Genomic DNA, 70715 nt, shown 5'->3' with positions numbered 1-70715 from the left:
CGATGAACGCGACCTTCCTGAACCACAGCGGCTTGGAGGAGGTGGACGGCGTGGGCGGCGGCGCCGGGGCCGCCCTGGGAAACCGCACCCACGGGCTGGGCACGTGGCTGGGCTGCTGTCCCGGGGGCGCACCGCTGGCCTCCAGCGACGGAGTCCCCGCGGGGCTGGCGCCCGACGAGCGCAGCCTGTGGGTGTCGCGGGTGGCGCAGATCGCCGTGCTCTGCGTGCTGTCGCTTACCGTGGTCTTCGGCGTCTTCTTCCTGGGCTGCAACCTGCTCATCAAGTCCGAGAGCATGATCAACTTTTTGGTGCAGGAGCGCCGGCCCTCCAAGGACGTGGGCGCCGCCATCCTGGGGCTGTACTGAGCGCCATCCGGGTCCGCCCTCGCCAGCGCTGCTGCAAGAAGGACCGCGGAGACCCGGACCCTCGCCCCGCTCTCTGCGCTCTGCCGCCGCCTCCGGGCGGGCAGCTACGTGCCTGGGGCGCCCGGGCGGGGACGCGGCGAGACTCTCGGCGGGGGCGCGGGAAGGGACTTGGACGCCCGGCTCTGTCCTGTGTGCGCCGCAGCGTTACGGGGTGGGAGAACGTGGGGTGAGGGTTCTTACCAGTTTTTTGTTTGTTTGTTTTTTAAGACGTTCGGGGCAGGGTGGGAGTGGGTATGGAGATGCAATTTGGGACTGCGGTCGCCCGCGTGGGAGTTTTGTGTGTACGTTGGTGCGGGGGGGTTCGGAGCAGGGTGGGAGTGGGTATGGAGATGCAATTTGGGACTGCGGTCGCCCGCGTGGGAGTTTTGTGTGTACGTTGGTGCGGGGGGGTTCGGAGCAGGGTGTGAGTGGGTGAAGATGTGAAGCGTCAGAGTCGCTGAGCTTGTTGGCCTGATTTTGCGTTTGGAAATAAATCTTGTAATAAAACTGCAGCCGTAGGGCTTCGGGCAGCTTCCCACCCGCGCCTGTTGGGGGTGTGTGTGTGTTGCGGGGCGGAGGGCATGTACCCTCCTGGCGGACACTTTGAGCCCCTTGGGAGACATCTAGCCCCTGCGTGGACGCCTGGCTGGGGAGCCCACAGGGCAGGTCAGGGATCCTGGGGCTCCACGCCGAGGCCAGAGCGAGGAAAGGCAAAGGGAATCGTTTTCTAACGCCAACAGCGGAGAAGGCAGGTCCTGTGGGACAGCCAGACAGCTGGTGAGATTGATTAAATCACCGGATATATGAGTCTAATATGAGATGAAACAAAATCAGTCAGCTGAGTCCGAAACGAAGAAAACGAGAACAAGGAAAATTCAATTTGGTAGAGGGGGAAAACTAGATCTAGTTAAAAGTTTAATTATAAGGCCAAAAGCCCCTTCTAAGGGCTTGCTTTGTCCCTACCCTTATAGCGGACAGGTGAGTAGACGGAAGAAACCCCCTTGTTGCATCCCGTAGGGATGGGGGTTGGCGGCTTTGTGGTGAGGAAGTCCCAGGATGTTTATTATACAATGGAGAAAATGGCCTCCAAACGCAGTTGCCTGCAGGGGACTTGGAGCCTCCCATTGCAGGATGCCCCAGCTGCCCAGAAACCCACGCCTCCTGCAGGTGCTAACTTCCCTTGCAGCAGTGTGGAGCAGCAAGAACTGGCTACTCCCTAGCGGACAGCGAGAGGACAGCTCTGCTCTCTGGAAGTGGGGGACAGGGGGACCTGGGGACACTGGAGGAGAGAAGGCTGGGCTTTCTGGCCTATGTATCCCCCACTACACTTAGTCCTAGTGCCAACCCCACTCAAGCGGTTCTTGGAAGACTTGGTCGGGGAGAGACTCTGGATTTCTCCCTTTCTTCTCTCTTTTGCTGTGGGTGGGAGTGAAGAATAACCAGGAAGGTGACTGAAGTCTTAGCTGGTTTTAGCTAAGAGAAGCGAAGGGAATGCGATCTGGTGTCTTTGGCACTAGTTTCATTAGGGAGAGGCTTGGCACAGGTGGGGTGGGGGAGTTTCTCGAAGGCACAGATGGTCCCTGGCTATGAAGGATTCAGAGTCGTCCTGGCTCCCAAGTGCTCCTGTGCGGTCATAATTATCGTGATCAGGATGTGCCCCGTCCCCCCACCCTGGTCGTCCCAATCTCAGACCTGGGAGAACTCAGGCCAGGCCAGTGAGGGTAGGAACTGACACTCCTTGTAAAGTGTCTCTGGGGGCAAAACCCCGAATGTGGAGAATGTTCTGTTGATGGTTTGGTGTGACTTGCAGGAAGTCCAGCCTGATCTGGGGACAGCAGTCTTCAGTGACTCAGGCAACCTGGATAAGTGGCTTCGTCATGTAGGTGGTGCAGTTATCTGGAGTCTGGGCTGCCCCCAGTGGCTTGGGGAATGCAGTTCAGACAGCTACAGGCATTTGAGTAAAATCCCGAATGACCAGAAAATGGTTTCAGAAAGAACACAGGGTTACACACTTTTCCACCGGGCCAAGTTAGAGCGAACACTAGGAGAACTCTCCTCTAATAAAATGGGTCTGCTACTAAATGTGACTGGGGCGAGAAGAGAATGAGTCAAGAGTTAAATTTGTTTTTTTGGTTTTTTGTTCGTTTGTTTGTTTGAGATGGAATTTCACTCTGTCGCCCAGGCTGGAGTGCAGTGGCACAATCTCGGCTCACTGAAACCCCTGCCTCCCAGGTTAAAGCGATTCTCCTGTCTCAGCCTCCCAAATAGCTGGGATTACGGGCGCGTGCCACCATGCCTGGCTATTTATTTATTTATTTATTTATTTATTTATTTATTTTTTAGTAGAGACTGGGTTTCGCCATGTTGGCCAGGCTGGTGTCGAACTCCTGACCTCAGGTGATCCACCTGCCTCGGCCTCCCAAAGTGCTGAGATTACAGGTGTCAGCCACTGTGCCCAGCCAAATTTCTTTTTTAAAAACTTTTATCGCCGGACGCGGTGGCTCACGCCTGTAATCCCAGCACTTTGGGAGGCTGAGGCGGGCAGATCAGGAGATCAGGAGATCGAGACCATCCTGGCTAACACGGTGAAACCCAGTCTCTACTAAAAATACAAAAAATTAGCCTGGCGTGGTGATGAGCACCTGTAGTCCCAGCTACTCGGGAGGCTGAGGCAGGAGAATGGTATGAACCCGGGAGGCGGAGCTTGCAGTGAGCTGAGATCGCGCTACTGTACTCCAGCCTGGGCGACAGTGCTAGACTCCTTCTCCAAAACAACAACAACAACAACAACAACTTTTATCATTTTCCTTCCTTCCTTTCTTTATCTTTCTTCTTTCTTTCTTTCATAGCTCCTTGTCAAAGCAAAGTTAACTGTTCTGAATTTGCTGAAAAGGAAAGCCTTAGTGGGGACACTTAGCAGGATTCTCCCACTGTTTAAAAAAAATAGTGAAGACGCGTGTGTACTAACGTGTGTTTGGGTCCCCTGTGGTGTACAAGTCTGCATACGTGGGCACATGGCGTGAGTGTGTGTTCACACATGCAGGCACACGCACAGGCACAGGCAGGCTGGTGCCTCAGGAGGAAAACAGCCAGCAAGAGTGGGGTCCTGAGAAGGGGTGAGGGCGAGAGGTCACATTTGTAGACCATCTTATCTCCCCAGGAGTCCTGAGGCCTGCAGGGTGTTTACTGGGCTGCCTTATATAATCCTTGGGGCAGGGGGCGGGAACACTGAGTTACATAAGGTAAGAGTGAATGAGGAACAGTGCTCCTGGGCAGAGCCAGACAGAGCAGAATCCTGAGCCATCCGAGTGGAGGATGGTTCTAGAAAGCCCCACTCACCCACAACTGCTGTCCATTGAGAGCTCTTCCCAGGATGCACCGGTAAATCTCAGAGGGCCTTGAGTTCACAAGAGAGAAGGCCTGGGATCCTGGTCTTCAAAATCCTGGCTGCCCTGCTTCCTAGCTCTGTAACTTTGGAGAATTAGCTCAACCTCTCTGTGCCTCAGTTTCCTCACCTACAAAATAGGAGCGATAGGGGACCCATAGCTTTCACGACGTGATGTGTTTAAAGAAGCCGGCACAATGCCTGGCATTTAATAGACGCTCAATAAGGACAATGAGGATTATTGTTAGTTTTGTTTATCGTATGAACTCTTTCCCTAAAGTACATTTGGTTCTCTGAAATGGATTCCCTGGACAAAAAAAAAAAAAAAAAAAGAGAGAAAATAGTAATTCATATTTGAAAAGCATTTGCAGTTTTCAAAGTACTTTCATAAGCATGACGAAAATAGTAGCGATGCCTAATATGCCAAACACTGAGCTTCCACCCCCATGAAGAAGGTTTTGTAGCTGCTCCCATTGTACAAATGAGGAAACTGAGGCTCCAAGAGGTTGCTGAGGTAGCGCAGCTAAAAAGGGGCAGAGCTGGGATTCAAATCAGTTTCACTTGAGATGACCTCCTTTTTTTTTTTTTTTTTTTTTTTTTTTTTGAGACAGAGTCTTGCTCTGTCCCCCAGGCTGGAGTGCAGTGGCGTGATCTGGGCTCACTGCAAGCTCTGCCTCCTGGGTTCATGCCATCCTCCTGCCTCAGCCTCCCGAGTAGCTGGGACTACAGGCACCCGCCACCACGCCCGGCTAATTTTTTGTATTTTTAGTAGAGACGGGGTTTCACCGTGTTAGCCAGGATGCTCTCGATCTCCTGACCTTGTGATCCACCCGCCTCAGCCTCCCAAAGTGCTGGGATTACAGGCGTGAGCCACCGCGCCTGGCTGAGATGACCTCCTTTGCTCCCCACGACACATTGGTAAGAGGAGCAGATGCTCCTCTAATTTCCTGTTTATAGGAGAGGAAATTAAGGTTCTGTTTACTGATCTTGTCCAAGCTCATTCATTCCACCGGTGTCTACTGTAAATCTCCTGTGGACTAGGCACTGTGCCAGGCACTGGGGGAGCAAGGGATGGCAGACCTAGCGTCTGGCCCTGGCCTGCGCCCCAGAAACCCTGGCACTTGCTTTGCTCCCCAGGTAGCTGGTTCCATGCATCTCAGGGCCTAGGTCAAATCCCCCACATCCTGTCCTCTGAGTCGGGGATAGTACTTCTGGGGTCAGCTGTGCCTTCATTAGCAAGATGTCCCCTAGAATGGGGGAAGTAGGGAGGGCCTACATCACCACATCCACTTACCTTCCTACTTGCTTGTCTAAGCTAAGTTCACACAGAGGGGTGCACGGCTGTGGCTGCTGGGGGTCACCCTCCCCAGACCCCAACTCAGTAGTAGATGGAAAGAAGACTTGAGCATTGGGGGTGGCTTCAGAGGCAAAGAATGGAGCATGCGAGGTGGCGGGTACAGCAGAAATGGCCCCCATCCAGCATTCCAGTTTGGGGGAAAGGTATACATGTACACATGTGTTGCACACATGCACACACATTTAATAAAAAGGACTTAAGTGGGATTTCCGAGTAGCATCTCTTGAGTGCAGATTCTTGTCAAGAAAGCAAGATTCTTTCTTGTCAATAAAGATCACAGCAGATACATGGGGTGTCCAGGACAGCAAACCCCAGCTCGGCAGACGGGGCAGGTGTCCCAGCCTCTGAGATGGCAGCATTGCGGGGTGTTCTGAGGCAGCGCCTGCTCACCCTTGCAGTCATAGCTCTATTACTTAGACTTGAGGTCCCATGATAGGTGCACTACAGTCCATGGAGTTTAACCCACGGGGAACGCTAGATCTCAACAATTTTCAACAACGAAGCAACAGAGGCTGGGTGTGGTGGCTCATCCCTGTAATCCCAGTAATTTGGGAGGCTAAGGTGGGCGAATCACTTGAGCCCAGGAGTTCGAGACCAGCCTGGGCAACACAGTGGGACCCCCATCTATATGGCAAAAAAAAAAAAAAAAGAAAAAAGAAAAGAAAAGAAAAAGAAAAAAGCAGCAGCAGAGTGAGAGTGAGCCAGCCAGCTATCATATAAGATTGTCATCTGATTGTGTGGTTAGATAATGGGCTCAAGGTCACACTCAGCTAATGAGTGGCAGAGGCAGTGGGTACAGCAGAAATGGCCCTCATCCGGCGTTCCAGTTTTGGGGGCAAGGTATATGTGTACACATGTGGGTTGCACACATGCACACACATTTAATAAAAAGGACTTCAGTGGGATTTCCGAGTAGCATCCCTTGAGTGCAGATTCCAAGGATGCTACTCAGAAATTCCACTGAAGTCCTTTTGATTTGACACTTTCCCACCTGGCTAAGTTAGAGGGAGCACTACAAGAAGTTTTACACTCCTAATAAACTTGACGTACAAGACCTAGGTTTGCATGTCAGTGCCAGTATTTTTTAGGTGCGTCTTATGTCGCTCTCCTAGTGCTGGGTGCTAAGGAAGTTGCAGAGGTGAAGGCAACTCAGGCTCTGCCCTCGAGATGCTAATAATATGACTGCAGAGACGTTCGTCCACACGGGAGATTGAGTGCTGCCATCCTCTGTGCCTCAATAATTTCTTTTTGGGTAGCCAGCGTCAGCCAGTGGGGTACAGGGTTTGGGGCTACAGACCAGCTGTAAACCCGGGTTTCTCCTGGGGCTCACTTTGCAGGGGAGTGCCTGGGCAGAAAGCCCAGGACATGGAACCTGCATGTTGACAGCAAAGCAGCCAGATGGGCAGAAGCCAACATCCGTCACCAACGGTCACATTGTGCAGACTTCTGGCTCCCTGCTGAGCTGGGCCAGGCTGTGGGAGGCTGACAGACCTGGATTCCACCTTGTGCTCCAAAGCTGAGGTTCAGCAAGGGCTTGGGGCGCCCAGTGTGCAACCCTTTGCTGGGATCCTTTCCTGTCCCAGGTTCTCCTTCCCTCTTGGCCAAGAGCCAGAGCTCCTTGCAGGGACTTCTTCCCACTATAGCTGGACTGGAAAGGAAGGAAGAAGGGAGAGGAGGAGGAGGAGAAGGAAGGGGGAAGAGGAAGCATATGAAAGGAGAACAGGGAGAAGATGGGATGGAGGGAGAAAGGAAGAGAGGAGGAAGAAGCGGGTGGCAGGAGAAGCAAAGCAGGAAGCCAGGGTCTCGCCTCCTGCCCCAGCCCAGCCCCAGGGTTCTATCAGCACACAGCCTGGGCCCAACACAGTGCCCACCACAGCAGGCTGTCACATCCAGGTGTCTCTATAGGAACATAAAGCGGGGAAGCAGCAACACTGAGGGTGATTATGGTTGAGACAGTTCCCTGTCTTGGGAAGGTCCCCCCCTCTCCCCCACATGCCCTGTGCCCTCTGCCTACCCCACCAGCCCCAGGCCTGGCTGTGTGACCCTTCCTCAGAGCCAGGCCCTGTGCCCTGCCTTTCTCTCTACTTCCTAAAGCTTCATCCTCGCCAGGGAGGGAGAGATGCCCAACAGGTGTGGCCCAGCACACAGAAGAAAAACATGCACACAGAACAAAAACATGTTAGATGGGTGAGTGGGGGCCTGGTGAGGTGTGCACAGAGCCGCAGAGCTTGGGGCGTGAGAGACAAGTCTTTGATACAGGCAGGTCCGGGTGCAGGACTTCCCTCCACACTTTCCAGCCATCAGAGAGTCGCTTCACCTCCCAAGGCCTGTTTCTTCATCTGTAAAGTGAGGTACTCTAGCTGAGCTCTCTAGGTGGTTGAAAAGTTTAAGTGAGAAAGTGCATGAAAAGCTCCTACATGTACATACATGTATTCATGGAGCCATGCAGCTTTGCCAGGATCTGTGTGGGGTTCAAGTCAGCAAAGGATATAGTTAGGCCAGGCCAGGGTGGGGCGCTGAGTCACAGAGCCCCTAACCCAGCACTGGAGGAGAGCCAAGCCATGCCAGGACCTTGACTGTCAGCTCAGAAGAGACTGCAGAAGCCATGGAGTGTGTCCTTATTATACTTTTCCTTTTTAATTAATTAATTTTGAGAAGGAGTCTCGCTCTGTTGCCTAGGCTGGAGTGCAGTAGTGCGATCTCAGCTCACTGCAACCTCTGCCTCCCAAGTTCAAGTGATTGTTCTCCCTCAGCCTCCCGAGTAGCTGAGATTACAGGCACCCACCACCATGCCTGGCTAATTTTTATATGTTAGTAGAGATGGGTTTTCATCATGTTGGCCAGGCTGGTCTCAAACTCCTGACCTCAAATGATCCACTGTAAGTGCTGGGATTACAGGCATGAGCCACCGCACCAGCCTGTTTTTTAAAGCGATGATACAAGTAATTAACATTTATAGCAACAAAAAAAAAGAAAAATGTTGGCAAAAAGCAGCCACATTCCTGCAACCTAGAAGAAATCACTATTAATCCTTTGGCATGTAGCCTTTCATATTTTGGGGGATCGATAGAATTAGGTTTGAGATTTTCTCCAGAAAATGTTATTCTAGCATATGCACCATTTTGAACGTATACCGTGATACTGTTTTTCACTTATCAGTGTATGATGACAAAGGTTCATGTCAGTAACTAATATCCACATGAGCCATCCTTCTCAGGCTTGTACCCAGTTCTCTTTTATGCAAACATCACACTTTATTTCACTGATCCCCTATTACGGGGCATAATGCTGTTTCCAGGTCTCTGAGCCCCTGTCCAGGTGAGTGGAGCGGCTCCAGTGCATACCCCTGCCTCGCAGACAGGCTTTGATGCAAAAGCTCAGCTGGTGACTGATTGTGGCTGGAGTCCTCATGTCGCAGCGTCTCTCCTCTGCTGTCTTGAGATTTTTTTTCTTTTTTAAGACGGAGTCTGTGTCCCCTGGGCTGGAGTGCAGTGGCATGATCTCGGCTTGCTGCAACCTGTGCCTCCCAGGTTCAAGCAATTCTCCTACTTCAGCCTCACAAGTAGCTGGGATAACAGGTGTCCACGACCACTCCCAGCTAATTTTTGCATTTTTAGTAGAGACAGGGTTTCACCATTGTGGCCAGGCTGGTCTTGAATTCTTGACCTCAGGTGATCCGCCCACCTCAGCCTCCCAAAGTGCTGGGATTACAGGCGTGAGTCACCGCGCCCAGCCTTTCCTGAGATCTTTTTGCAGGAAGCATCTTAACGCTTTAGGATGGAAGCTGTACCTGTTCTGAGGTGATGGGGGAGATGAGGCAGGACAGCTGTGGGATGGAACCACATTTACTGACCTCCATCACTAAGCACAGTGCTTTACAGATATTATCTCATTACTTAATCCTCCAGCACCGCTCTATGCTGGGGATGATCGTCATTTTACAGATGAGAAACTGGAAGCTCAGAGAGGTTAGCTGTAGCCAGCTAGAGCCAGGAGATTTGAGCCCCGGTGTCTGCCTGCACAGCCTGTGTTTTTTGTTCCCCCACCCCACACATCACCAGGGTGGCTGGGGCAGAGGTGGGGGTTGAAGGATGCAGAGAAAGTAGGCACCAGAGAGGGAGCAAGGGGATCGCGAAAGGTAACAAGCACCTCTCTTGCAATGGGAGAGTCGGGGGACCTCATGCCTTCCTATACACTCAAATCTTCAGGCCAGGCCTGGGAGTCCCCACAGAGGGGGACCCATCTCACTGGTTTGAAGTTATTTGCCAAGCCTCCTTCATTGTTTTTTTTTCCCGTGAACTCTTCCGTGTTTAAGGCATTTATCCACCAAGCACACTGTCCTTATTGCTGAATACGGAAATTGTCTGCTGTCTACACCTGCTCATCAGAGCTTCTGGCCATCAGGACAGAGGCTGGTCCCAGCCCAGAGCAGGGAAGCCTGATTGTTCCACAGTTGTTGAGGGTCTCCGGGCATAAGAAAGCAAGTCTGGCCCCTCTGCAGGGTGGGGCTGGGGTCCTGTGCAGCTCTCTCACTGTGACATAGGGGAAACAGCCCCGTGGGAGGAGGTGGCGGAACAAGCATTTGAAGGCTGCCTCCTTTCTGGCCACTCTGCCACCTGGCCCACCACCCTCCCTTCTGCTGACACCAGCCAGCCTCCCTGCCCGGCTCTCAGTGGCCCCCCAGGGGGCACAAGGACAAGGGAGTCAACTTGGGGTCTTCAGTCCTCTCCAGAAGGGCAGCTAGAGTGTCCCCTTGTGGAGAGGGGGAGCTTTGGACCATAAGAAGGCTCTGGAAACCTGGGAAGGTGGATGGAGAGAAGTATCTGGAGTTGGAAAAGGGAACCAGAGAGGGGGAGAGCCAGAGCGAGATCGGCTTCCGCTTCTCCTGGGAGGCCGGTGGCTGTGAGGACCTGTGCCATAGCCCGGCTGCATCCAGCATGAGAAGCTCAGTACTGAGGCAGCAGAGCAGGTCCACGGTGACTGTGGTGGGGGGCAGGTGTCGGCAGGGATGCTTTCAGGGCAGGACCCATTAGAACAATCATTTTTCAACCTCATGAGAATTACCTGGAGGAGCTTTTAAAAGTCCTGCTTTTGGGGTTGCACCCCAGACCAATTACATCAGAATCCTTGGGGGTCTGGACAGGTCCTGGGATTAGAAGGCCCTTCTGCATTCAATGACTGCAGGTGGTGCTCATCCCAAGAGATGCCCCGATGTTCCAGTCTCAGGTAGCCCCTGCTTTCTGCTTGTGTCCTGAAGATCTGCATGGCCATTGTGGAGGTGCTGGTGGGGGAGGCAAGCAGAGGGCACGGGACCTGTTCAAGCTGTATGATTACACAGAACCAGCTGTGTGCGCAAGAGCAAGCCGACTAAGTTCTCTGAGTCACACTCTTCCCATCTGTAAAATGGGAATCAGAAAGCCCATCCTCTGTGTTTGTCGAGAGGATCTGATGGTGATTGATGAGCTTGGGCTGGGTGGCTGGTGGACGGTGTTATGATGCGGATGGTCTCTGCTCCAGCGGTCCCCGCATGGAGGGACACCCCAGGCAGGGCTTTAGGATGCAAGCGTGGGAATGAGTCACACATTCCGTGGGTTGGGGCAGAGAAAGGAGGCAGTGCTGAGAGACAGAGTTGGGGACATTTTTTCCCTAAAGATTCAGAAACAGGAGGAGATGTTCAGGGGTGTCCACAGTGGGGAGGGAAAGGAAGAGGCTGGGTCTGGAATCGAGGAAGTTGGAGCGGGGAGGTCTCTGGATGCCTCCTTCCCTGTGGTTCCTTACTCAGAGGTATTCACTGAGCGCCTGACTGGTGCAGGGTGCCCTATGGGGCTTATTGGAGCTGAAGAGAAGGAACAGCAGTGAGGGACATACAAGGGTCTGCACTGGGCCATGCCGTATGCCCCAAGCTGAAGAAGGCTCCCATTCCAGGCTGGTCCTCTTCCCAGGGCCCTGATTCTGTAAGAGCATCACCACTGTCATCTTCCCAGCCACCTAGCAGGAAACCCTGTCTGACTCTGCCCACTCCTTCGCCGAGCCTGTCGATCCTGTGTTCACAGCGACTCTCCCTCTTGGCCACCTCCCTGCTTAAGCTCTTGACGTTTTTGCCTGGGCTGTGCTATAGCCCCCAAACAGTCTCCGGGCCCCCTACCCCCCTCTTTCTTTATTCTTCCTTCACTGCCACCAAGGTGATTTGCCCAGAACACAGGTGGCACCATGTTGCTTCTCTCCAGTAGCCTGTAGTGGGTCTCTGTTGTCTACAGAACTGTCTGAATGCTTGAGCCAGTTTTCAAGACCTCCTAGGGGCTGTCCTAAACCCTCTGCACTGGCCCATTTCCCAGTATTTCTCTCCATGCACCTGTGATCCAGCCCCCATGCTGTACCCAGAGAACGCTGCAGAGTTCACACTCCATGCCTCTGTTCCTGCTGCTCTGCTTCCCCCAAAATGCCTCTCTTCTTCTCTTCTGCCCTTTGAGAACTACTTATACTCCAAGACCAAGCTCAAGTACAACCTCACCCATGAAACAGAATTAGAATCACTTCTCACATACTCCCTCCACACTATCTTTGTATATCTTGGTAATGACAGCTAATGTTGATTGAGCCCTTCTATGTGTTAGACTCTGTTCATGTATTAACTCTCCTGTTACCATTTTTACTTTACGTTTGAGGAAACTGAAGCCCAGCAAGGTCAAGAGACTTGTTTGAGGTTGTGCAGCCAATAAGTGGCAGAGCTGGGATCCAAACCCAGGCAGACTGGTGTCTGAGCTCACACTCCAAACCAGGAGGTAACACGGCCGCAGTGCATGGCATGTGCCTTGCTCTGCATCCTGTTACGGTTAGGTTCTCATGTCCGTCTTCCCCTCTACACTTCCCCTGAGGATCAGAACTGTCTTCCCTGTATTTGTATTTCCCACAGCACCCAGCACAATTCATTGCGGGAAAGCCACAAACCTTTGTTGAACACCCAGCCCTGCTTTCAAGGGACTTCACACATCACAGAAATCAAAGACATTTAATCAAATAAGCAAAACACAAGGAGGAAGGTGAGCACTTTCTCTAGCCAGATTCAATAAAATTTCATGAAAACGATTTCCCTTTAAGGCGCTAATTAGCATAACGGCCATTTAGAGAGGGCTCGTCACATGCCAGGAATGGTGTGAAGCACTTTTCATAATTCTGATTTTTCTCATCGGCCACATCAAATAATTCCTGCAAGGCTATTGTCATCTCCACTTAATGAAACAAGGCACAAATTGCTCAGGTCACTGATCTGAAATCACAGCTAATAGTTGATAGAACCAGAGTTCAAATCCAAGCCTGAGTTCAAAAGGTATTTGGAAGTCAGGGTGGTGGCTCATACCTATAATCCCAGCACTTCAGAAGGCTGATGCAAGAGGATATCTTGAGCTCAGGAGTTCAGGTCCATTCCAGGCAACATGGTGAGACCTTGTCTCTATAAAAAATACAAAAAATTAGTCGGGTGTGGTGGGGTGCACCTGTAGTTCCAACTACCCTGGAGGCTGAGATGGGAGGATTGCTTAAGCCCAGCAGGTCAAGGCTGTGCCACTAAAGAAGTCATAAGGATCAGGTATCTGAGGGCCTTGAAAAGTTGTGAAGAGGTCACCCAATGGGCCATGATCGTGCCACTGCACTGCAGCCTGGGCAACACAGCAAGACCCTGTCTCAAAAAAAGTGGTTTGAGAAGGTACATAGCTGGTATATTTCATACTTTCAAATACATTTTTTAAATGAAGCCATGCCTTGATTTTTCTGTCTCATTATTTGAGATGCTGATGGAACATTTTTGTGAGCACTTCTTACTCTGTGGTGATCCCTCAATCACGAAGTAGTACTACTGCTACTGGTGACGATGATGAAGAAGATGAGGAGGAGAGAAATGATCCATCATTAGACATATTATAAGCAGATTAGTAGATGGTTATTTATAGACATTAAAAGTGGAGAAAGAAAGAGAGGGTTAGGTCAAGATGGTGGGCTAAATACTCCAGCCTTGCATCATTATAAACAGCAGGACATATTAAAGAAAAGTCATAGCAGCCAGGCACAGTGGCTCACGTCTGTAATCCCAGCACTTGGGGAGGCCAAGGCAAGAGGATCACTTGAGCCCGGGAGTTCAAGACCAACCTGGGCAACATAATGAGACCCCCCCCTCTACAAAAAAAATACAAAAATTAGCTGGGCATGGTGCTGTGTGCCGGTAGTCCCAGCTACTCAGGAGACTAAGGTGGGAGGATCAATTGAGCCCAGGAGGTCGAGGCTGCAGCGCGCCGTGATCACACCACTGCACTCCAGCCTAGGTGACAAAGTGAGACTCTGTCTCAGAAAAAAAAGAACAAAGAACAAAGAGAAGGCATAGCATTGCTGGAAAACAGAAGGGGTGCCCTGGGTGGGCCACAAACCATGAGGATTTCCTGGAAATTGGATGGCAGATTGGGTCACGTTGAGGGGGAAGCCCACAGTCCACAGATCAGACAAGCAAGGTCCAACACAAAAGCTGGGAACTGCTCCAGGGTGCCCCAATCTGGGGCACAGTGGACAGGGAAGCAGGAGCCCTGGGGTGCCACAGAAGTCATAGTCAGAAGGACCAGCTTTCTCTCTCCTTGTCCCAGCACTTCTTGTCAGCACAGGCAACACTCAGGCTTTGTCATGAGCAGGGCACCAGGGAGGACGCAGAAAAGGAGAAATCATTTGTACCCATGGGAGGTTGAGATGCACTAGCTGTAAAGACTGGGACAGGTTTGCAATTGCAGTGAGAAGGCAGAGCTGCCCCCAGAGACATCCTTCCACTATGCCCGGGGCCCTGCCCACCCTAGAACATGCCTTGTTATTCCCCTGGCTGCAGACTTGGATAATGAGATACTCCACTTCTAAAAATGTGATTTTATATTAATGTTTCTGGGATACATGTATGGGCCATCACACATGTACTTACCGGAGGGTGAAAAACTCCAGTGAATTGCCATGGAGATGAAACCTGGAATGAGGTTGCCATGGTAACTAAATTGTTTCTGAAAGGCCACATCACCTTGGAAAGTAGGAAGCTCCTGTCAAAGCCTTGCAGTTAGAGGCCAAATCACAGACCTTCCCATCAGGGCCAGGTGCTCTTTCCATTTCTTTGATTTCTCCTTTTTTCTTTTCTTTTCTTGTCATTTCCAAGGACAGGTGATTTTAATTTTGGAGCCCTTAATCAAGGTCTGGCTGTGCCACTGATAAGTCATGGACACCAGGTATCTGAGGGTCTTGAAGAGGTGTGAGGAAGTAGGCTGTCAGCTCCCATCTCTGGCTCTCTACTGACTTGTTGTGTGACCTTGGACAAGTCACTTCTCTCTTGTCCTGGGTCTCCTCCCATGCAAATCGAGGAGGCTGGACTAGATGGTCTCTGAGATCTTTCCCGTGTTTTTTTCTCTCTCCCATGACACACTGTCTTGCTGGACAACCAGCCTCCCCACCTCTGGCCTCCCCAGCAATAGGCCAGCGAAGCTGTCCGTGGTGCTGAACACTTGGCTGTTGTGCTCCTAGGCCATGTTCTGTTCTCCACAGGTCCTGGCTGCTCTTAGAGGCTCGCAGAGGCTGCTCTTAGAGGCTGCTCATCTCAGATCACCTCCATCAGAAGTCTAGAAATCTGTTTGCAGCTGGAGAGAGATTTCAAAGGGCCTTGGAGGTCAGAGAGCCCTGGAGGAGGAGTCCAATGTGTCCCAGCCTGATTCTGACACTCGTTCTCAGTGGGTTTTTGATGAAGCCACACCTCCTCTGTGGACTTCAATTTTCTCATGTGTGAAACTGAGGTAGGGACTAAGATGGTCCCTAACACCTGATGGTCCCAGAAGAGTCCTGGAAGCTTGCCTTGGATATGGGGAAAGGAGAGTCCATACCAACTCAGCCACACTTGTCATCCCAGCAATCTGGGAGGCTGAGGTGGGAGAATCACTTGAGGTCAGGAGTTTGAGATCAGCCTGGGCAACAAAGTGAGACCCTCTACAAAAAATAAGTCAATTAGACAGGTGTGATGGCACGCACCTGTAGTCTCAGCTACTCGGGAGGCTGAGGCAGGAGGATCACTTGAGAACAGGAGTTCGAAGCTGCAGTGAGCTGTTATTGTGCCATTGCACTCCAGCCTGGGCAACAGAGCAAGATGCTATTCTCTTTAAAAAAAAAAAAAAAAAGGAGAAAAAGAGAAAAAAGAGATTCAGCCAGTCCCCACATCTCCAAAACTCAAGCTTCTCCAGTGGTGACTGTGGGTGGGGAACAAGGCACACTCCCTTGTCAAGAACACGTTCTTTGTCTGGAAGAAAAGACAGGCAGTGAGCAGAAAGCATTTACATTTTCTCAAGTGACAACTGAACACTGAGGATGATTAGTGCTTGTTATGAAGTGTGCCCAAACTATAATAAAATCTCCAACTATATCATCTGCCTATTTTTTTTTTGAGACCGAGTCTCACTCTGTCACCCAGGCTGGAGTGCGTGGTGTGATCTCGGCTCACTGCAACCTCCACCTCCCAGGTTCAAGCAATTATTGTGCCTCAGCCTCCCAAGTAGCTGGGATTACAGACACCCGCCACCACACCCAGCTAATTTTTGTATTTTTAGTAGAGACGGGATTTTACCATGTTGTTCAGGCTAGTCTCAAACTCTTGACCTCAAGTGATCCACCACCTCAGCCTCCCAAAGTGCTGGGATTATAGGCGTGAGCCACTGCACCTGGCCGTCATCTGCCTGCTTAACTGATCATCTTTATAGAATCCACTTTCCTGCTCAGTAGCACAGGATGAAGAAAGACAAGGAAGAGAAAGCTTAAAGGGTGCTCATATAGACATCATGATTTATTGTGAAATGTCTTGTGTTTTTCATCCCTCAGCTCTCTCACTTGGCCACATAATGCAATGGTTGAGAGTGTGAAGTCCCTTATCAAGAAGTCCTTGATTCAAGCCCTGCTTCTATTTTTTATTAGCCATGTGGCATTTTTTCCAAGCCTCAGTTTCTTCATTTATAAAATGGGAGTTAGTTATACATACCTCTAAGTATGTTTGAAAGGATTAAATCACATCATTGATGAAAATGATGAGTAAGCAGAGGGTCTAGCACACATTGAAAGAGACTCTTTTGGTTATCTATAACTGCATAACTACTCCCAGAAATTTCTGGTTTTATGGTAGCCACTTCATTATCTCTCATGATCCTGCAGGTTGACTGGGCTCAACTGCTCAGTCCTGCTGCATGTGATACTGACAGGAACTGCAGCCTTCAAGGACTTGGCTGGCTAGAGTGTCTGGCACCTTGGCAGGGACAGCTGGAAGGCTGGGCTCTGCTGAGATGGCTGGACCTCTTTCCTCTCCTTAACAACTCACAGCATTTCCTCCATGTGGCTTCTCCACACAGTCCAGACAGCAGCATAGCTATACTTGATGTATGGCAGCTTTCTTCCCAAAAGTGCAAACTGCAGTTTCCAGACCTCAATAATTGGCCCAGAATCAACATACTTTCTCTTCTGCCACATCCTGTTTATTAAAATGAGTCGCAGGGCCAGTCCAGATTTGATGTGTGAGGAGACTACACAAGGGCATGAATACTGGGAGGCATGGTTCATTGGGGGTATCTTTGAAAACCAACTACTACACTGATCAATACTTTTTTTTTTTTGAGATGGAGTCTCACTCTATTGCCCAGGTTGGAGTGCAGTGGCGCGATCTCGGCTCACTGAAACCTCTACCTCCCGGGTTCAAATTATTCTCCTGCCTCAGCCTCCTGATTAGCTAGGATTATAGGCGCATGCCATCATGCCCGGCTAATTTTTTGTGTATTTTTAGTAGAGACGGGGTTTCACCATGTTGGCCAGGCTGGTCTCGAACTCTTGACCTCATGATCTGCCCGCCTCGGCCTCCCAAAATGCTGAGATTACAGGCGTGAGCCACTATGCCTGGCCCGTATTTTTATTTTTGGAATTCCAACTATGCCCCGCTCCCTTATTCCCATTTTAGAAATATCATGTTTTTGGATTTGCACAGTTTTTGAACAAGTATTTGTTGATTAAATAAAATGATTTGGAATCATTGGTCACCACCCTAACTATAATCCCCTAGGGTAGCAGTCATGTTTCGCTTTCTCCTGTGTCATCTCACAGGCTTCAGATGGCTCTGCATACAGTAGGCATTAGATAAAGGGTGTACATTTTGTTGGATATTAATATTTCTACACTAGCTTTATTTTTGGTTAGTTTCTTTGTGTATCTCTTCTTCAACTCATTGCTTGCCAATTTTCTATGTCATTATATTTTAGGTACACATCATACAGCTGGATCTTTTTTTAAAAAATATAATCTTTTTACGGATGTATTTCATCTTTTCATTTATTGTGATCACTAATATATTTGGATTATTTCTATCATCTTACATACTGATTTGTTGTTACTACTGTTTTCATTTGCTTCTTTTTTTAACAGAGGCACAGTCTTAATCTGTTACCCAGGCTGGAGTGCAATGGCATGATCATGGCTCACGGCAGCCTCAAACTCCTGAGCTTAAGCAATCCTCTGACCTCAGCCTTCCAAGTAGCTGGGACGATAGATGCACACCACCATGTTCCAGTTATTTTATTTTTTGTAGAGATGGGGTCTCGCTATGTTGCCAAGGCTAGTCCCAAACTCTAGGCCTCAAGAGATCCTCCTGCCTCAGCCTCCCAAAGTGCTAAAATTACAGATATTTGTTTCTTCTCTTACTTCTTTCATAGTCTCTACTAGTTTGAAAATTATACATATTATTTCTGTTTTTTTAGTGGTTACCCTTCCATTTTTAAAAGCATCCTTGTCCCAAAAGTCTGAAATTAATCAATATCTTTACCTTTATCCTTGACAAAACCAGGACTTTAAATGTTTACATTCTAATTATCTCTCTCATCTACCGAGTTATTTCTGTCTAGTATTTTCTTCCCACCTTGTTTTTTTTAAACTCTCCCCAAAGTAGTCATTATAAATGTCTTTTATTTTTATTTCAAATTTAGGGTAAAATTTACTTTTTTTATGTACAGCACTATACATTTTGACAAATACTTAGAGTTGTGTAATCATGAACACAATCAAGATACTCCTTCATGCTGCCACTTTGTAGCCAAATCCACAAACTCTTCTTCCCTTAATGCAGACAACTACTGATCTGTTCTTTGTCCCTGTGGTTTTTCTTTTCCTCAATTTCAAATAAATGGAATCACCCAATAAGCTGCCTTTTCCGTCTGGCTTCTCACACTTAATGCATCCATGTCGTTTCATGCTTCAGTAGTTCGTTCCTTTTTCTTGCTGAGTACTAATATTCCATTGGATGGATGTATCACAGGTTTTTAAATTTAAAATTTTATCTGTCTTCAGTTGAAGGATATTTGGGTTGTATCCTGTTTTGGTGACTGCAAATAAATCTTCATGTAGTTTTTTTTTCTGTATGTGTGAACAAACGTTTTCATTTCACTTGGGTAAATACCTAGAAATGAGATTGCTGGGTCATATAGAAAGCACATGCTTAGCTCTGTAAGACATTGCCAAACTGTTTTTCATAGTGGCTGTTCCACTTTGCATTTCCACTAGCAATGTGTGAGCATTCTAGGTGCTCTATGTCCTCATCAGCACTTGATATTGTCAGATTTTGTGTTTTGTTTGTATGTGTGCCAAGTGTGTAGTGGCACCTCATTGTGGGTCTAATTTGTCTTTTCCTATTGAATGATGATGTTGAGCATCTTTTCATGTTCTTAAGTGCCATCTGTATGTCTTCTTTAGTAAAGTGTCTTTTGCTTTTTTAAAGTTGGGTTGCTTGTTTTCTTATTGTTGAGTTTTGAGACCTCTTTATATATTTTGGATACCAGTCTTTTGGTAGATATATTATTCAGGAAATGGCATTCTGGTTGCCCATCAATGAATTTGGTTAGCCTGAATCAGTCCTGAGAGGCTGACAACTTTTGGATGTCCTGGCCCAACCAAGTTTCTGGACTCTACTGCTGAGGACCAGATCTGGACTATTGTGGCCACTCCAAAGTCCACCCCATGATGTCCTGTCTCAGGGCCCAGCCTGAATTCCTTTAGATGGGCTCTCTCACGAATTGGTCTTCCTGCTCAGTCCAGAAGGAGAGGGAAGAAAGTCAGCTCCAGTGGTGGGAAGAATGGCTTCTGAGGACCTCCAAGGATTGGAGGACTTTCCATGGTTAGTGAGACAAAAGAAAAGGGAAAAGTTTTGTAGTGGAGAGTGGGATGGCAAAGGAGAGAGCCCAGAATGGGAAAAAAATGCTCAAGAAATGTCCTACCTTAACCCTTTCCCACCATAATTCAGTGTAAGGGGACTGCTATCCATGGGAGTTGGTATGAAAAGTTTTGGGTGCCCTCTTGAGGAAAAATCACATGGCTAAACATTTATAATAGTAATAAGCTCTTGAGAGTGGTTTTTTCCCAAAAACCTGGGCTTCCAAATGCAAATGAAACCCAGAAGAACCTTTTTCTTTGCTCTAGAGATAAAGTCTTAGTTCCAAAAAAAAGATGAAAAAACTCTCCTTTCTCAAGCGATTTAAGGCAATCTGAGCTCTCGGATCTGAAAAATAGCCAATGGCTTTTGAGGACTACCAGACAAAAAGAAATACACTTAAAAGGATGTGGGTGGGGAACGGGGTTGGATTTATGTTACTCCAAAAAGAAAGCAGAATGCTTTTCCTTTTTGGTGTGTGATTAAAAATGTTTGTAAATTGGAGGTTACACACTCTACTGCCTGCTCAGAGCTCACAGTCAGTCTGTCCATCTGTCTGGTGGTAGGACACAGGTGACACTTCTGCCACTAAGCCCAACCTCCCACCTTCCCACCATCTCATCAGTATCGCTGCCTAGCCACACCCTAGGTTCCCACCACAGTCTTTGTACTGACTTTCACCTGACCTACGAGACTCCTCTGCCTGTTAAGGACAGCCTTGCATGCAGCTATCTTTCTCAGGCCACTCTTCATGGCTGCACAGAAACCTCTTATTTCTGCATTGGCAGTGACTTTGGTAAAAGCATTTCCCATCTCATGCTATTCACTCAGCCTTGTAATAGTTCTTGGAGGTAGGTTGTACATTTCACTGTAGAGGAAACTGAGGGGCCACACAGCAAGTCTGGGAGGGGAGCAGAGTAGCCTAGAGCTCCGTTCTCCTAACCTATGTCATGTGTCAGCTTTTTAAGAACTGGACTCAGTTTTCAGGCAGACTTAAATGTCCCAGAGCCTTTGACTTCGCCGGAAGTTGGCTGCATCTCTCACTGTGCCCCTGTGAGGACCTCTGGAGGCTGGGGAGAACTCTTGTCCATCAGAGGGAGTGGTGGGAGGGCGATGCCCTGATGGCCCCCTCCCCTGAGCTGGCACATCCCACTGGCACATCTCACTGTGGTATCCCACACCCAGGCCTCTAAGCAGCTCAAAAGGAGCTCACACAGACATCCCTAAGGCTTCTTCCAGATCCTGCTTCCAATGGCTCTTGGCTTAGTCAGGCTGTGAGACACCTTGCTTCCTGCCGTCAGCACTTCCTTCAGTTCGAGAATAAAAGGAAGCCATTCTCTGAGCCCCCACACACGTTTCCCACCCCCAGTCTTCTTTGCTAGCTCCCGCTGTTGCAACTGTCAGGAGTGGATTTTTGGGTAATTGTTGCCATGGAGATCCTGTCTTGAATTATTGTGCAAATGTGTCCCATATTTCTCCTTATTTGGTGCGTGATTTGTATGCCTGTAAAATGTGAAGGTTGATGGCTCCACTTCTTTCCCCTGCCCTCCAAGTTGGTTCGCCTGACCAAACCTTCTTGGCAGCCTGCTCCCCATTCCCAGCTCCTCTGAGGCCCCCTGGCCAGTTGCTGCCAATGGAAAGAAAGTCCTGCACAAATGGGGAGAGGAGACCCACTCTCCATGGGTTATGGGTGAGGTGACCCCAGGCCAGTGACATTTGGCAGCAAAGACTCCCAAAGCAGCAGCCATAAGCCCCTTGGTGGGAATGAGCCACCAACTCTCAACCAAGTTAGGAGTCGCTCAGTCAGATCTCCGACTCCCTCCCACTTCCATCGCCATGCTAGGCACACTGATCCTTGCCGCAGCGTCCTGGGTGAGCGCCTTGCCTCCGTTTCCCCTGAGTGCTCATCCTCCTCCATGGAGATGTCTGGATCATTAGCACTGATTGTATCACATCTCTCTCCTGTCCGACATCTGGCCCATTTCCCCATCGCTTCTTCTACCCAATACAGGTTCAAACTGCATCCAAGGGCTTCCATCAATTCCCTTCTCTCTACCAAACAAATCTTCCTTCATGTCCTCTCTGCCTCTCCCCTTCTCCTCACCTGGGCTTCCTGCTGTCTGGGTTTTGTTTGTTCGTTTGTTTGTTTCGAGACCAAGTCTCACTCTGTTGCCTAGGCTGGAGTGCAGTGGCACGATCTCAGCTCACTGCAACCTCTGCCTCCCAGGTTCAAGCAATTCTCCTGCCTCAGCCTCCTGTGTAGCTGGAACTACAGGCACCCACCACCACACCTGGCTAATTTTTGTATTTTTAGTAGAGACGGGGTTTCACCATGTTGGCCAGGGTGGTCTCAGACTCCTGACCTCAAGTGATCCACCTGCCTCAGCCTCCCAAATTGCTGGGAATACAGGCATGAGCCACCGCACCCAGCCTGGGTTTCTTTTTTTGTCTTCTTTTTGAGGCAGGGTCTCACTCTGTTGCCCAGGCTGGTGTACAGTGATGTAAACTCAGCTCACTACAACCTCCACCTCCTGGGCTCAAGCAGTCCTCCCACCTCAGCCTCCAAAGTAGCTGAGACTGCAGGCACATGCCACTGTGCCTAATTTTTGTATTTTTTGTAGAGACTGGGTTTCACCATGTCACCCAGGATGGTTTTGAACTCCTGGCTTCACACGATCCACCCGCCTGGGCCTCCCAAAGTGCTGGGACTACAAGTGTGAGCCACCGTACCCAGCTCTCTGGAGTTTTGATTCAGCTGTCAGCGGGCAGCCTCGCCCAGCTCGCCCCCACAACCTTTATGCAGCTATTTTTCCTTCCTGCGTGGCTTTCCCAGACTCTTTTGGGGATTCATCACTTTCTTCCCTCCATTAGCATCCTTCCTTGCCACATGCTCACTGTGGAGCTGCTCTTTCAAGGATTTAGTCTTGGGGCGGGAGTGAGGGGACTCAAAGGCAGGGCAGCATGCTGATGAAAGCAGATGGTGGTATCCTCTCCAGCCAGCACTGGCAGCCACGCAGGCCACTCCCATCCAACAGGAGCCAGAGACAGTAGACACATGGCCACCCCCTCAGCGTCTACTTGCATTTGACAAGCTTCCCAACAAAGGGATTCACCATTACACAATCATCAAGGGACAAGAGAAATAAGAAACACTGGCAAGGGCTGGGCGCGGTGGCTCACACCTGTAATCCCAGCACTTTGGGAGGCCGAGGTGGGTGGATCACCTGAGGTCAGGAGTTTGAGACTAGCCTGGCCAACCAGTAGAGACAGAAACCCTGTCTCTACTAAAAAAATACAAAAACTTTAGCCAGGCATGGTGGTGCATGCCTGTAATCCCAGCTACTCAGGAGGCTGAGGCAGGAGAATCGCTTAAACCCTGGAGGCGGAGGTTGCAGTGAGCTAAGACGGCAGCATTGCACTCCAGCCTGGGCAACAAGAGCGAAACTCTGTCTCAAAAAAAAAAAAAAAAAAAAAAGGACTGGCAAGGCAGAATCCTGGCCTTCGGTGGGTTGAGATTTCTACACCAGAGGGGACAGGATCTGAGTTAAACCCTTGCAAGTGTTGTTGAATAACAGATTCTGATCCAGAACTAGCCTTCTGTGCTGTGAATCAGTTTTTCCCTGAAGGTTAAGATGGACCCTCCTGCTAACTGCTCCTGGCTACCTTCTTCCTCCCACTCTCCATCTCTGTGGGGTTCAGACTCCGTATCTTCCTGTCTTGCCAAGGAGGCTCCATGGGGCATGGAAAGATTTTCCATTCCCAGTCTGATGTGAGGAGAGACAGCATCCGGATCCCAGTGGGATAAGGAATTAGAGTCCTCGCCCTCAGGAAGTTGCTAGTCTGATGGAGACACAGTTCTTGCTCTGGAGAGTCAGTTGGTAGGGTGGGGTGGAGTGGGTTTAGGGTGAGAGAGATGAGACACACACACAACTATGCTCAAATACTCATGGAACCCAAGTACTGCTGAATCAAAGTGTTAACAAAAGTGAGTGTTGACAAGGTAGTTAGGATGATGGAGTTAAGACCTGGTTTGGAAGGCTTCCTGGAGGAGGTGAGTGCAGAAGGAATGGTTCGGTGAAGAGGAGACGGGATTCCAAGCCATGCACTGCTTCAGAGGTGTGCTTGGCCTCAGATCTCCATAGGGAATTAATGAGTTTTTTCCTAATAAGTGTAGTTCAGATGTCAAGTCTTTTCAAGTCTTTATTTGACTCTTGTTGAGATAAGAATTTGGGGGGCTCTGGCAGAGACACAACAAAAAAAGAGAATTTTAGACCAATATCCTTGATGAACATTGATGCAAAAATCCTCAATAAAATACTGGCAAACTGAATCCAGCAGCACATCAAAAAGCTTATCCACCATGATGAAGTAGGCTTCATCCCTGGGATGCAAGGCTGGTTCAACATACAAAAAATCAATAAATGTAATCTAGCATATAAACAGAACCAAAGACAAAAACCACATGATTATCTCAATAGGTGCAGAAAAGGCCTTTGACAAAATTCAACAACACTTCATGCTAAAAACTCTCAATAAATTAGGTATTGATGGGACATATCTCAAAATAATAAGAGCTATCTATGACAAACCCACAGCCAATATCATACTGAATGGACAAAAACTGGAAGCATTCCCTTTGAAAACTGGCACAAGACAGGGATGCCCTCTCTCACCACTCCTATTCAACATAGTGTTGGAAGTTCTGGCCGGGGCAATCAGGCAAGATAAAGAAATAAAGGGTATTCAGTTAGGAAAAGAGGAAGTCAAATTGTCCCTGTTTGCAGAAGACATGATTGTATATCTAGAAAACCCCATTGTCTCAGCCCAAAATCTCTTTAAGCTGATAAGCAACTTCAGCAAAGTCTCAGGATACAAAATCAATGTGCAAAAATCACAAGCATTCTTATACACCAATAACAGACAAACAGAGAGCCAAATCATGAGTGAACTCCCATTCACAATTGCTTCAAAGAGAATAAAATACCTAGGAATCCAACTTACAAGGGATGTGAAGGACCTCTTCAAGGAGAACTACAAACCACTGCTCAATGAAATAAAAGAGGACACAAACAAATGGAAGAACATTCCATGCTCATGGGTGAAAACGGCCATACTGCCCAAGGTAATTTATAGATTGAATGCCATCCCCATCAAGCTACCAATGACTTTCTTCACAGAATTGGAAAAAACTACTTTAAAGTTCATATGGAACCAAAAAAGAGCCCACATTGCCAAGTCAATCCTAAGCCAAAAGAACAAAGCTGGAGGCATCACGCTACCTGACTTCAAACTATACTACAAGGCTACAGTAACTAAAACAGCATGGTACTGGTACCAACACAGAGATATAGACCAATGGAACAGAACAGTGCCCTCAGAAATAATGCCACGTATCTACAACTATCTGATCTTTGAGAAACCTGACAAAAACAAGAAATGGGGAAAGGATTCCCTATTTAATAAATGGTGCTGGGAAAACTGGATAGCCATATGTAGAAAGCTGAAACTGGATCCCTTCCTTACTCCTTATACAAAAATTAATTCAAGATGGATTAAAGACTTACATGTTAGACCTAAAACCATAAAAACCCTAGAAGAAAACCAATACCATTCAGGACATAGGCATGGGCAAGGACTTCATGTCTAAAACACCAAAAGCAATGGCAACAAAAGCCAAAATTGACAAATGGGATCTAATCAAACTAAAGAGCTTCTGCACAGCCAAAGAAACTCCATCAGAGTGAACAGGCAACCTACAGAATGGGAGAAAATTTTTGCAATCTACTCATTGGACAAAGGGCTAATATCAAGAATCCACAATGAACTCAAACAAATTTACAAGAAAAAAACAACCCCATCAAAAAGTGGGCGAAGGACATGAACAGACACTTCTCAAAAGAAGACATTTATGCGGCCAAAAAACACATGAAAAACTGCTCATCATCACTGGCCATCAGAGAAATGCAAATCAAAACCACAATGAGATACCATCTCACACCAGTTAGAATGGCAATCATTAAAAAGTCAGGAAACAACAGGTGCTGGAGAGAAATAGGAACACTTTTACACTGTTGGCGGGACTGTAAACTAGTTCAACCATTGTGGAAGTCAGTGTGGTGATTCCTCAGGGATCTAGAACTAGAAATACCATTTGACCCAGCCATCCCATTACTGGGTATATACTCAAAGGATTATAAATCATGCTGCTATAAAGACACATGCACACGTATGTTTATTGCAGCACTATTCACAATAGCAAAGACTTGGAACCAACCCAAATGTCCAACAATGATAGACTGGATTAAGAAAATGTGACACATATACACCATGGAATACTATGCAGCCATAAAAAATGATGAGTTCCTGTCCTTTGTAGGGACATGGATGAAGCTGGAAACCATCATTCTCAGCAAACTATCGCAAGGACAAAAAACCAAACACTGCATGCTCTCACTCATAGGTGGGAATTGAACAATGAGAACACTTGGACACAGGAAGGGGAACATCACACACCGGAGACTGTTGTGGGGTGGGGGGAGTGGGGAGGGATAGCATTAGGAGATATACCTAATGCTAAATGACGAGTTAATGGATGCAGCACACCAACATGGCACATGTACACATATGTAACCAACCTGCACATTGTACACATGTACCCTAAAACTTAAAGTATAATAATAATAAAATAAAAAAATAAAAAATAAAAAATAATAAAATTTAAAAAAAGGAATTTTGGGGGCTCAGAGTCATTTGAATGAATATTGTGTGCCAGCTTTGCATCAAGCATTTTATGTGGGGTATCTTGGGAGGAAAGAACAGAGGCAGGGAAAGACATGGGTTTGGTTTTGTGGAGGTTTGCACTGAGGAGTCTTTCACTGAAAGAGATGGAGATCCAGTGCAAACCAGCTTAAGTAGGAAAAGGATTTATTGATTGGCTCTCCAAATTGGGAAGTTCTGAGGCTTCAGGTATGGCTCAATCCAGGGGCTTAACTGATATTGCCATCTCTTTCTCTGTCTCTCTCTCTGTTTTGCTTTCTTCTTGGATCATTTTATTCTCAGGTGGCCTCTCACATAGCTGGAATAAAAGCCTTCAGGTTAAGATGTCTCCATCTCAGTCATCAGTTAAAAGTGGACTAAAGGAGCCATGTTCCTTTTGAAACCCAAGTCTCTCCCAGCAACTTCTGCCCATATCTTATTGACCAGAACTGGGTGACCTGACCCCTACCTGCAAGAAAGTCTAGAGGCACAAATATCTTCAACTGGACTTCTTGCTAGATCAACAAAAGTGGCACGTAGCTAGTGAGAACAGGGGAGGAATGGATGTCGGTAGGGAAACCAGCAGTGTCTATGGGAATTCCAGGGAAGATTCTGATTGGCTCACCGCGCAGTCAGGTGGTCACCCCAAACCGACCGCTGTGGGCTGCTGACCCAGTCCTGCATGCACCAGGCCTGCTTCAGGCACTGACCCTGCTGGAGGAGGCAGCCCTCGCCGAGTCCCGTGGCACAGGTTTTCCACAGGAAGGAGAGACAATGGCACCAGCAGAAGGGGATAAGGATTTGTAGTCCAAAGACGAGATGCTGGGTAGATAAATGACATCCACCCACTATAAGAATTTTCTGGAATAGAAAGAAAATGCACCAAAAAAATAGCTTCCCAAAAAAAAAAAAAAAAAAAAAAAAAAAAAAACAAAAAACAACAGCTTCAGGAATCTCCCCCTCTCCCTGATGCAATAGATACGAAGTTATATTGCAGGAACCAAATATAGCCACTCTGAGAGGATGCAGAGAAAAACGGTTTAGAAAGGAAGACTTCCTGGTGGGGGTGAACGTGGAGCTGGGCTGTGAGGGAGGTGATGTCTAGAGGGGAGAAGCAGGGAGGCAAAAGCCCCGAGGGAAAAGCCAGATTTTCTTGCGAGGCTGAAAGGCGGGCAGAGTGGGGGAAGAGAGGGCCCTGTGTGTTCTCCCACGCTGGGCCATTTTTCCTCTCTGAGTGTACCTGGGCCCCAGAAAGCTAGAGGTTTCCTTTTCCCCTTGTGTCAGTACCTGACTTTGGGGCAACCCTGTCAGCATTACCCCGGCCTGGGAGGTTGTGCAGAGGGGAACGGGGAAGCTCTCCAATGCTAAGTTCCAGAAGAATGGAGTAGGGTGGCCTCAACCTGGGGGCAAAAGAAAGTCCCTGGGAACAAGTTCCTAATCCAATTAGCAGGTGATTATATGGTGGTTTTCAAGGGCTACGCCAGTTACAAGGCACCTCCCAGGAGGCTCTCTCTGGCAGCTTGACAAGTCACTGCTAAACCTGTGATCTGGAGACGTGGGCTGGCGCGGCAGCTGGGCGAGGAGCCCAGGCTCAGACAGCTGGGGTGGGAATCTTTAAGGATGAAATTGATGGGTAAGGAGCTTGCTGTTGTCATGGAAACGGGCTCAGGGTGGATGAGCTCTGGTCCAATGGGTAACCCGTGGGGAGAGTGCCACCCCTACCAGACTTCGCTGTGGGCGGCCAGCGGGCACCTCTGGAACCCGCCGTTCCAGCCAAGCCTGTGGGCTGCGTCCACCTCTGTCTGCCTCCTCCTAGGGACAGCGTGGTCTGGCAGTGTGTGTGCCAGTTTGTGTCAATAACTGAGGGGTGTGGAGAGATGATGCCCTCAAGCTGGAAAAGCCTTTGGCATGGCTCCTGCCGCCCTGACTTAGCTGTGCCTGGCATGAACATGGTACAGTGACAGGCCATGGGCGTGTAGTTGGGGCGAGGGCCACAGGCTAGTTTAGGACAGCGTGGCATGGTGAGACTGTCCCTGGGCAGCAGCACTGGATTGGGAGTCGGTGACTTCCCCCTCTGACTCCAGATCTCTCATCACCAACTGACTGAGTCACCCTTGGCAAGTCATTCTCCCCCAGAAAGTCCAGCTTCGTGGTCCCCAAGACCACTTCCGGCCCCGCTTTTCCTCTGTTCTGGGATTTGGAACTGGACGGTTTTGATCTCATCAGCCCCGTGTCTCAGCCCACTGAACTACCCCACCACAGAAGAGTGCCCCCACACAGACCAGTCCCTGCCCTCTCAGGCCACTGAGCAGGGCCCCGGGGCAGGCAGGATGGTGGGGCAGCCCCATCCTGTCGGCCCTTGCTGTTCGGGGTCATCTCCTCCGCTAAGTTCACATGGTGGAAGTTCCTGAAGCTCATGGCTGCCCCTGAATGCTCTTGGAGACGGGCCTAATAAGCTGCCTGGTCCAATTACCCTTCCATTTCCAATAGGTGCTATTTTAATTGGGCCTTTCCCTGGGACAAGTGTGAAGGAAAAAGCAATTTGTAGTATAGGCTTTTGGCTCTGGCACTGATCATACACTTAGCAATTTCATCTTCTCCCCCTCCATCTCCTTCTTTTCCCTCCCCTCCTCTCCATCCTCACACTCCTGGCCCTTTCACTTGCCTCTGCCGCCTCCTCAGCCAGCCGCCTCCTCACCCACAAGAGGCAGAGAGTCCACACTCTCTGGGGACCAGTATGGAGGGAAGAAGACCCAAGAATCCAGCTGGGGGTGAGGGATAGGAACAAGAAGTGACTCAGGGGCTGCTCTCAGCCCCCGTGAACTCTTGCAGAGACACTGAAAAACACTGGAAAGGCAACAACTGAGAAAGAGAATCTCAAGTTCCTATGATATGAAAGTGGGTTCTCCCTGTCTTTATCCCATGCTGCCTCCAGGAGGCCCCAAGGCCTCTCTTTGGGATTTGGTTTCCTCTTCAACACACACTGCTCACTCCAAGTTCAATCAATATTTGTGAAGTGCCTACTGTGTGCAGAGGACCAGGGACTGGAGGAGGGCAGGGAGTAATGAGTCTGCTCTTAGGCACCCCGCGTCTGGCCTCAACTTACCTCTGCAGCCTTTCTTCCCTCCTCCACACTGAACCTGAAGCCTGAGCTCCAGCCACAGAATCCTCCTGCCCTTCCCAGAGCACACCCCTTTGCTAGATGACTCCCTCTGCTGAGACCTTCCTCCCAGGCTCCAACTGCTCCAGTCTGACTCATCTGAGATTCAGCTCAAAAGCCTCCTCCAGGGTCCCAGGGTAAGTAGATACTACTTCTGCCATGGCCCTAAGCACCTTGTACCTGTGTGACGGTTTGCGCACTTTATTGTTGCATACTCATGTATGTCTTCCCAGCTAGACGTGAGCATCATTCAAGGGGAGTGTGGCAGATTGTACTTTCCAAAGATGGCCACCCACCATGTCGATTCCATCCCGCCTGCTCTTCTTAGAATGTGACCGACATTCTTCCCACTGAGAGGCAGCTGGGGGCTTGTGACCATATGGCTTGTGATCACCACGGCCAAAGGAGTATGGCAGAACAGAGGCCCTATGACTTCCGAGGCTTGGTCATAGAAAGTACACAGATCCCACGTGCTCTCTCCCTTGGGACACTCACTCTTGGAACCGAGCCACCATGCCCTGAGGAAGCCCTGGCCCCATGGAGAAGCCGTGTGCAGGTGTTCCAGGGGACAGCCTCAGCCCAGGGCTCAGCGACATTGTGTGCCTAGCGATATTGTGTGCCAGCCACATCAGTGAACCCTCAGATGATTCTCCTCCCAGCCTTCAAATCTTCCATCTGAGGCCCCAGACATCGCTGAGCAGAGACAGCTATCCCAGCCATGCCTGGTCCCCAGTTCTTATGCTCAGAGGCTGTGAGGTGTAGCAACTGAGAGCTATTGCCGTCAGCCCCTATGTTTTGTGGTGATTTGTTACACAGCAGTGGATTACAATGCAGGTGGGTCATGTCTGTTCTCCAAGGCCCAGTCCCGTGACTGGTACCTGGTGGGTGCTCAGTTCGTAGCTATCGAAAGAATGGATGAATGAACTTTAGCAGGCAACAATTCCAGACTGACCTGTCAATCATCATCCTCATCTTTCCTACATCTTCCCCGCCATGGTTCCACTCCTCTCAGGGAACCCAGGCAGTCCCAAGCCGAGCCGTGATGATGTCACCGAGCCCTAAATCAACCAGCTCTGCAGGCTGCCCCACATCCACAAGTTCTTACTACTTAAGCTCCTTAGATCAGTATCTAATCCTAGCAGTAAGATTCTGGGATTTCTGGCACTTGCAGCCCTGTGCATCCTCACTGATCCATGTGCTTGATTGGCTTTGTCTTCACCACAGTTCTGTGAAGTAGGCCATTATTAGCATTCCCATTTCCCCTATGAGGACACTGAGGCTGGGACAGAAAGAGGGAGGGAGCAAGTCCTAATAGGTAATGAACTGGAGATTTGAATTCAGGTCTTCTGATGCCGAACACAGGAATACATGTGCAATATCATATCTTCTAACAAATAAAGGCTAACTGGCAAATACTTGCAGTCCTTTCTTTGGGGATATCAGATCCTTGATTCACAATCACACCAGCTGAATGAAGGGATCAGACCTGGGTCCTATGCAATGCTAGTGAACAACCACAACAAAACCTCAGTTACCATCTTTCTATGTCCTGGACTGTGCAGTAGGCACTTTACAGGCATGGCAGTATGCACTGGCCACAGCTGCCCTGTGAGATGGGCATTATTCATCTCCAGAAGGTGACAGAACAGAGGCGTGGAGAGGTGAGGTGGCTTGCTCAAGGTTCCACAGCTAAAGGGCAGAGCTGATCTTCACACTCCACCTGCTTGACTCCAATCACTAAAGGTCTTCTGTCTCCTGACAAAAATCACTTCTAGGCTGGGCGCGGTGGCTCACATCTGTAATCCCACCACTTTGGGAGGCCAAGGCAGGTGGATCACCTGAGGTCAGGAGATCGAGACCAGCCTGGACAACATGGTGAAACTCTGTCTCTAGTAAAAATACAAAAAATTAGCCAGGCATGGTGGCACATGCCTGTAATCCCAGCTACTCAGGAGGCTGAGGCAGGAGAATCGCTTGAACCCGGGAGGCGGAGGTTACGGTGAGCCGAGATTGTGCCATTGCACTCCAGCCTGGGCAGCAAGAGTGAAACTCCGTCTCAAAAAGAACAAAAAACAACTATTTCTAGTGATGGACAAGCTCTCAAATACAGGTACTTTTGCTACCACTTGAGGTAGTTATTATTATTCTCACTATACAGACAGGACGCTGAGGTTTGGGTGATTAGCCCAAGGTCACGCTGCTAATAAATGGCAAAGTCAGGATTCTAAGCCATGTCTGCCATCCCCATCTCAAACATCATCCCACCACCCCCATCACACTACACTGCACCTCAAAAGATCATGTCCAGGTCTTCCCAGGACAGTGGGCCTTGTCCACACCCACACCAGCCTGATAGCTTCTCCAGCTCTCATCAGTATCTCAGCAGCATGAACATAAGTCGTGGGGAGCTCCGAAGGTGTGTGGCAGTGACAGCCTCTGCCCTGCCCCCGCCTGGTTGGTGGTTTCACCAGATCTGGGGCAGAGTGGGGAGGGAGCAGGGGGAGTTCAGGTTGCCAGGTGCTCCTGGGAGAGAGACTAACAACCCATAGCCCACCACGACCTCTCTCCTGCACGCATACACCAAAGAGGAGGCTGCCCTGCTTCCTGAGCAGTAACTCCTGGGGACACAGAATCTAGAACATGCACAGGGTCCTTCCCCAGCCCTCCTGGTTTCAGAGACAGCTGAGGGTTCCTGCATCTGCGTTCATGTCAGGGTCCCCTGGCCTTCCTCCACACCCACCTCCAGCTTCACCCTAATACGTCCCTACTCTTTCCACAATCCACTCCAAACCCAGCCTGCTGAGAACCAAGCTCACACTGCTCCCCTGTGAACCTGGCCCCCGTCCCACCTTCCCCAGGGGCAGCAGTCAGTTGCAGCCTCCTCTCATTGCTGGGTGGGCTCTCCACCCTCTGATATCTACCCCACTTGCTTGGCACTTGACTGCTGCCCCGCGACATCTCATAATTTTTGTTTTTTTAAAATTGAAACAAAGTCTCATTTCGTCACCCAGGCTGGAGTGCAGTGGCACGATCTCAGCTCACTGCAACCTCTGCCTCCTGGGTTCAAACAATTCTCGTGTCTCAGCCTCCCAAGTAGCTGGGACTACAGGCGCACACCAACTTGCCTGGCTAGTTTTTGTATATTTAGTAGAGACAGGGTTTCACCATGTTGGCCAGGCTGGTCTTGAGCTCCTGGCCTCAAATAATCTACCTGCTTTGGCCTCCCAAAGTGCTGGGATTAAAGGTGGGAGCCACCATGCCCGGCCTCTCATAATTATTAAATTGCCTTTTTTTGTTTAAGAGGTGCAATACTGAGCTTGAGATACTTCTTTTTTTCCCCCAGAAAGGGACTATCCCAGGCCTAGTTTTTTTTTTTTTTTTTTGAGACAGAGTTTTGCTCTTCTTGCCTAGGCTGAAGTGCAATGGTGCGATCTCGGCTCATCGCAACCTCTGCCTCCCAGGTTCAAGCAATTCTCCTGCCTCAGCCTCCTGAGCAGCTGGGATTACAGGCATGTGCCACCACTCCTGGCTATTTTTTTTTTGTATTTTTAGTAGAGACGGAGTTTCTCCATGTTGTCAGGCTGGTCTCGAACTCCTGACCTCAGGTGATCCGCCCACCTCGGCCTCCCAAAGTGCTGGGATTACAGGCATGACCCACCGCGCCCAGCCTACATTTTTAATTTAAATGTGGTTCCCTCCAAGTGAGTGACGACAGAGAATTGATTCCCAGGTGGCCTAAGGAGGTGGCCACAGCTGCTGTTCTGGAATTCAGCCCTGGAGGCCCCGCCTTCCAAGGGTCTCCCAGGGCCCCTGGATTGAGGTAAGAGAGGCTGCCCTTTGCCACAGGGGGAAAAAAGAAATGGTTTCCTGGAAGAAATCACCATGGAGACGGAATTTATACCCACTCCATGCACATAGCAACAATAATTTGGACAGCACCCTGCAGCGATCAGGGGTTTATCTCCAGGGTTTTACCTTTTGACATTCACAACCACCTGGTGAGGTCCTGGGGGCAGTGGTGATTATTCTCCCCTCCTACAGAGGTCCCCACTCCCTGAGCTCCTGCCTCAGTCTCTGCACATGCCTGGGGCACAAGAAACTCTTAGAGGAGGCCAGAAGTTGCCAGGAGGTGAGCAGGGCCAAGTGGTCTTGGCTGAAAGAATGTGGATCCTGTTGCTGGGGCTGGAAAGAAGGTAGGAGAACTGCTTCCCTTCTGCATAGCCCACGCCTGCTCCTCTCTGATGAGTTACCACCCAGCAAAGATGCAACTCTGTTTCAAGCTGAATACAGATGGGAAACAGGCTGGGGTGATTAAGCCCAAGGTTAGGCTGCTAATAAACAGCAAAGCCAGGATTCTAAGCCATGTCTGCCATCCCCATCTCAAACACTATCCCACCACCCCCATCACACTACGTTGCACTTCAAAAGATCATGGGCAGGTCTTCCTAGGACAGTAGGGCTTGTCCACACCCACACCAGCCTGACAGCTTCTCCAGCTCTCAGTAGCATCTCAGCAGCATGAACTCAGGCCTCTGAGCAGCAAGTTTCCCAGCTGGAGCACGGAGGACGGTGCGCAGAGGATGTCGTGCAGAAGACAGCACATCAGGCCTCAGAGCACACAGCAGCCAGGGCTGATTAGAGCTTCCTCCCTCCCCGAGGCCGCTCCTGCCCCTCGACTGCTCCCACATCATCTCCTCTCCTTCACACACCCATCACCTCGCCCTCTCACAGAAAGCTCTTCCTGGTTAATGCCCCCACCACAATGGCCGCACTAAACTATGACCCCTCAACGTCGGTTGTTTCACAAGTAGATCTTGTCTTTCCAGCTGAACAGGAATGATACCCCATTGCACCTGGCACGCACTGACAGCCGTGGTTCTCAATCTTGACCTCACAGGAGACTCCTTAGAAAGTTAAAAATTAAGGCCGGCTGCGGTGGCTTATACCAGTAATCCCAGCACTTTGGGAGGCCAAGGTGGGCGGATCACCTGAAGTCAGGAGTTCAAGACCAGCCTGCCCAACACGGAGAAACCCGTGGGTGGATCACCTGAAGTCAGGAGTTCGAGACCAGCCTGCCCAACATGGAGAAACCCCGTTTCTACTAAAAATACAAAAATTAGCTGGGCGTGATGGCGGGCACCTGTAATCCTAGCCACTCCAGAGGCTGAAACAGGAGAATCGCTTGAACCCGGGAGGCAGAGGCTACAGTGAGCTGAGATTGCACCATTGCACTCCAGCCTGGGCAACAGAACGAGAAAAAAAAAAAAGAGAGAGAAAAAAGAAAGTTAAAAATTAAAAATTCTGAAGCCCAGGCCCCACTGCAGACCAGGTAGCTCGGCATCTCTGGGGAGCGAGGCCCAGAATCGGGACTTCCAAACTCTCTGGGGGACTCCAGGAAGCAGCCCGCTGAGGGTCACTGCTTCAGACCTCTGGAATCTGCCAAAAGCACTACGTGATTTGGGCCTCATGTCCACCCCAGGAAGGGACGTGGGACAGGTGTTACCCCCGTTCTAAGAGTAGAATGCTGAGGCTGAGAGGTGTGTGGCCCGTGGTTGCTGCCAGCAGGGCTGGGACTCGAAGCCAGGCTCTGCGTCCTGGGCTCAGCGCTCTTACCACAGCCTCCGGCCACCGTAACCAGTGCAAACTGCAGAGGGCTGCTTGTCTCCAACTCCTTCCCTCTGCCCTGAAACAGCTAACATTGGCACTGGACACATGCCAGCGCTCTGGAAGACGGAATGAAGATGATTGTCCCTCTTGTACTGTCAGCCACTGTCTTCTGAGGAGCTTGGAATACTTCCCTCCTGGGCCTGGCCCAGCCTGTGCCAGCTCTCCAGGAGCCACCATGCCACAGATGCCTGGAAGGAGGGGCCAGTGGAACCACACTAATAGAACTGCTAAGCCAGTAGTCAGCCTCTGAGAGCCCCCTCTTCCTGGATACCCTGCATTAGTCACGCCTGTCCTAGCCTTTAGCTTATCTAGGGTGACCATCAGACCGAGGGGATCGCCAGGATTCAGGACTTTCAGCTTTAAAACCCAGACAAGTTGGTCACTCTGCTTCTCTCTCCCCAGTCCTGAGTGACAGTTTCCCTCACGGGGCCCCATGCCTCTCCTCTTTTACTGTAGTCATTGCTGTTGTTGAGGGCTTGTGAGCACATGGCTCGTGGCATCAGTGGCCTTGAACCTTCTGGCTTCCTCCTGGCCTGGCTGCAACAGCTTTGCTGGCCCTGCACGGGGGGTGGGCTCAAGGGCTCTCCTGCGGCTGCTTACCCGATGGCGCCTGCGCCTACTATGTGCCCGGGATGCACAAAGGTCCCTGCGGTGAGGAGCAACTCCCATTCCACAGGAAGTGTGCAGTATGAGAGGTTGTTTGGAGGGGAGGGGCAGGCTTCTTGGAGGTGACATGGGATTGTGGGGGTGTCTGTCGCACATCTGAGAGGAGACATCTTGTGCAAAGGTGCAGCTGTACTAAGAGTGTGGCATGTTCTGAGAAGACCAAGCAGTCCAGGGAGGATGGAGCACCAGGCAGGTGTGGTGGGGAGGGCTGGGGGCTGCACTGCAGGGGCAGCGAAGGGCTGGCCTGTCACATCAAGGTGCTTTACTCAGCAGAGGTGTCAGTTAATGAGGGGCACCCAATGGCCACAAGGGATCTTGCTCCTTCCGATCCAGAGGGAGAATCAGGCTTCCATCCCTGCCCCAGTTGGTCTCTGAAAGTGGTTCCCGCAGTGCAGACAGGGGAAGTGCATGGGGGACGGCCTAGCCTTGGGTTGATGTTCTTATATTAGAGCCACTGATTCCCTACCCATGGGCATTACAATCGCCTTGGGCAACTCCCAATGCCCCAGCTGCACTCCAGGCCAATTAATAAGAAGGTGAATGAAGACCCACACATGGGTTTTTAAAGCTCCCGAGGGAATTCCAATGCAGAGCCAAGGCTGGGAACCCTGTGCTAGAGGGACATGGGGATGAGGCGGGGATGGCTCACAGAGGCTCCATGGTGGGGAACTTACCAACGGCACTTGGGGGCCCAGCACCCGTCAACACTCCTCTCCCATGTGCCTTCCATATGAAATGAAAAGGACACAGAAAATGGGGAAGGAATGACACTTTCCTTTCTCAGCTTCTAAGTACAGCAGGCCTAAGGCAGTGTGTTCAGGGCCCACCAGCCACAGATAGGGCTATGCCGCCCCCTAGGGGCAAGGCCCAAGGACAGCTTTCACTTCAGATTCCCTCCCCTTCCAGTTAGGAAATTATTTCCCAACAGGCAACTTGCCCTATACTATCTGAAAAGTCTGCAGCAAACACCTTATAGCTCTATACTCCATGCCAGCAGGCTGCACCATCTCAGTCCCCCGCACACCTCTCAATCCCCCCAAACACCAGCAGAGCATCCCACGAGAAGTGTGGGAGATTAAGTGGGCCCATGGTTCCAAGCTGGATGAGGGGCCAGCTCCTCTTGGACTCCCTGTGAGGCCTTCAGAGTCACCACAGCTCAGCCCCTTGTCTGCATAATGAGGATAAATGATGGAGAACGTAAGTGAGAGGGTTTCAGATTGGCAGGGATGGAGCCAGGAAAATCCCCGTCTGACTTCCGGTAAGGCCTACAGGCAAGCTGTTTATGAAGGGCCTGGGCTTTCCCTTGAGCAAATGTCACCCCCCGGTTGAGACAGTAACAGATGACGCTTCTTTGCTTTGGCTACTGGAGCTCAAAGTCAAATTAGGGGTTCCCCAGAACATTTCTTAGGGCGTTACAACGTTTGAGTTCCTTTTCCTGATGTCGACATTCTACACCGATTTGATTTATTCTTGTGCCTCACTTCTTTGTATCTCACTGTTTCAGTTATTTCCTCAAAGTCTCCTCAAATGTTTTTTGGATTAAGGTAGGATATAAACAGTAAGAATTTATTTTGGACTTAACAAGTTTTGCTCTTTACACAAACGTGATCATCTTTGAGACAGAAGCTTTCTGTCTAGGAGACAGTGGTTCCAAAATACACACAACAGAATCACCTTAGAGGCCAGGTACAGTGGCTAACATCTGTAACCCTAGAACTTTGGGAGGCCAAAGCAGGCGGATCACTTGAGGCCAGGAGTTTAAGACCAATCTGGTCAACATAGTAAAACCCCGCCTCTACTAAAAATACAAAAAAAAAAAAAAAAAAAAATTAGCCAGGCATGGTGGCGCACACTTGTAGTTCCAGCTACTCAGGAGGCTGAGGTACGAGGATCACCTGAACCCGGGAGGCAGAGGTTGCAGTGAGCCAAGATTGCGCCACTGCACTCCAGCCTGGGTGACAGAGCAAGACTCTGTCTCAAAAATAAAATAAAATCACCTTAGAGACTTAAAAAAGGTTCTAATTCAGATCTGGGGTAGGCCCCAGGAATATGTAATTTTAAAAAGTTTCCCCACTGCTTCTGAAGCAGCCAGCCCAGCCCCTGGCCATGGAGCAGTGTTTGAGAATCTCTGGCCTAGAAACATAAAAAAAGGGGGCCATTAGTTATAAAAATGAACATCAAATTCCTTTACAAAATGTGATTTTCTAAATAGAATAAACCTCAACTTTATTCAGCTGATGTGCTTCCAAAACAATGGGTGTAAATCCAAATTTGCAAATCAAACCCATTCAAATTCATTAGGGCAAAGGGTGTACAGAACTCCGCAGTGAAGTCTAAAAAATCAAGACTCCTCTAACTTACTTGGTCTTGGAGTTTGGCTTTTCTTACAGTGGTCCCCCCTGAAGTAAATGTCCACGTAATAAAGAGATCCCAAGTTCCTCTTGATAACCCACCTGTTTTAAATCACAGTAGGCACACCAAACTCATGTACAAGGTCACAGAGGCTGGCTACCAGAGTTTCCTGCATCAGCTTAACTTAGGAATTCACCCCCACCTCCACTAGAGGGTGCTCCTTCCCTGGCCTGGACCCTTCCCCACACTGAGGCGGTGGAGAGAGTCACACTGTTAGGCCAAGGTCTATTTTTCACCAGGCACTGACAGCAGATGTGTGAAGAAAAGTGGTCATGTGACAACATGCAGTCTCAGTGCCCCTGGGTGTCCAGACACACTGGCTGCTGTCCACCAGCCCCAGGTGGTAAAGACCCAAAAACCACCTCTGCAATTTTTATTGTAACTAGAGATGACTGGCTCTGAAGGTGCAGCATCAGGGTTCATCAAAGCCAACCACTGTCAAGTGTGGAAAGCACTGATGCACACCACGAAAAGATGTCCTATCAGTCCACGCATGATGGGTGCGGGGACTTCTGCCTCCCAGAGTTCAAGAACAAATGGCTCAGCTGCTCCCTGCAGACCTTCCTCCGAAGTGTGCTGTCTGGCGAGATCCTTGGGTGCCTGGGGGACAGGACAGCCTTGCCGTCGCGGTCTCAGAATCCATTTTACGGATCACCAAGAGCCCTGCGCTAGGTCCCTGGCACCGCAGCGGTGCTGGGTGTAATGGAAATGTCAACGTGCCTCCCCAGAGTCAGACAGATCTAGGTTTAAAGATGCCGCAACCCCTCAGTCCACCCTCCAGTCACTGCTTTAACTCTGGCAGGGCCCCAAACCATTTTAGGAGTCACAGATCCCTCCTTCCTTGGAAACCTAGGGCCTGTTTGGCCCGCAGGGGTAGGAACAATGGAGATCTTCTCCGACCAAAAGTGTGAAATTAGCATCCAGGAAACTCAGTTAATCTGTGACAATTAAGAAAACTTACCAAAGGGGAGCTATGCCACAGACGTGCCTGAAAGGACCAACATGACTACAGAGCGGCGGGGAGAGGAACAAGGGAGGTGAAGAGGAACAAAGAAAAGAAGGGAAATAAGACAGAAAACAGTTCAAGCAACAAGAAACTAACAGCAGGTGGGGCAGGACAACCAAAGGTGGGGTTAATACCGAGCAGGTTTCCAGTTCTGAAGGATTTTGAGTGTCATTTTATGTCTTGCCATGAAGCTACTGTGCCCAGGGCTGGTAGGCCTGTGGTAAATGAGAAAATACACTAACCAGGTCTTTCTGAGACTTTCAGTGATTCATCACATTAGATGGACTTCAAGACAGATTGGCCTTTATACGAAATTCCACAATACACCTGGTATTAGTAGAGCCTGAATCCAGCGCTGGTCACAGAAGGAAAAAGGTCGTAGTCCCTGAAAACACAGTGTTACAAGGACATACACACTACAGATGTCTCCATGGTGGGATCTGCCCACACTGGCTGGGCAAAATGGGGGCCTGGCTGGCAGGTGCTAATATATTTCAGGGAAGAGAAGGGAACCAAAGAATTCGAGATACTAAAACTAGAGCTGAGACTGTAAGTGGAAAATCACAAATCTTTGCCTACAGCTACTTTCTAAGGGGCAAAGGCCCACAAGGCCTGGGCACAGGTGCCAAGCCACAGTCTCTGAACCTTAAAAGCCAACCACTCTATTAACAACTAGAAAAAATCAGTGACTAGGGTCAAGACTGAACACTCCCGGGAAATAACACTGGCCTCACTTTAGAAAAGAGAAACACCCAGCTGTAGTGTGGAAAATCTTACTTGTTATCAGCAATAGCACTACATCTTGTTTCCCCTAGGTAGCTGCTTCCAGGGAAGGGTGACAAGTATTGGCAGTTAGTCATCTACATGTCACTGGGGCACGGGGGAGGTGGCCAGGAGCATCAGGATGTGAATCAACCTACTATTTAATATAATGGCTGTGAGAAAAGGAGGCTTCTTTCCTTTCCTTTCCACTTTTGCTCCACCCTATCAGGAGTCAGAAAGGCCTGATGGTGACAAGGTGTGAACTGTGTGGACAGTCCTGCACACAGGGCTCACTGTGGACACCTTCCCAGGGCACGCATCAGCTGTGTGAACAAAGCCACCAAAGCCATTCTTTCCCTCCCCCAGTGAGAGCGAGAGTGAGACAGACAGACCCGGGACTTCTTTCACTTCCTAAGCACCGCGCATGGTGGTGGCACTAGCTCCCCCTCCAAGATGTCACAGAAAACAGAGCAGGTTGGAAATTAGATCACAATCACTCCCAAGTGTCTTCACAGTTCAGACAGGCAAACATTTCAAAAGGCAGCCTCTGGGCCCCCCTCTCTCTTTCACACACACACACTTGCAGGCCGTGGGAATGCTGTTCAGCCACTGAGCGTGGCTGGCTCATGTCAGGTACTGCACCACGAGGAACATGACCACACAGGTCAGCAGCATCCCGCCGATCATAAAGTACTTGTCCTGGAAAGCCCGCTTCTCAATGAGCCGCATCACTGTGTTGGACAAGCCCAGCATGTTGGCAATGTCAAGGATCTTCTTCTGAGTCCCCTGGGGCAGAAGAGAAGAGAAAAAAAAAAAAACATCAAGTCGCTTTACCAAGGGTGGGTGAATGGCATCAGGAGATGCAGCTTTGCCAACAGACATTCTCTTGGTCATGCCCAGAATACACAGAAAGCAGTATCAGCCAGAAATAGAGCCACTCTCATGTCGTCGACTGATTTTTGATCACGGTACCAGAGCAATGCAAAGTGGAAAGAAAAGTCTTTTCCACAAATGGTGCCGGAACGACTGGCTATATAATATCACAGATACGTATTTTAAATATATGTATCTCTCTTACAGATATGTGTGTAAAAACTGAACCTCAATTCACATTATATATAAAAATTAATTTGAGATGGGTCATAGAATTAAACATAAAAGCTAAAGCCACAATTAAAGCTTCTAGAAAAAAACATAGGAGAATATCTAAAAACTGCAAACCAGCCAGGCGCAGGGACTCATCCCTGTAATCCCAGCACTCTGGGAGGGGTGGGTGGGAGGATTACTTGAGGCCAGGAGTTCGAGATCAGCCTGGGCACATAGTGAAGACCCCCTCTCTACAAAAAAAAAGTTAGCCAGGTGTGGTGGTGTGCACCTGTGGTTCTAGCTACTTGGAAGGCTAAGGTGACAGAATCACTTGAGGCCAGGAGTTCGAGGCTGCAGTAAGCCAAGATCACACCACTGCACTCCAGCCTGGGTGGCAGAGGGAGGCCCTGTCTCAAAAGAAACACATAAATAAATACATACTGAAAACAATGGCGTCACTAATCACAAGATGAATGAACAAATTATGGTATACCTGTACCAATGGAATACTGCTTTGCAATAAAAAGTACCTGACTACCAACATGGAATTTAATAGGTAACACTATGAATGAACCTTGAAACGTAACTGGGAGGAAGAAGCCACATAGAAAAGAGTAGTATGAATACCTTTATATGAAGTTCAATAACAAGCAAACCTCATCTATGGTGAAATAAATCACAACAGTGGCTGCCTGGGGCAGAGGGGTCAACTGACTGGGAAGGGGTACGAGGGATCTTTCAGAGGTGATGAAAATGGTCCGGGCCTTGATGGGAGTGTGAGTTACAAAGGCTGATACAATTGCCCAAATTCACTGAATTGTAAAAATATGATCTGTATACCTTACTGTCTGTAAATTATATCTCAACAAAAATACTTAAAATTAGAATATTTTATATTATAAAAAGAAGGCAACATCAAAAAACTTGTCCTCGGCTCTCTAGTTCCAATAATCATTGATACCAACCTATTTACTTTGTAGAGTACAATCTTTGAGGTTTCTTCTGAGTACAATGGGTGGGTCAAGTCCATATTTACAAGAAGGTCTCAAGTGGGAAAGACGGAAAGACACCAACACAATGACCTAAAACCCTTCTACAGATGGCATCACCCACCACCAAAACAAAAGGGCATTTTATTCCTAAACCAACAACCCAAACCATCCAGCCTGTCCTTCCCTACTGCTGATTTTCAGCTTAAAGCACATTCAATTTCTTAGTAAGTAACAAGTATAAGTGAATGCTGAGGCAGACCCCAAGTCACTCAGCACATATCACCCACTGCAACTTGTATGCATGGTATCTAACCTCATGCCCCATACCCCTCCTTTTTTTTTTTTTTAAATAAATACACATTAATGAGCAACTAAGAGAAACAAGGAAAGTGAGATCAACATTCGGCATCATGGACAGGAATCCAAAATCTACATTCTGCCCAGAGAGCAACTAACAAGCCTCAGCCAGAGAAATTACAAGTCAAACTTCATTGCCATCAGAGATGAGAGAAATGTATTTGTATTTTTTTTCCCAAGATAGTGACAATACAATCAGACTCTTGCTAAAGTCCTGCTTAGCTCTGAACACACAGATTATTTCATCACCGTATGAGGCTAAGGATCAACCTTCTAAATCACTTGAAAATGACCATAAATTTCAAAAAATGTATTCATTTTCAGCCACAAATTGGCCCCAGTCATCAGAGTGCTTCGGCCTAGCCCCTTCATGCCCTCTCCTATGTTCCTTTTGAATGGCATAGGTGGAAAATCCCCTGACGGAGGTAGGGTGGGAGGTGGGTGGAGGGAATCAAGAGACAAACACCAGGTAGCCACAGGTGTGCAGAGGAAAGTTAGAAACCTCAAGTCTCAACCCCCAGTCACCTCACAGGCTTCCCCTCTGGTATCAGTGTGGGTGGCAGGAGGTGTGCTGATGCCCCAGCGCTGCCAGACTTGAGTGAGAAGCTAGCACGTGCCTTAAAAGGACGCTCTAACCCCCACTGGCTCTTCATCAGTGTGACACGGAGTTTGGTCCTAAAAGGCCTCTACTGTTTTTCTGAGATATGAAAAGGAGAGTAGCAGTTTTCTAAAGAAAAGGCAGACTAATCAACATGTATCAGTGCAGGTCACCACAGGTGGCTCTCATGAAAGGGGAGCGCCCAGCAGGCTGCTGGAGACCACCCTTCCAGGCCATCTGAGACACTGCAACTGTCAGCAGGAGGCGAGTGTCACTTGCAGCTTGCCTGACCCTCTCCCCTGTAGAGATGGCAGGGACTGTTCAGAAACGTACCGAAGTCCTGTGGAGCTGACAGACTCAACGTGATCCAACAAAAACTAAGATAAAGCTCACACTTCCGAGTGACTGTTTCTCACAGCTCAGTGGCTGGGAGTGCTTCATTCACAGGGGACCACACCCTGATAACAGACAGAACCCACGCCCTATTATCCATCAGGGCTGATACAGGAAAAGGGCAGAGGCTGAAACATCATGACTGACATCAGAGTCTGTGTAATGTTTCTGTAAACCACTCCCAGGGACTGGAGTCTCAGCAGTGCCAACTGGTCAGGGCTTCTAGGAATACCTAAGGCTAGGGAGTGAAGAGTCACTGGGATCACCAGCACGAGCTTTAGAAGCTCTAGAAGCTTCTAAAGCTCTAATCTACTGCAAACAACCAGGCAGCCCTAACACTGCACAGTGGGGATTCAGTTACTGAAATACAAAAGGTTTTAGTTATAAGGCAGTCCACAGTAGGGGTCCTAAGGGAAAGCCACCTTAAAGCGAGGTACCAAAGGACAGCCATGTTTTCATTCTTCCAAGAGTAGATTCTGTAACACAATTTCTCAGCCTGTGATTGGACTCCTCGTAGTAGCACTCACTTTCATGATAAGTTCAGTAAATGGGAAAAGACCTGGATCCTAAGAGAGACCACTTCATGGTTTGTTTCAAGCACTGGCAAAGGAACTGGGTACTTTCAGGCTCACAATAACTCAACTCCAACAGAAAGGATCCCAAACTCAAGGGCTCTGTCTTGTCATCAAAATATCACAATTTGAGGACACGTCATCAAAATATAAACACAGTTACTAAACTATTGGATGAGGCTAAAACAAGAGGCCTTCTCTCTGTCCCCCAGCAGGGACCCCACCTTCAAGGTCAGTCTCTGGGTCCTCAGTCCATCTAAAATATTGTGCCCATCTAAAATGAGGTCATCCATGCCGTTGTGAACTTTCTGGAGGGAGGAGTTAAACTGCAGTGATTCGTCCATTGGTATGGTGGTGTCAGAGTCCTGTGAAAGAAACACAGGCACTTGATTAACTTTGCTTGTTAGTCAGCTCCTGGGGTCTGACTGCTCTGTCTTTTGGCCAAGGCCAAGCCAGAACAGCCAGAGGTGTTCTGGTGCAAGAATCAGCGGACCTTAACGGATAAGAAAAAGCCAAGCAAAGGCCTGGGGTGGCCTGTCCACACAGAAGAGGAACTTCCTCAGATCTATCACTCTCCAAATGCGTTCCACTCCACAAGTATCGTTCATTCCAACGATACTTGTCTCTGTATCATTATCTCCTCTTAGGAAAAGCTATTCCTTCAAGACCTCATTGGGTGTCTCCTAAAGGCTTTCTCTGACTACTCACTAACCTAGCTTGTTCCAAATGTTCCTTTCCTTGGCTTCCCCTTAATGCAGTGTTAAATGTTTGCTTGTGTCCTTTAGCTATTTTATCTATAGTTTACCTCTCCAAGTAGACTGAGGGTTAACTAAGGATAGAGGAGGCTGTGCTTCTGCATTTTCTTTTCTTTTTTCTTTTTTTTTTTTTTTTTTGAGACAGGGTCTCCCTCTGTCACCCAGGGTGGAGTGCAGTGGCGCGATCTCAGCTCACTGCAACCTTAGCTTCCTGGACTCAAACGATTCTCCCACCTCAGCCTTCCGACTAGCTGGGACCACAGGTGCATGCTACCATGCCCAGCTTTTTTCTTTCTTTGTCTTTCTCTTTTTTGTATTTTTGGTAGAGACAGGGTTTCACCATGTTGCTCAGGCTGGTTTCGAACTCCTGTGCTCAAGGAATCTGTCCATAGGCCTCCCCATTTTACAGATGAAAAAATGCCCAGAGAGGTAGCATAACTTGTCCAAGATCACACAGCTGGTAGGAAGTCCAGTGGAGCTGGGAATCTGGGTACTGAGCGCAAGGCCTGCCCTGTTACCCACACCGTAGAGGGAAACACCAACGCCCATCCTGGTGGCTCTACTTTTGCACTGAAAGTGGACTAGAGACAGGAGCCAAGTCCTTGCCAGCTGTGAGAGCGTTCCCTTCTCTTTTCTGCCAATCACAAACTCTCCTGCCAAGTAGTGCTGGGGTTTGTTTCGTGGTTTTTTTTTTTTTTGAGACAGGCTCTCACTCTGTCACCCAGGATAGAGAGCAGCCTTGACCTACCAGGCTTAAGTGATCCTCTCACCTCGGCCTCCCGAGTAGTTGGGACCACAGGCTCACGCCACCACGCCCGGCTGATTTTTATATTTTTTTGTAGAGACAATGTCTCACCATGTCACCCAGGATGGTGAACTCCTGAACAATCTGCTGCCTTGGTCTCCCAAAGTGCTGGGATCACAGGCGTGTGTCATTGTGCCCCGCTCCACTAGTGCTGTTTTTACCACCTAAATTCCAGTTTCAATTGTCAAAAAAAAAAAGGTTATGCCACTGTTTCTTTGCTGCTCAGATTTGGAATCATTTTGCACATATGCGTTTTCAACTGCCCCTGCTAACAGGGGAGCTCCTCACAAGTAGGCGTCAGGTCTTTTAATTTCATCATGTGCTTTACTCCTAGTGCCTGAATTAACTGTTTTCTACATGCAGCTAATGCCAGTGCGTCAGAAGACGCTGGCGTTGGAAAGACTCAGAGACTTCTCTTCAGTAATTTGACAAGCACTTATGAAATGCCATTTACATACAAATCTTTCTTACCCTCCCATCTAAAACAGTATGGCTGATGGGCCATTATCTCTCAGAAAAATGTATTATATAGCTCCATACGGTAGAATGACCAGGAAGAAGTTTCATCTGGCAAGTCAATATTTATTAAGAACTGACTGTGTGCACAGCATCATGCCAGGCTGGCAAAAAACAAAATAATCCTAAGCGATCATCGTTGGTCTAAAAAAGGCCTGAATACTACATTATAACGATCTAAAATCCAAACATCTTTTAGTGTGTCTTACAGTTCATTGAATTTTTGAACTGTTAAACACTGTGACTTGACTGCTTAGTCTGGGGAAGCAAAAACTATGTTGGCACAGCCTGAAACACTTGGGGAAATTTATTGCAAAGCAAGGATGCAGCATTGAGGGTTAAACATCTACAAAGCAGGAAATGACGTGAATTTTAACAACGGGCTTAGAAAGCTAACATCTCTTTAGAAAATAATCCTCTGTAAAAAAACAAAATACAAAAAGCCAAAGCACACTTCATTTAGTGGAATATATTACGCAGGACACAGAAAAGGCCAGTATGTTCTACAGCCACGTGCAGGAAATGATCTGGTTAAGACTAAAGGGCAGGGACAACGGGTTCTGAGGAATCAAACATGCAAACCAACACACTTTCAGACAGACTCAGGCAAGCAGTCCATCTAACCCTAAATATCTGTTAACAAATTCCTCCAAATTGCTGCTCAGACTAGGGGCAAAAACATTTTAATGCACCTGACACTGGAACCACACACATACTCGGCACAATGGCAACTGCCCGCAGGCAGCTTTGAAATGCTGCCTTCTCTACAAATGGCCTAAGTTCTAATCATCTGTCTCTATCTGATCAGAAAAACGTTTCCACCATGTGAACTTCCACCTTTCTGTCTCAGACCAGTCCAACCAGGTAATTTTCACCTCTGCCTATTCCCCTTCAATTTAACTGCTTCCTCTTCAGGTTTTTGTCTTAGTTTTAAAAAGGGATTCTCTGTCTAAGTCTAGTCTCTGTGGCAATGTACAAAGTTCTTGTCATTTCCAGTTGGTTTCCTCATCGCCAGTCTTCTTCAGACACCCCCAAAACAGATGGCGCTCAGAGATCTGAACTCCAGCCCCGACAACCTGTCAAGTGCAGGCCGACCCTCACCGCAGGCCTGGCTTACGTTAGTGGTGAAGGTTCGAGACAGAAGCTCTTCTCGCTGTCTCTCCTGCTGCTCCCTTGCGTGGCGCCGATGCTGGAAGTTTCTGAGCGCAGTCTGCAGGTGCTGGACATCATACTTTAACTGGTCAACCCGACTGGAATTGATGGAGAGAGAGATTAAATTCCAGGAACTCAGGGCAGCAGAATCTGAGGGGGCCAGGCTTTGTATTGAGGAAAGACGGCGTTTCCTTACTTCTCCCTACACCACCCCACACTATACCCCCTCACCACAAGATCTGATTTTGATCAATGATGCTGAAAGTAAAGAAGTAACTTGTGGTTAAAGTGAGATGGTAGCACACAAGATTCTGGCAGCTTGACTTCAGAATCTGTTGCTCTCTGATTCTGGATGCATGACAGGGAACAGGGGACAGGAAGCAGGCTCGCTGACCTCTTCTTGACCTTTTATGGATTATATCGCTCTCCTGGAAGAAGCCCAAGGGCATCTTTGAGGTAAAGCATCCACGAAGTTTCATACAACTTTTGGAAACAGGCGCTGGGGGTGGAGGTGGCGAGGGTGGTTTCATTTTAATTTCATGCTGGAGTATCAAACATTAGATCAGCATTTCATTATGGGTGGACTGATTGAAGTGATTTTTCATTTCAACCCAAGAAGAACCCAGCAGGAACCAAAGAGCAGAACAAAACTCCATGGCAACATTAGGCTTCAGGTGGCTATGGGTCTAGTCAAAAAACAGAACTGGAAGCAAAATTTCAAAATGACACCACAGAGGTAAGGGGTCACAAGGTTTCTGAGTCACAAACCTCATAGGCTATTTATTTTGAGGGGCATCATTCAGATAGAATTGTGCCCTTTGGGGGGGCTTTTTCTTTGCATAGTCGTAGTCTTTCAACACGTACGTGGGTTTTCAGAATATTCTATCGCCTCCACCCGGGAGAAAAGCCTGTCTTGATGGGCCTGGAGTATCAGAGCCATGTCAGAGGTCAGCACTTACAGTTTGGCATTTTGCCTTTTGTTAGGGGGCTCCTTGCTGGACAAAATCTCCAGACGTTCTAGACGGCTGAATATCTGGTCTATGCTTGCTTGGATTTCGTTTTCTACTACTGTACAAAAAAGAAAAAAGAATAATTGCTGGAAAAGAGATAGTGAACTTAAATTAGAATGATAAATCACAGATGTTTTTTCAATATCCAATAAACTAGAACTACATATTTCAAAAGGAGAAAAATGTATACACTAATGAATAACAGAAAAAATTCAAGTTAGGCCGTAAATGTTGTTTTGAAAAAAGTACATGTATATAGCTGTTAATGACATAACAATGCCAATTTTTTTAAAAAGCTGAAGGTAAATCTGTAGAAATAAATTTACCTTTAGAAAATAAACATGCAAAGGTTGTCCAAATAAATACTTTAAGCTAAATTTTCTGATACAGGTCTGTCTTCCTTTGGGATTCTCAGACGTGGATTATAAATACCTAGTAAAAAGACTGCCAATTGAATTCCCTATAGTAATGAGTTTTTTTTTTAATTAAAAAAAAAAAAAAGCATAAAGGAAGGGAAAGATTAGTATGTGAAACATACAGAGAAGAGTTCCCCTAAGGCTTTCTTCCCTTAAAGCTTTCTGTAAGAATGGGTGGGCTGAGCAATGTTGACATCCCCAAAATAGACCAAATATCAATAGGAAAGGCCCAGGAAAGAATCCACAGAGGTAAAGAGATATGATAAATACGGTCATTTTCCTTATCCCTTTCGATAAGACAGTCAAAATGACCTCTTTCCATTTCTAATCATGTAACAATGAGATTGCTGAGAAGGCAAACAAAGTCCGATGAACAAAGAAGCTAAACTGTGCACAAAAGAAAGCATCCAGACTGCTTCTTGCCCCATAAAGAAGTGACAGCAGTGACACTGCCCCTTCCTAGCCCTTTGCGCCCACAGTGAACAAAGACAGTTGAGATTAGAACAAGGTGGGGCACAGAACCAAGAACAGAGCTGCTTTTGAAGCTGTGAAAGGAGACATGAGAGAACAGGAGGAATGGGTCCGGAGGGAGCCCAGCAGTGGTGTGGGTAGGCAGCCCCCACAGGTGGTGTCCATATGACCAACTCAGAAAAAGGACCGTTCCTTAGAATAGAATAGGAAAAACAAAAACAAAAACAAAAACGAAAAAAAACAAAAAACCAGCATGCTTCTCAAAAGAAACTTTGCTGTGGGAACTAAACTAATTAATATTGCTGTTCGTTTCTGAATAATCCTCCTAAAAAGCCACAGTTCTCAGCTCAGAAGAAATGGCCAATTCCAGTTAAACATCTCTGAATTTTTATGGAGTACATTCCTCTAAGGACTAGGTAATTAGATTAAGACAGATGGAGGCAAGCGCTTCCATTCCCATAGGGCCATGTCAGGTTGAGTGGAGGGGTAATGGGGGATAAGACTTGTGGGATTCCAAAGGGCACACTCAGGGAAATCAGTGACTTTGCCATAGGGTTTTTCTGTCCACCCTAACAACAAAACTCATTCCACGCTGAATCATTAAGCCCCCGAGGCAGAGTGCAGTCAGGAAGCCCAGCCCATTAGCACCCTGTCATCAGAGAAAGGACTCTGGTCTCCACAGTTAATTACTCACTGTGCACAGACTGCTTGTCTGCCGTCTCCAGGCGTCCCATGCGAGACTGGATCTCGTGGACCTGCCTATCAAAGGAAGAGGGAGGAAATAAGTGAGACAGGAGTAATCAACAGCGCTTCAGTCAGGAAAGACAATTTTTCTGATGCCAACATGTAACTGATTTAAATTGACAGCATCACTGAACTGTAAAATTTGTATGTGGCACTTTAGGTCCCATGTTTTGGCATGGTTTCTAGTATCTTAACTACTAACAATAACACTGATAGGCAGATTATGGGTGCTTACCATATCCAAGATACTCTGCCAAGTCAATAACCCTATGAGGAAAGTACCATTATCATCCTCATTTTATAAAAACTGAAGCCCAGAAAGGTTATGTAACTTGTTCAAGATCACACAGCAAGTGATAAACCTCGAACTGAACCCGGCCAATCCTACTTTCTGTTCTATGACCTAATGTGCTAAGCACTGGCCTGTACTAGGAAAAGTCAAAGGGCAAGGGAGATATAATCCTTGTCCTTGAGAAACAACATAATGAGGAATGACAGGCTAGACAGATATGAACAAGCCCTGGGAAGATTCACGAGAAAAGCAATACACATAAGCATAAACAAACAGAAAGACGGGCAGCTCTGCACAGCAGTGTCACAGGCAAGCAGACAGAGGGGTGGGGCTGAGAAAGAGAAACCAGGTAAGTTTTGTGGATGGACAGAGTTCTGAGCATCACTGTGAAGAAGGGAGACATCATTTGGTGAAGGAAGATAGAAGAAAATGATATGCAAAAATTCATTCAAGACATGTGGATTACAAGTAGGCTGGGCTTCTTGAAAGGCAATCGGGTCGGGGGAGAGGACGCTGAAGTGACTCACTGAGGAAATCATTCAGAGGAAGACCCTGAAAGACGGGGACCTCCTGTTTGGTAAACATCTTTCCCCAACAATATCAAGGAAAGAAGGAACTGCCATCTCATTTGGAAATGCAACACTGTACCCTGGATCTGAGTAACACTCTCTGGAGGCTTCCCAGGGTCTGGCCAAGGTCATCCTCAAGACCCCCTTCCTAGTGGTCCTCCATGATCAGTCCTCGGGATACTGCTTATGCTGGCCCCACCATCCACTTCCTGGTGCTCACAGTGGAGGTTTCCCCAAGTTAGGGCCCACATGAAGGAGGCCTGCTGGACTCTCACATCATCCCCAACACTGGAGGAAAGGTCAGCAACCATTCTCCATCATGAGCACTGCAAACCAGGACCCCAAATTTACCAATGCCAGCCAGGCACCCAACTTTGCTTCAGCTTGTGCCCAGTCTTTTCCAGGGCTTCCCTGTGGCCTCCAGATATGTCCTCGGGCACCAAAAGAAGCTGGGTGAGCTGTTAAATGACTCCCCAGGGTGCTCCTAGGCAAGACCTGTGGCCCTGAGAAGCAACTAGAAATCACTGCTAGAGTCTGAAACCAGGCCGTTGCTTCCGGAAAGTAAGTCCGGGATATTCTGCGATGATGCGGGGGTGTGGAGGCGTGGGGGCTGATGTAAGAATGCAGCCTGAGGTAGCCGACAACTGAAGCAGGGCAATCAAGGGAACACGTATAGGGGACCGGAGGGTAACAGGGACAGAAAGGAGAATTAGGACTCTAAGGAAGTCCTGACGCAGGCTGTGAGGTAAATTTTCAATGCTGATTTAACAGAAAAATCTGAAAGTTGGTAATATGATCAACACGAACGGTGACATAATAAAAAGGGGGGAGGTAAATAGCCAAGACCACTCTGAAGAAGGAGGGGGAGGAATGACTTGTCCCACCTGCCATTATGACTTACAAAGCAGTAACAATGGAAACAATATTGCGGCAGTGCAGGTACAGACGGACAAGGAAAAGCAAACCCTACAGCTGGCCCAAGAGGAAAGAAACAGCCCAGACACAGCCCCATGTATTTGGGAGCTTTTGAAAGAAGGGACTACAATAAATGCCAACAGCTCCAGTTTGTTACAGAAAAAGGCCACCTCAGGTAACACATAAAAATAAACTCGAGCTCACTTAAAACCCAAATGGAAAAAGCAGAGCTTTCAAACTTTCTGAAGAAAATACAGGTGTGCATAAATGACCTGGAGTTACAGAAGGATTTCTTAAATAAGACAAAATCCAAAAACTACCCACCCCCACAAAACCCACAAACCACAAAGAAAAAGACGGATACATCTGACAACATGAAAACAAAAAAATTCTGTACACCAAAGCCACAAAATAAACAAATAAATGAATGGCACAGACTGGAGGGTATCTGCAGCAGATAACAAAGGACTGACGTGCAGAAAATATATAAAGAATTGTTACAAATCAATACAAAAAGTCAAACAAGGCATTTTTTTTTAAAATGAAGGGCAAATGACAGAAAAGAAAACCCAAATAGTCAATCAGTATACAAAATGACACTCAACCAGGAAAACACAAATGAAAAGCAATGAGATCACATTTCTTTAGCCCATCAAACTGACAAATATTTTAAAGTTTGGGGACATATGCATTAATAAGGAAATAGGGAAACTAGAACTCTCATATCCAGCTGGTAGGATTATAAATTGGTAAAACACTTTAAATGCTTTCTGACAATAACTAGTAGAATAAAGCATGTGTCCATCCTATGACCCAGCAGTTTGAGGAATATGTCCTAGAGAGGTTCTGGCATACCCTGAGGAGATGTACATGGCAGGACGTTCATCAAAGCACTTTTGTATAGGCCCATAATCCACGGACTTTTCCCATCAAATCTCTATTTGCTTTGAACCAATCAGAGACGATGCAGCCAATAATACAATTCCAGTGGCTACATTTCATGCTAAGAAAAGATGAATATGAAACATCAAAGCAAGTATGAATGGCAAGGCGGGAACTACTAATATGCCAAGTGCAAAACCTGTCTCAAACTGAACTGGGAATTCTGACAACACAACACACTGGAAGTCCATAAGAAACAGGTGATACACGAGCATGACTTGGGAGTGTGGACATGAGGAAAAAGAAGTCTTAGCCCTCTCTAGCATGGGGTCCATGGTGGGCTTCGGTGATAATATAACAAAGCAGAGAAATAGTAGCAAATAAGCCAGGGTCATTGTAGCTGTCTTTAAAAAAGGTTTACAGAAGATCTAGGAAGAATTTTTTAATGGAAGTGCTTTTTAAAAGTTCATGAAACTACTCACCGACCCCACCACCCCATAACATCCACTTTGCATCCAGGCTGCCTCTGACCATGATGAACATGAAAACACTGTGTAACCTACACAGCATCATGTAAGTTTGTTGTTAACTTTACTTAAAAGTAGTGGCAACAATCTGGTCATTTTCATTTCACTCACTTTGCCTTTACATTTCACTCATTAAAGGGCAAAATCTATAAAGGAAAAACATGGTCTTGAGATAAGGTAATAGTTCTTAAGCTCCGCTGCTCAGGAAAAAAAATGGTCTGAGGAAAAAAAATGGTCTTGAGATAAGGTAACAGTTCTTAAGCCTACCTGCTCATCAAAACCACCTGGGGAGCTTGTTAAATGTAGTGCTTCTTGTGTCCTGGACATACGATAAGGTCCAGGACAGGAGACTGATCTTGGACTACACAGGGGACAAATGTGGTCACCTTTACAACCATTGGGATCTCAAAAATAGAAGCCTGGCTATTAGCTCCTCTATAAAGTTCATCTAAATTAAACATTTAAGTGTAAAATGTTTATTGTTTTTCATCCTTTATTTTCATTCATTCATTGTTCACGTAGATTCAGGAGTTTTCAAGTAACTTTAAAATGTCAATCTAATTCCAATGTACTCAGTGTATTCAGGGACATGGCAAGAGATAATCACAAACTGGGTTTAAAGTTCCAGTAAAATTAATAAGTTCAGCTACTGTTGTGTCAACTCAGCTACAATCACTAATTTCTGCAGTTGCGAAAGTTCATTGCTGGTGCTCACTGGACTCCACGTGTTTCCTGTGAAAGTCATTCAGTCATCAGTTCTGTATCATGGAACTGAAAGGAGCCTTACAGTTTAACCAGCCCAAACTATAATATCATTCTACAGATGAGGAAAAATAAAGTAAGGAGGTCTAGAACCAGAACTCCCACTCCTGGTTCAGCACTTGAGAGGAAAGACAGACAAGATACTGCAGCATAAAAGAAGGTAAACTCCTCGAGGGCAGGGCTGTGCTGCCAGCACTGAGAATGGTGCACAGCACATAGTAGGTGCTCAATAAATATTCAATGAATTAATGAGTGTCGGGGTAACAGAGGGCCTAATAGTTGTGGGGCAAAGCTGGCCCACTGCTTGTTTTGATAAATAAAATTGTACTGGAACACAGGTACATCAATTAGTTTACATATTGTCTATGGCTGTTTTCCCAATATAACAGAAGAGTAGTAACTACAGAGACTGTATAGCCCACAGAGCCTAAAATATTTACTATCTGGCCCTTAACAGAAAAAACTGGCAAGCTGCTAGAGTCCAAGGGTGCATTGTTGGAGGCCTACAGAGCATCTACACTCCACACACCTTGTTTGGGGTACCATTTAGAATTCCTCTTCTGAGCCATGCAGTTTTCGCTGTGATTAGCTGCACTGAAAACAAGTAGTCTAAGACTCTCTAAACAAAGTTATTCTTGAATATAAAATGGGTCATGGCCTTCTTGGCAACATCTTTTAACTAAATTAACTAGATAAGACCATACATAACAGATTAACTTCAAGGCACTACTATGCCCACTGTGCCCTGCTATTGTGAAAGACAGGCCCTTTCTTAGTAACATGAACATAATTTCGTTTCATTCTTTCTCTAAATTACTCACAGACTAGTTTAAGTCCCTTCCTACAATGTTTATGTGAGAATAGGGCTCCCCAGTGTAAAAGAAAATTCTGTCATTACAAAGTAGGTTCTGTATTTTCGCCCGCCCAAATGAAACACCTCATCGCCAAAATAAAAGAAACCCATAAACTTAGAAAATGAAAGAGAAAGAGGATCATCACCCTCTTATTCCTAATGCTTCAGGGCATTTCATTTCCAGGCCTTGGGAGTGTGATTTTAAGTGTTTTAATCAACAAAACTACAGCATAAGTTTGAAAGTTCTCAATAAGATAGGTATACACCTCAAAAAATTGAGAAGAGAAACTAAAACAGATACTTCTACACCAGAGTTCATAGCAGTATTATTCTCAATAGCCCAATGGTGGAAACAACTCAAGTGCCCATCAACAGATGAATGGATAACAAAATGTGGTAGATACATACAACGGAATATTATTCAGTCATAAAACGGAATGAAATTCTGGTAACAGGCTACAATATAGATGAACCCTGAAAACATTAAGTGAAATAAGCCAGATACAAAAGGACAAATTCTGTATGACTCCACTTATATTAAGTATCTAGAATAGGTAAATTCATAGAGAGAAGTAAAACAGAGGTTACTAGGTGCTCTGGAAGAAATGAGGTGCTACTGATTAACAGGCACACTGTTTGGGATGACGAAAAAGTTCTGGAAATGGATCGTAGTGATGTAAGTTGTGAATGTACTCAATGTCACTGAATTGTACACTTAAAAATTGTTAAAACAGTAAATCTTATGTTGTGTATATTTTACAATAAAAAATAAAAATCATAAAATTCCGTCCCCCCAAAACAGGGTAAAAATCATAATTCTGCCCCCCCCACGCCAAAAATAGGGTAAAGGGTAAGTATGGCCCCATTACCATACTCAACTACGTATCTCAGCAATTCCAAAAGTGCAGGACGATGCGAATAAAGGACACTACCAAGGAATTTAAGTTATGAGAAGCTAAATTATAATTTGATTTTCTTAGCGATAAACTGTAACCAGATACGATTAACAAGTAATAATAGTGAATGCTACATAGACAGCAATTTCTTTGTACCATAAAAATGTGGTCTTTAGTATAAATCGAATAAGAATACAAATACTTTCCCGTAAGTGCCTTGACTCTCCAATTAAACAGTACACTCCTACGGCCAGGGGTCGTGTCTCCTACTCCGTGTCTCCTCTCGAGGTCTACCAACCAGGAGCACCGAGTTGACAAGTGCTGGACAAAGTTTTATAAACTGCAGGTGCCACTTTCCCCTCACCCAGTCTACCCAGCAGGTAGTCACGGACTTGCAGACCCCAGGAGTCATCTGCCCCACGTCTCCAGGCCCCAGGCTGAACCCACTGTCTGTGGCTGACCTGGGAGTCCCGCCAAGGATTAAGCACTTCGGAGGCATCCCCAGCAGTGCCCTGGCGGAAAAACTCGCCCTCTACCCTGGCGGACGTCCGAGGCCCCAGCCCCAGAAGCCAGCCTCACCTGGCCTCGCCTCGTCTAGCCCCTGCCCGCTCCCCGACCGGCCCTCACTTGTGCGTTTGCTGGTACAGGGGCTCCATGTCGCCGGCCCGGCCGGCCACGGCTCCGGCTCTGACTTCCTCGGAACACGTCCTCACAGCCCCCCTTCCGGTTTCCGGCTTCCGGTCGCAGGACCCTCCCTCCCCTACCGGCCAGAGCTGCCCGCACGCGCGCCTTACTAGCAGTGGTTGCGAGAGCGAAGAAGGGGAAGGAGAAATGAGGCCGGCGACGGAAGGATAAGTGTAGTCACAGGCTCGGCTTCACGTGAAGGGCAAGGAGGTGTAGATGTTCGCTGAAGGCTCGCCTCAGGATTCAGTCAGGCATTAGGAAGGACAATCGCGGGATACTAACGAGAAGTCCTCAGAGCAAAGTTGAAGGCGAACCAGGATCACCTGCTCTTCTCTGCCGCAGAGAGGACGGGAGGTTCTTGCTTGGCTTCACTTTAAACCATTTAATCGGGGGTCTGGAGATTTCGCTCTTCACTGTTTTTCCTGGCGCAAGCTTTTCCTGTTTCGCGTTTGTCTACTCACTCTCCCGCCTGTCTACCCCCCATTCCTGTTTATCCATCCAGTAAACCTACATTGAATGAGTGGTTATTATGTGTCATGTGTAAAGTAGGGAAAACCGGGTTCCTCCTGCCCTCAAAGAGGTTCTGGTCTGGGAAAGGAAATAAGATATGTATACTGTCAAAAGACAAAATTACAAGAAATGTAGATATAGATTTTTTTCTTTATTTTATTATTTTTTATTATTATACTTTAAGTTCTAGGGCACATGTGCACAACGTGCAGGTTTGTTACATATGTATACACGTGCCATGTTGGTGTGCTGCACCCATTAACTCGTCATTTACATTAGGTATATCTCCTAATGCTATCCCTCCACCCTCTCCCCACCCCACAACAGGCCCCGGTGTGTGATGTCCCCCTTCCTGTGTCCAAGTGTTCTCATTGTTCAATTCCCACCTATGAGTGAGAACATGTGATGTTTGGCTTTTTGTCCTTGCAATAGTTTGCTGAGAATGATGGTTTCCAGCTTCATCCATGTCCCTACAAAGGACATGAACTCATCATTTTTTATGGCTGCGTAGTATTCCATGGTGTACATGTGCCACATTTTCTTAATCCAGTCTATCATTGTTGGACATTTGGGTTGGTTCCTGGTCTTTGCTATTGTGAATAGTGCTGCAATAAACATACGTGTGCATATGTCTTTATAGCAGCGTGATTTATAATCCTTTGGGTATATACCCAGTAATGGGATGGCTGGGTCAAATGGTATTTCTAGTTCTAGATCCCTGAGGAATCGCCACACTGTCTTCCACAATGGTTGAGCCAGTTTACAGTCCCACCAACAGTGTAAAAGTGTTCTTATTTCTCCACATCCTCTCCAGCAGCTGTTGTTTCCTGACTTTTTAATGATCGCCATTCTAACTGGTGTGAGATGGTATCTCATTGTGGTTTTGATTTGCATTTCTCTGATGGTCAGTGATGATGAGCATTTTTTCATGTGTCTGTTGGCTGCATAAATGTCTTCTTTTGAGAAGTGTCTGTTCATATCCTTCGCCCACTTGTTGATGGGGTTGTTTGTTTTTTTCTTGTAAATTTGTTTGAGTTCAATGTAGATTCTGGATATTAGCCCTTTGTCAGATGAGTAGATTGCAAAAATTTTCTCCCATTCTGTAGGTTGCCTGTTCACTCTGATGGTAGTTTCTTTGGCTGTGCAGAAGCTCTTTAGTTTAATTAGATCCCATTTGTCAATTTTGGCTTTCGTTGCCATTGCTTTTGGTGTTTTAGACGTGAAGTCCTTGCCCATGCCTATGTCCTGAATGATATTGCCTAGGTTTTCCTCTAGGGTTTTTATGGTTTTAGGTCTAACATGTAAGTCTTTAATCCATCTTGAATTAATTTTTGTATAAGGTGTAAGGAAGGGATCCAGTTTCAGCTTTCTCCATATGGCTAGCTAGTTTTCCCAGCACCATTTCAAAAACGATGGTTAGATGCCACGAAGTAGGTGGCAATGCCTTAACCGTATGCATGTTGTCAGGCCCAAGGGCCTCTTCCATCCTTGTCGAAGGGAGTGCTAACCTTCTCTCCTTTCATACAACACAGTTATAGATCTTAACTGGCTATTTGCGATTCTAGCACCAGGCAACGCCTTATTCTATAAAATAGAATGAGTATTCTTATCAGCTGAGCAGAGGAGATTGTCTCTATAGACAGAAAAGGGCTGAAAAAAAAAAAGCAGAAACAAACAACAAGTTTCAAAGTTATTTTACTTGTATTGGTTAAGGCAGAAAGGACTTCCTTTATCGTGGGGATATGGCTATTTTCCCTCTCTTCTGATTTCTCCGAAGGTCAGATGAACAGCTTAATTTCGGCTTTGTGGCTTGGAACTTTAGCATGAGTGACTCTATTTCGGTTTGGCCTGTTGCGCCTAGCGCAGGAGCTCAGTCCAAACCAATGGCTTTCTATGAATTTTATTTGTCAAGACAAACATTCTACAAGGTAGAAAATCCAAAGAGGTTGAGCTGAGCTGGGGGTCGTCTCTAGGAGGAGATTTAGGAGAGACTTAATGAAGGGGTGGCATTTGAGCCAGGACTGGGATTTGGACACTTCTTTGTCTCCACATAGGCTATCCCGTTTCCATCCTCCAAGCTTATCTGCTATTCCTCCCAAGGCAGGAGATGTTCTTTTCTTTGACAAGTTGATACTTCTCTTTTCCTGGATCCTGGATCCCACCCAGTTTTGTGTCCCAAGAGACTGTCCACCCATATACATTCTTTTTCTAAAATTATTTTTTTCACTTATTCTATAATTGAGCATCTACGATATACCACGCACGGATACTGGAGATAGGAACACAAGCAAGACACAGCCTCCCATATTTCTCATGGTCTGCTGGGAGGACTAATCATACCCTCAAGCTACATTATTAAGTAGAATACATGCTACAATTGATACAAAGTACCATTTCCATGGGAAGGGCAAGAAGGGTTCATGGACAAAATAGCATATGAATAGGACCTTCAAGAATCAATAGAATTTTAACAGTGTCTTGTATATACTAACCACTCTGAAAATGTTTATTGTGTCTGCCTGGTAGAGATGAAGAGGAGGGCATTTGAGGCTGAGGGAATAGCTTGAGCAAAGTCAAACAGAAGGAAAGAACATGAATCTCCTCTGGCTGGATTCAGGGTGTTTGGGGCAATAATAGTAGTCGAAGAAAGGTTAGAACGAGATCATAGGAAATTTTTTTTTCTTTTTTTTTTTTTTTGAGATGGAGTCTCGTTCTGTTGCCCAGGCTGGAATGCAATGGTGAAATCTTGGTTCACTGCAACCTCCGCCTCCTGGGTTCAAGCGATTCTCCTGCCTCAGCCTCCTGAGTAGCTAGGATTACAGGCACCCATCACCACGCCCAGCTAATTTTTGTATTTCTAGTAGAGACAGGGTTTCACCATGTTGGTCAGGCTGGTCTCGAACTCCCGACCTCAGGTGATCAACCCGCTTTGGCCTCCCAAAGTGCTGGGGTTACAGGCATGAGCCACTGCGCCTGGCCAGGAAATCTTAAATGTCAGTGTTGGGTTTTTATTTGTAGATTTTTATTCTGTGGGTAGTTGGAAGCTATCGGAAAAATCTATCAGAGGATAGTAATGTAAAAAATTTCTCAAATAATTTTCATGCCTATGTCTTGTTTTCCTTTGGGTCTCATGGCATCCCTGGGAGGTGGATAAGGCAGATAAGGAAATTGAAGTCCAGAAGATCTCCCTTCTGCCTCTCAGTCTCTTAAGTCTTTATACGTATTTAGGCCTTCCTCTAAATAGAAGAAAACTCCACTCTCCAGCTTACTGCATTTTTAACTTATATCCCATTTTTTCTTTTTCTTGTATGGCTAAACCACTTGGATAATTGATATATACTGCTGACATTCTCTTGGCATGACTTACCCTCCAGCCTCTCCTTCATTTTACTAGAACGTTTTCTAGGCTCACCAGAGTCCACTTGACTTAGTCCATTGGTCTCCTTCCATAAATCATCCTACATTATAGATTCATTGAGCTGATAACTGTGTGTCAAGCACAATGCAAGGGCTGATATACAAAGATGAGTAAGACACCACCTTACCATAGCAGCTCTTTAATATACTGGGAGGTAAACATCTATACAGATAATAGATAATTAGAATCCTATGTGGTGAGTGTGGGGTACAGTAACTGGGAACTATGGGATGACAAGGAGGGAACACTTAGCCTAGTTTGGTGACTCAAGAGAGCTTCAAAGAGGAAATGACACCTAAACTGAATCTTGGAAGATAAGGCCAGTGGGGAAAACATCCCAGGAGGAGGAAACAACGTACACAAAAGCAAAGATATATGATGTGCAGGGGAAACTACAAGCAGTTTGATGTTACTAGAACAAAATGCGCAAAAAGACAAAGGACAAGGCCAGAGAGGTAGCCTGTGGCCAAGTCAGTCTAAGGAACTGGACTTCATTCTGTAGGAGGGAGGGAGCTGCAGTCCAATGATCCTTGTGGTTCAGGGGGAGCTATTTCATTAGTACTTCATTGGTGAGTAAATTGTGTGTGTGTGTGTGTGTGTGTGTGTCTGCCTGCTATATTTCTATCAGGTTAGTGCAAAAATAATTGTGGTTTTGCAATTACTTTTAATGGCAAACCACAATTACTTTTGCACCAACCTAATGCCTACATATCTACATATTTATCTGTCACATTGACAGGACTGTATCTAGGTTTTGTGGGGCCCCAAGCAAATGTTTTTGTGGGCCCAGTCTTTATATGCAGTTTGATTAAAAACTGTGTTATAGGCCGGGTGCAGTGTTCACGCCTGTAATCCCAGCACTTAGTGAGGCCAAGGCGGGTGGATCAAGAGGTCAAGAGATCGAGACCTTCCTGGCCAACGTGGTGAAACCTCTTCTCTACTAAAAATACAAAAACTAGCTGGGCATGGTGGCACGTACCTGTAGTCCCAGCTACTCAGGAGGCTGAGGGAGGAGAATCACTTGAACCCGGGAGGTGGAGGTTGCAGTGAGCTGAGATCGTGCCACTGCACTCCAGCCTGGGTGACAGAGCGAGATTCCGTATCAAAAAACAAACAAACAAACAAGCAAAACTGTGTTATAAAATTCATGGACTCATGTGAGGAATAGTGATTTAACAACAAAGATTTAGAATAATTAGTAGAGAAAAGTACTTAGATATTTGTTTATTGTCTAATAAGTGCATGTGAATATTCTTTACAGTGTTCAGGTACCATCGCTTTCTGACTGGGTCCAGGAACTATCTCCTTATTTTATTGTCAAATGTGCTATTTCTCGCTAGTTTCTGGCTACATGAGAAAAGGGGAACAACGTTGTTATTCACAATGCCATGACTCTTCAGAACCTGTTTGTATTGGCCTATGTAGTTTTCTTTGCCCCTCCAGTTCCTAATGCCATTTATTTAAAGCTGGTACTGCAGAGAGTCCCCACTAGGGCAACGCCAAGCGGAAATGTGGGATTGGAGCCACCAGAGTCCGTAGTAGGGCAGTGCCTAGTGAAGCAGTGGGAATGGAGTCATCTCCAAGACCACAAAACTGTAGTCCTACCAGTATGCAACTCCAGCCTGGGAACTGTAGGCAGGAGACTCCAATCCATCAGAGCGGCTGCATGGACCGAGCCTAGAAAGGCTGTAGAGGTGGGACTGCCCAAAGCTTTGGGGGCCCAGCCTCCCAGCATGTCCAGGAGTAGGACATGAATCAGAGATTATTCTCTAGCTTTAAGACTTAATGTTGTTTTCCCTGTTGGGTTTTGGACTTACTTGGGACCAGTTACCCTTCTTTTCTTGCCTAGTTCTCACTTTTGGAATGGGAATGTCTATCCTATGCCTGTACCATCATTGTATTTTGGAAAAAGATAACTTGTTTTGATTTCACAGGCTCACAGCTGGAGGAATTTGCCTTAGGATGAATCGTGCCTTCAGTCTCACCTATATCTGTTTTAGATGAGACTTTGGACTTTGGGCTTTTGAGTTGATGCTGGGTTGAGTTAAGACTTTTGGGACTATTGGGATGGAATGAATACATTTTGCAAGTGAGAAGGACATAAATTTGGCAGGGGGCCAGGGGGAGAATTTTATGCTTTGAATGTGTCCCCCCAAAATTCATACGTTGGAAACTTGGCTGCCATTGTGGCAGTACTGAAAGGTGGGGCCTTTGGGAGCCAATCGGGTCACAAGGACAGAGCCTTCATGAATGGATTGATGTTGTTACTACAGGAGTGGACTCCTGATAAAAGGATAAGTTTGGCTGCCATTGTCTGTCTGTTTCATGTACTAACTTCTGCCTTTCACTTTTCCATCATGGGATGAACTTCACCAGATGACGGTGCCATGCTCTTGGACTTACCAGCCTCCGGAACTATGAGCTGAATAAACGTCTTTTCTTTAAACATTACCCAGTGTGTGGTATTCTATTATGGCAGCAGAAAATAGACTAAGACAGCTGGTTGTGTTGATAATGCCATTTATTTAATGCTGGTTACATCATTACTCATGATGCTGCACCATTCTTCACTCTACCTACAAATACTGGCTTCATAACTCAAAGTTGGTCCCCGTGCTACTTTAGTGATGATACCAATGGCAAGTTTTGCTTAGAGTATGCAGAAAAATGTGAATAAAATTTCACCGATCAGCGTTTTATATGTATGTTTACAACAATATATCATCCAACCACATCTTCTCTTGAATTCTTTAGGCCTTAATCACTGAATTCCTAGAAGGTGATCTCTTTCAGTGTTGACTGCACCCCTGCCTTCCACACACTGAAACCAGTTGTCCGGGGCGGGAGTGGATAGGCTCAGGGCCCATGGGTGGAGCAAGAAGAGAAGTTCCATTCATGTAAGGAACATCTGGCCCTCACCTGGAACAGCTTAAAACCAACCCAGTATCTCATTAGATCACTATATTGATCAGAGGCAAGAGAGGACATTGATTGTAAAAGCTAGTTGGCATTACAGCACAATGGTCTTGAATGGAGAAGATAGGCATGGCCTCTTCTGGAGGATTGCCTGACATGTGGTGCAAAGCCTTGGAGAGGGGTGAACACCCTGTACCAGCTGGAGGTGGGGGACTCTAGCAGTCAGGTTAAAGGATGCATCCACTCTCATTATTGTGTCATGCCAGAGGTGGCACTGTGGTCATCAATGTGGTGAGAGCCAGGGCATTGACCCACACAGGTGGCTAAACGTGGCTCAACCTCAAGGGTTGGTGGTGAACTGTTAGTAGCCCAGAGTTCTGAACTCATATATCCAATGTGAATCACCCCAAATTAGCCAATCAGTACCATTCTAGTGGCCCAGTATTGTTCAATGCCATAAAATAAATACTGTGCTGGTCAGCAGAAGCAATCTACTTGTCAGGTTGCCCTGGACAACCCCATAGGCATGAGCCCTGAAGCACCTCAGGGCATTTGGCCAACCACACAGATCAAGAGGTGGGTCATGGAGTACTCTGAAGAGAAACCAACTGAGATGATCCCAGCCACTGAAGAGGACTTAGAATATTTCAAGAAGAGCACTCAAAAGTGTGGGGTTCCCTGAGAATCTGGTCTGGGGCCTGAGCTAGGGACCCTGCTTGCCTAGGTCTTAGGGCAAATTGTGTAATAAAATAGAGATGATCTCATATTCTTTGCTACTGCTACCATTGAGAGGTGGAGTCTGGTTTTATTCCCTCTAAACCTGAGCTGGCCTTAATGACTTCCTGGACCAATAGAATGTGAAAGAAGTGAAATTCTGGGATTTTCAAGGCCAGGTTATAAGAAGCCCTGCAGCTTCCACCCAGCTTCTTGCAGCACTCACTCTGGGAGCCCCAGCCATCATGGAAGAAGCCCAGCAACCTGAGGCCATCATGCTGGAAAGGCCACGTTAGGGGCTCCCGTTACCATTCCCAGCTGAGTCCAGTCTTCCAGCCATTCCCACCAAGGCATCATACATGTGGGATTGTACCCTGTGTGTCTATCTGTCAGCTGAATCCTACTGTGTGACCTCTGTAGACTCCATCTGAAATAGAATTGCCCAGCTGAGCCTCTGGTTGAATTCCTGTCCCACAAAATCAAGAGATATAGTAAAATGGATGAATTTTAAGCCACTAACTTTTGGGCTAATTTGTTATGCAGCAATAGATAACCAACCTCAAAGAGTTTCTCATGTAGTTGGGATGAGAGGGTACAGGGCTTGTGAAAATATAACAGTGCAAGACAGTGTGCGAGTGTGTAATGAGTAGTAAGGACAATTAAGTTCTATCAGAATGCAGGAAAGAAAGATCCCTTTGAATTATCATGACAAAGGAAGACTTTCTAGAGTACATGTGATTTCAGCTGGACCTAGAAATACAAGGATGTATGGAAAGGCAGGCACAGGGCATTCCTGGCAGGCAGTGAGATAAAGTTGGAAAGGATATAGGTAGGCCCAGGAGGCAATCTGTGTGGTTCCTCTTGGCTAAGGCAAAGAGTTTCTTTTCTTTCCTTTTTCTTTTCCTTTTTTATTTTTATTTTTTTTGAGATGGAGTCTCACTCTGTTGCCCAGGCTGGAGTACAGTGACATGATCTAAGCTCACTGCAACCTCCACTTTCCGGGTTCAAGAGATTCTCCTGCCTCAGCCTCCCGAGTAGCTGGGACTACAGGCATGCACCACTACGCCTGGCTAATTTTTTTTGTATTTTTAGTAGAGACAGGGTTGCACCATGTTGGTCAGGCTGGTCTCAAACTCCTGACCTCAAATGATCTGCCTGCCTTGGCCTCCCGAAGCGCTGGGATTACAGGCATGAGCCACTATGCCTGGCCAGGACAGAGAGTTTCTGCAGTGGAGGAAGATTGAATTAGACTGGTGAGTCAGTGATGTCGCAGACAGGAAAAATGTTTTGCCTCCACCCTATGACCATGGGTAATATCTGACAGGCTTTTGGCCTCAGGTAATGGGATGAAGTCGTGTTTCAGGAAAATCAATGTGATGACATGTTTGCACCTTTACCTGAACTTCAGGAAGTGCCCCACAGTTCTAGAGTTCCAGAATTCAGCAACCCAAGTCATAGTGTGTTTGTTCCCTTTGTGGTGAGACAAACTTGAAACACATCTCTCTGAAGAGGACTTTTGGTCTAACTTGATGAAACTTAATTCTTATCTCTGGAACTGTATTAATTTGTTTTGTCTTTCTAGCCATCTCAACAAGATGAACTAGAATAATTCTTTTTTTTTGAGATGGAGTTTCGCTCTTATTACCCAGGCTGGAGTGCAGTGGCATGATCTCGGCTCACTGCAACCTCCACCTCCCAGGTTCAGGCGATTCTCCTGCCTCAGCCTCTAGAGTAGCTGGGATTACAGGCACCCACCAGCACACCTGGCTAATTTTTGTATTTTTAGTAGAGACGGGGTTTCACCGTGTTGGCCAGGCTGGTCTCGAACTCCTGACGTCAGGTGATCCACTTGCCTCGGCCTCCCAAAGTGCTGGGATTATAGGCGTTAGCCACTGCACCCAGCTGAAATAGGATAATTCTATTATCCCTTCTCTTAAACTATTAGTGTCCCCTCTACTCTCCTGGCCTGGTCACTCCCCTTCCCAGTGCACTTTCGGATTCTTTTTCCTCCTGGCCGCCCCGCTATTGTGTGTCCCACCTGTACCAATGCTCACATGCCACCTTGCACAGTTGGGGCCAGCTGTGAATATGTCCCACTTCCCCTACTAAACCACGAGAGCGCATCGAGATGGCCTCATCATTCTTCAGCCACCCCCTCCACTTTCAATCATCCTCTTCAAAGTTCCCGAAAAGATCTTTCTAAAACACAGAGTAGGCTGGGTGCAGTGGCTCACACCTGTAATCCCAGCACTTTGGGAGGCCGAGGCAAGCGGATCACCCAAAGTCAGGAGTTTGCAACCAGTCTAGCCAACGTGGTGAAACCTGTCTCTACTAAAAACAAAAATTAGCCGGGCATGGTGGCACATGTCTGTAGTCCCAGCTACTCGGGAGGCTGAGGCAGGAGAATCGCTTGAACCCAGGAGGCAGAGGCTGCAGTGAGCCGAGATCGTGCCACTGCACTCCAGCGTGGGCGACAGAGTGAGACTCTGTCAAAATAAATAAAAATAAAAAAGTAAAAAATGAAACACAGAGTTGGTGCCTTGCCATGCTAAGCCTTTTGATGGCACCCTGGTGTCTAGAGAACACAGTAATATCCTCATCGTGGCAGACAGAGCCCTCCGTACTGGCCTCATCCTGGTCATTTCCCCCATCCTAACTAGAATAATTGCAGCTCTCCTCACAAGGCCTTTGTGTCTTCTGGCCTTTGCATGCACTGTTCCCTGTGCTTCAAACACCCTTCCCTCTGCCTCAGGCCTAAGCTATTACTGTTCATTCTTCAAGTCCCATTCTGAATTCCACCTTCCTTGGGGCACAGCCCCAACCCCTAGGCTGGGCTAGGACCCCTCCCCCATGCTTCCTTAGCACTGGTGCTCCCTCTCAGCACTCGTCACAGGGGTCCCAGTTGTCCATTCACTAGCCCGAGGGTGAAAGATGTGTCTTGCATCCCTGCATTTCCCCGACATCCAGCTCAGTGCCCGGTGTGAGGTAGGTGCTTGTGAAATTTCTGTTGCCTGGAAATGGACTCCATTTCATTAACTCATTCTCCTAAGTATCCTACCTGCTTGGCATTTCAGAAATCTAGAATTATTTGGAAGTCGGCTTTTAGGCAATTAAAAAAAGCCCGCAGCGGTGGAGCCATTCTTGCTGGAAGAGCCGTCACCTGGAATCACTGCGGAGTGCCAAATACAGTGCCTCCCCTTTAGGCATTGGCACAGCTGTGGCTCGTTCTGTGCTCCCATCCGCCTCATGGGAGGCAGGACAGGCATCACCATGCCAGTTTTCTAGACAAGGACACTAAACTTCAGAGAAATTAACTCACCTGCCCAAGCTGGCCAAGCTTGTTGGTGGCAGAAGGGGACTAGGACCAGGCTGCTGTCATAAACCACCCTCCAGGTAGCTGCTGGATCATCTGGCCTTTGTGACCCAAAGAGGGCCGAGTCACACAGATAAACAGGACACCTCTGATGGCTTCCACTCTGGACAGCAACAATGACCCCAGTCACTCCCACCCCAAAGCCAGGGAAACATCATCTTGTCACCTCTGGATTTCTCCTCACCCCCTTGGGTTAAAGCTGAGCAGACAGGGTGGCACTTCTGAATTCAGAGGCTGCAATGAGCTGAGAAAAACAAGCATCTGTGACCCCCTCCAGGACCCACCAAGTAGAGGGGATGTTGCCCCGGGTGCTGCAGGAGGTGGGAAGGGGACTCCAAGGAAGTTGTCCTCCCTAGAAAGTCCATCAGCAAATTGTCTCATGTAGCCATAACAGCCAGGAGCAAGGCAGAGGAGGAGGGTTTTGTCTAAGGAAAACCAGTGTATTGTAAACAGGATAAAAGGGGCTGGAAAGCCCCACTTATCACTGACTAATGTGTCCCCAGGTCATCGGGGAGCTGGACCCCTACCAGCAGCCCTGAGGAGGGAAAGAATTCCCGATTAACCCCATCACCTGTGAGCTGGGCCAGGGCAAAGGTCTGGCTTTGTCTCTTGCTAAACGATTCCCATGGTCATTAGGCATTCGCAGGGCTCAGTAGCATTTCTAGGAAGCCCTCCCAGACTAGAGAAATGCGTTCTGCACCCGCTGCTCTTTGGGGCCATACGGAGCAGGGAGTAGGTGTGCACATCCTTGGGACGGCAGGAGAAGAGGTCTGAGGAAGGCAGAGGTGGCGTGAGGCTGGGGGAAGCTTCAGGGGGAGGATGGTGGTCTTCTAGTCAATCATGGGGGTGGAACAGGCTTGTGTGTCACATCGAGCAATGGGGGTTGGCCTAGTTTAGACTTGAGGGGCTGGCTGAGAGATCAGTCTCTCTGGGCTCTCACTAATAATGATCTCATTCATTCCTTACAAGCTCCTCATATCCAGGTATCTTAATTTGTATTTATTTATTTCATTTATTTTGAGATGGAGTCTCGTTCTGTCACCCAGGCTAGAGTGCAGTGGCGTGATCCCGGCTTACTGCAACCTCCACCTCCCAGTTCAAGCGATTCTCCTGCCTCAGCCTCCTGAGTAGCCGGGACTACAGGCGTGTGCCACCATGCCCAGCTAATTTTTATATTTTTAAGTAGAGATGGGGTTTTACCATGCTGGCCAGACTGGTCTTGAACCCCTGACCTCAGGTGATCCATGCACCTCAGTCTCCCAAAGTGCTGAGATTACAGGCGTGAGCCACAGCGCCCAGCTATCTTAATTTGCAGATGAGAAACAACACTGAGACTCAGCCAAGTTACGTAAAGCATCCAAAGCTACGCAGCAGGCAGATGGCCAGCTGAGACCTAAACTTAGGCCTCACTGACTCCTAGCTTGGGCATGTAAGCACCAGTTGGATCAGATACACCAGGTCAGTATTGAAGTGTGAAGACTTCTGAGGGATGCTCAGATCATCTGAGCTCTACCCTCCTCTCAATGTACTTCACCCCTCTGGGGAGCCTTCTTTGGTTATCTCTATCTCCTTTTGGGACCCCATTTTCCTGGACCATTAAGATGTGGGATAGTAGAAAGAGTTCAGTATTTTCAGACACAAAGCCTGAGTCTGATTCTCCAAGCTGGTCCCTTTGGACAAATCAATTAATTCCTCTGAAACTCATTTTCTTTATCTTTAAGAAGGAAGCAATACTACCCATTCTATGTTCTTCACTGAGTTGAAAGAGAATTAAATGAGAAGGGGCATGAAAGGGCTTTCCATTTTGAGTGTTATTGTCACAGGTGCTCCTGGCCATTTCCCTCTGCACCCACCTTCCTCTCCAAGCATCCTGCCTTCACATTCACCTGCCTCGGCACCGCCATATGCATGTCATGCTCCTGCTCAGGAACCATCAGTGGCTCCCTGCTCCTGCTTCCTTAGCTTGGAATCCTGCCTTCCCCAGACCAACCCACCTCTACCTCCCAAAGTTGAAGCCTCTGCTTCCCTGCCCTGCCTGAGCTGACCGTGGGCTCAAGTCATGGATCCTATGCTGGGTGCTCTAATACGCTGTGTGTTTGCACACCTGTGTGCCTTTGCTGGCTCCCTAAAGTGATTTGTCCCCACTTCCAAGCTGGCTCAGATCCAGCTCCTCCTCCAGCAGCCTTCCCAACCTCTCAGCCCGTGGCAGCCTTTCCACTCCCTTGCCTCGAATGTTCTTGGCATTCACCTTGCTGGAGTGTTGACTTTCCACACGTAATCAGTCTCCAGGTTGGATCATACGCTTCTTGAGGACAAAGAGGTGAGTATGTCTTTCCATGAATCTGCTCAACTACTCCAAGCTAGACAGGTGATGGCTAAGAGGACGTCTTCAGGAATCACTCCATTTCCACGTGGGGTTAGGATGCCTTACCCCACCGTGAGAGTCACTAGAGCAGCGGCACTTGGAGGATCTGGCACACTGGAGGGCTGAATAAACATTGGTGAATTGACTCCCGCTGTGGCAGGCCAGTGTGGAAGCGGAGGTTGTTTTTGGCAGGTGGCAAAGAGTGCCAACCCAGAAGTCCTCTATTCTACAGCACCACAGGACTTGCCCTGAGCATGCAGGAGATCCTGTATCATCCCGACTGACCCATGCCACTCAATGAGTCCTTGGGGTTTCAAGGGGAGAGTGGGAGATGGGGGAATTGAGTAATTGCCTTCCTGCTCATTTGCCCACAGGGAAACGGAGGCCCAGAGAAGAGATGTGATCTGCCCGATTGTGCAGAATTCAGAGCCCGGCTGGAATCTGCATGTCCTGACCCCCATCCGGTGCCCACCTTCCTAACTCTACACTGCCTCTCAGGTGACACGCACAGCAGCAGTGAGCCCTGCAGACAGAGACATTCTAGAACCCAGGCCTGGGACCAGCGCTCAGGAGCCATACTCTCAGCTAGATTGCCTTCAGCCTGCCAGGAGGAGGAGCAGCCCAGCCCAGACTGAAAGCCTCCAAGGAGGAAGTTCTACCGGCTTCTCCATTCCTCCCAACCCACTGTACCTTGTGCATTCCATCTGGAATTTTCTTCTGTTGAAAGGAAGGTGCTGGATGGGAGGAGGAGGGAGAGGATCAGGAAAAACAACTAATAAATACTAGGCTTAATATCTGACACAAGTTTACGTATATAACAAACCTGCACATGTACCCCTGAACTTAAAAGAAAAGTTAAACAAAAAATAAAGGTGCTATTGCCATGACCCAAGCCACAGTGTCTAGAGCTGTGCCATCCAATACGCTAGCTGTCAGCCACATGCAGCTCCTGAGTACTTGAAACGTGGCTAGAGCAAATCGAGATGTGATGTCACTGTAAAGCATACACTGGCTTTCAAAGACAGTACAGAAAAAGGTAAAAAGGTAAAATATGAATATGCTTAATATTTATGTTTTATGTTGAAACAATATTTTTCATCTGTATTGGATTAAATAAAATATATTAAGATTAATTTCATCTGCTCCTTTTTCCATTTTAAATATGCCATCTAGAAATTTAAAATTAAATACATGGCTCATATTAAATATATGCATCTTCCTAGGCACAGCGGCTCACTCCTGCAACCCCAGCACTTTGGAAGGGGAATGCAGGAGGATTGCTTGAGCCCAGGAGTTCAAGACCAGCCTGGGAAACATAGTGAAACCTCATCTCTACAAAAAAAATTAAAAAAATTAGCCAGGTGTGG

At 47.5% G+C, this 70715-nt stretch overlaps 2 protein-coding genes, 1 long non-coding RNA gene and 1 other non-coding gene across 10 annotated transcripts in view; 2 read left to right on the top strand and 2 right to left on the bottom strand.

The window, feature by feature from the left end:
* The window catches only part of RPRML (reprimo like), a 1194-nt gene extending 278 nt beyond the window's left edge, over positions 1–916 (top strand). The window contains exon 1 of the mRNA XM_054537172.2: positions 1–916. This exon is cut by the window's left edge and continues 278 nt beyond it. Coding sequence (XP_054393147.1) covers positions 3–365 — 363 coding nt within the window. The 5' untranslated portion in view covers positions 1–2 and the 3' untranslated portion in view covers positions 366–916.
* A 36906-nt stretch (positions 917–37822) lies between these two features.
* On the bottom strand, positions 37823–66954 carry GOSR2 (golgi SNAP receptor complex member 2). Of its 7 annotated transcripts, none has more exons than XM_054537169.2 (6): positions 66930–66954; positions 49623–49687; positions 47991–48099; positions 46997–47129; positions 44028–44168; positions 37823–40591 (listed from the first exon to the last, which is right to left on the bottom strand). In XM_054537169.2, exons 2-6 carry the CDS (start codon positions 49660–49662, stop codon positions 40430–40432), a joined length of 585 nt encoding a protein of 194 aa, XP_054393144.1. In that variant the 5' UTR covers positions 49663–49687; positions 66930–66954; the 3' UTR covers positions 37823–40429. The 7 variants fall into 7 exon arrangements, with proteins under 7 accessions (XP_054393144.1, XP_002827434.1, XP_009249900.1 ...); XM_002827388.4 differs by lacking the exon at positions 66930–66954 and adding an exon at positions 55996–56109; XM_009251625.4 differs by lacking the exon at positions 66930–66954 and adding an exon at positions 55996–56109 and having other exon boundaries at positions 47991–48096.
* LOC112129812 (U6atac minor spliceosomal RNA) lies at positions 57967–58092 on the bottom strand. The gene has a single exon (XR_002912164.1). It is a non-coding gene; the product is annotated as a U6atac minor spliceosomal RNA (small nuclear RNA).
* LOC129051411 (uncharacterized) lies at positions 66682–70240 on the top strand. Its single transcript, XR_008515639.2, has 3 exons — positions 66682–67303; positions 68030–68441; positions 69723–70240. It is a non-coding gene; the product is annotated as an uncharacterized LOC129051411 (long non-coding RNA).
* Positions 70241–70715: the final 475 nt, after the last annotated feature.

The sequence above is a fragment of the Pongo abelii genome, chromosome 19 (assembly GCF_028885655.2).
Source record: "Pongo abelii isolate AG06213 chromosome 19, NHGRI_mPonAbe1-v2.0_pri, whole genome shotgun sequence".
Taxonomy (NCBI): Eukaryota; Metazoa; Chordata; class Mammalia; order Primates; family Hominidae; genus Pongo; species Pongo abelii.
This window is presented reverse-complemented; position numbering and strand designations above follow the sequence as displayed.

What these genes read in the sequence shown, in the direction of transcription:
- GOSR2 (XM_002827388.4), bottom strand. Translation starts at nt 56,024, where the DNA reads ATGGAGCCCCTGTACCAGCAAACGCACAA. An exon ending in CTGTACCAGCAAACGCACAA is followed by an intron (nt 49,688 to 55,995) that starts GTGAGGGCCGGT and finishes TTCCTTTGATAG; the next exon opens with GCAGGTCCACGAGATCCAGT. An exon ending in AGACAAGCAGTCTGTGCACA is followed by an intron (nt 48,100 to 49,622) that starts GTGAGTAATTAA and finishes TTTTTTGTACAG; the next exon opens with TAGTAGAAAACGAAATCCAA.